Source organism: Polyodon spathula, chromosome 9 (assembly GCF_017654505.1).
Source record: "Polyodon spathula isolate WHYD16114869_AA chromosome 9, ASM1765450v1, whole genome shotgun sequence".
In the NCBI taxonomy this organism is placed as follows: domain Eukaryota; kingdom Metazoa; phylum Chordata; class Actinopteri; order Acipenseriformes; family Polyodontidae; genus Polyodon; species Polyodon spathula.
Window position 1 is genome coordinate 36,157,659 of NC_054542.1, and position 71,224 is coordinate 36,228,882.

At 37.1% G+C, this 71,224-nt stretch overlaps 6 protein-coding genes across 12 annotated transcripts in view; 4 read left to right on the forward strand and 2 right to left on the reverse strand.

The window, feature by feature from the left end:
• Nucleotides 1-15,561: 15,561 nt before the first annotated feature.
• On the forward strand, nt 15,562-20,971 carry LOC121320745 (hydroxyacid oxidase 2-like). The gene is made up of 6 exons (XM_041259335.1): nt 15,562-15,707; nt 16,783-17,066; nt 18,022-18,240; nt 18,913-19,071; nt 20,058-20,127; nt 20,884-20,971. The coding sequence occupies exons 1-6, from the start codon at nt 15,575-15,577 to the stop codon at nt 20,937-20,939; spliced, it is 921 nt and encodes a 306-aa protein (XP_041115269.1). The 5' UTR covers nt 15,562-15,574; the 3' UTR covers nt 20,940-20,971.
• A 1,883-nt stretch (nt 20,972-22,854) lies between these two features.
• LOC121320744 (kelch-like protein 13) lies at nt 22,855-31,414 on the forward strand. The gene is made up of 8 exons (XM_041259334.1): nt 22,855-22,999; nt 24,672-24,715; nt 26,559-26,685; nt 27,140-27,272; nt 27,705-27,901; nt 28,176-28,971; nt 29,133-29,246; nt 30,662-31,414. The coding sequence occupies exons 2-8, from the start codon at nt 24,711-24,713 to the stop codon at nt 31,150-31,152; spliced, it is 1,863 nt and encodes a 620-aa protein (XP_041115268.1). The 5' UTR covers nt 22,855-22,999; nt 24,672-24,710; the 3' UTR covers nt 31,153-31,414.
• Nucleotides 31,415-35,115: 3,701 nt separating this feature from the next.
• hsd3b1 (hydroxy-delta-5-steroid dehydrogenase, 3 beta- and steroid delta-isomerase 1) lies at nt 35,116-38,328 on the forward strand. The gene is made up of 3 exons (XM_041259336.1): nt 35,116-35,627; nt 36,360-36,524; nt 37,157-38,328. The coding sequence occupies exons 1-3, from the start codon at nt 35,477-35,479 to the stop codon at nt 37,972-37,974; spliced, it is 1,134 nt and encodes a 377-aa protein (XP_041115270.1). The 5' UTR covers nt 35,116-35,476; the 3' UTR covers nt 37,975-38,328.
• Nucleotides 38,329-40,740: 2,412 nt separating this feature from the next.
• On the forward strand, nt 40,741-54,306 carry pla1a (phospholipase A1 member A). 2 transcript variants are annotated; one of them, XM_041259337.1, is made up of 11 exons: nt 40,741-41,183; nt 42,072-42,291; nt 43,015-43,192; nt 43,303-43,411; nt 44,933-45,034; nt 46,147-46,239; nt 48,021-48,206; nt 48,975-49,061; nt 51,248-51,356; nt 51,851-52,006; nt 52,486-54,306. In XM_041259337.1, exons 1-11 carry the CDS (start codon nt 41,114-41,116, stop codon nt 52,565-52,567), a joined length of 1,392 nt encoding a protein of 463 aa, XP_041115271.1. In that variant the 5' UTR covers nt 40,741-41,113; the 3' UTR covers nt 52,568-54,306. The 2 variants fall into 2 exon arrangements, with proteins under 2 accessions (XP_041115271.1, XP_041115272.1); XM_041259338.1 differs by having other exon boundaries at nt 48,039-48,206.
• Nucleotides 54,307-54,669: 363 nt separating this feature from the next.
• LOC121320748 (popeye domain-containing 2-like) lies at nt 54,670-61,515 on the reverse strand. Of its 3 annotated transcripts, none has more exons than XM_041259341.1 (4): nt 60,717-61,506; nt 58,798-58,906; nt 57,459-57,843; nt 54,670-54,923 (listed from the first exon to the last, which is right to left on the reverse strand). In XM_041259341.1, exons 1-4 carry the CDS (start codon nt 61,208-61,210, stop codon nt 54,838-54,840), a joined length of 1,074 nt encoding a protein of 357 aa, XP_041115275.1. In that variant the 5' UTR covers nt 61,211-61,506; the 3' UTR covers nt 54,670-54,837. The 3 variants fall into 3 exon arrangements, with proteins under 3 accessions (XP_041115275.1, XP_041115273.1, XP_041115274.1); XM_041259339.1 differs by having other exon boundaries at nt 54,835-54,923; nt 57,323-57,843; nt 60,717-61,515; XM_041259340.1 differs by having other exon boundaries at nt 54,836-54,923; nt 57,342-57,843; nt 60,717-61,515.
• Nucleotides 61,516-66,512: 4,997 nt separating this feature from the next.
• LOC121320750 (cytochrome c oxidase copper chaperone-like) overlaps nt 66,513-71,224 on the reverse strand; it is a 5,435-nt gene continuing 723 nt past the window's right edge. For 3 of the 4 annotated variants that reach the window (XM_041259344.1, XM_041259343.1, XM_041259342.1), the window contains exons 2-4: nt 70,490-70,615; nt 68,789-68,910; nt 66,513-66,634 (exon numbers count right to left, since the gene is read on the reverse strand). In XM_041259344.1, the coding sequence (XP_041115278.1) occupies nt 68,826-68,910; nt 70,490-70,614 (210 nt within the window). In that variant the 5' untranslated portion in view covers nt 70,615 and the 3' untranslated portion in view covers nt 66,513-66,634; nt 68,789-68,825. Of the gene's footprint in view, nt 66,635-68,788; nt 68,911-70,489; nt 70,616-70,853; nt 71,189-71,224 lie in introns of those variants that run through there. The other variant, XM_041259345.1, reaches the window with a different exon arrangement.

Genomic DNA, 71,224 nt, shown 5'->3' on the forward strand with positions numbered 1-71,224 from the left:
TAACTTGAATTTAAATATAGCGTCTTTCACACTGAAGTTTCCCAAGGTACTGCACAATAAAATGTACTCAAATGTATAAACACTGTAAACTTAAATACAAACAAGATAAAAGCAGAAAATATCTAGTTCGCTGCATGTCAGAGAGAGAATCCATGGAAGGGAGCCTGGTTACTGAATAAGAAACCAAGTTTGCAATACTGCAATATATCATTGTACAATTTCTCATCATTTTTGAATCCAGAATGGCAAATGTTTTGACTAAATGTGTAAACTATTCTACTACATTATATGAAAGGTGCTATATAAATATAAAATATATATATATATATATATATATATATATATATATATATATATATATATATATATATATATATATATATATATTTTTTTTTTTTTTTTTCATTGGATTAATTAGGAATAGTTAATATGAAAATTACAGAAAAGAGTAAGTATGACTGAATTCTAAATAATACATACTAAAAACCAATAGAAAATGCTGCAAGTATACCATGTAATCCCTTGTTGAAATAATGTTCCCAGAATGGCTGTGATGTATGCCACAGTGTTATTTCTTACAGCTGCTGAGTGATCTAACAAAGGAAGATTTTTGTTTCCCTCACTGGGTCGGGCTTGTGGAATTCCATCTGGGTTCTGTTGTCCACACATGTAGATTGACACAAATAACAACCCTTTTCCAAAGGAAATGAACAAACAGAGTGTAATTTGTGGATGTCATTGCTGATATTTGTTTCACTGTCAGATCAACTGGAAAGGACTGTTCCTGGCTAGCAAAGAGGCATGCTGTGGGGCTGAGCTCATAATGTGACTCTGGGAAGCTTAGAAAATATGAAGGCCCTCTTGTGTTAGAGACAGATGTTTCTGTTGCTTGTTTCAGGTAATCTAAGCAATACTTATTACTGTGTTGATGTTGGACAGGGCTCTGTACTGGACCAAAACAAAAAAAAAAGATTTCTATACAAATGTGATTCTGGAGGCATTCAATATAATGTAGACATCTCAAGTAGAAGATACATGTGTTTGGATTGCCATAGTTTTACAATATTGTCAAATATCCCAGTAACTGAGGCAACTAAACAAAACAATTCATAGGGATAGGCTGAATGGGTTCTTCCTGCTGCATTAACCAAAAACTTTGGTTTTAATGTGTGAGAGAAGTTAAAGCATGAATATTCACCAGTTCCTCCAACTCTGATACTAAAGTATGCAGAATTGTTTCCACCATGGTTCTGATGTGCAAACAATAAACAATTCCTATAGATACCAAGGCAAGAAGAAATACATATTGTATACAAATAACAGAGAGACTTAACAGACTTTCCCAACAAACAAAAGAAAGCTTTAACTGGAGCCTCTGTACTCTGTTGCCCAGTGCAGACCCCCGTAATTGTGTACATTTCAAGAAACTGTATCTTCTTTGTCCACTTGCTTCTCTTTTAGATATTATTGTTCACTGTATTTGTTTCGTGTTTTTGTCGGCTTCCTGTGTGTAAAATGTACCCTGCTCTCACACTTTACCATCCTGACCATTGCAACGCGATAAGTCACTCCACAAGACAGTGTTGATTGTTTGGCAGAGACACAGGTGCTCTACTCATTTGATGTTTGGCCAATGTCATTTTTAGATGCTGTTGTCAACTGTGAAGACCTTCTCATCTTTTGTGTGGGCATGACAAGAAAAACTGTCGAAATGGGTTTGAGAAAAAGCCTAGGATGAAAAAAAAAAAAACTAATACAATGGTTCTCTTAGGTAGATTCCATATTTTGGATATATTTGTAAGGAGTATGGCTGCACAAACCTATTATTTGAAGTGATAAATTGCTTGCTGTAAATCTGAATAATATGTTTCTGCAGCAAATTTGACTTTAAAAACATATACAAATAGAAGGACCCTGTCCTATATTATTCTATCATGGGGTTTCAAATCTATGAGGATGGTTATATGTAATAATTTTGAAATGTCTCCCTAAAGATTCCCTTGAGGAACAAAATACCTTTGTTAATGTGCTTTGCTAGTCTACTACTAATTTCATAGAATTATTATTTTTTTTTTTTAAGTTACCTACTATTAATATGTGCTTTATTTTATAGTTACCCCTTCCCACTCAGCCAATGCGAACATCAGCATCAATGGCTCAATTGTAATACTCTATAATACTCAAGTTAAAGCAATATGTTTCTGATAAAACATATACAATTCTTAACTCCAAACCAATTTAAAGTGCTTTTTTAAAATACCTTCCTACAGCTGGAAATAATGCTTGGATCTTAAGGACTGCAAGCATTTCTTAACATCAGTTCTCCATTGGATATCAAAAGATAAGGACATTTATTTCTGCCTCTTTAACTCTTTGTGGTCCTATATCGGACCAGGTCCGACATTACAATTTTCCCTTTCCAGTACATCAAAAATATGCAAAGCACAGATCTTTAATTGTTTTTTCTCAAGTTTGGTGATAAAACAAGTGATCAGGAGAGGATTTATCAGTATGCATGTCTGTAAAGAGGTATGTGAAAAATACAGTGAACAAGGGGTGGGGCTTGGCTGGAGATGCAGTAATGATGTCCTTTTGCCATGCAGTGCCTTTTAAACCTGTTTTACTCTGAAAAGAAAATAATTTAAACCGCGCGTGTAAAATAAACAATGTGTGTGAAAATAAATTGGACCCGACGTGCCTGACAAGCGTTGAATAAATGGACTGCAAAGGGTTAAAATGACAATTTTTTTTCAGATTTGACCATGTTAATCGAATTAAACGTGCATGGGCCTACCTGATCTAGGCATTGCATGACGTTTCTAAATCTAGAAAAGGATAGTGCAATGACAAAACGATGACATCAAAATTCTAGAAGGAAAAACGTTCCTTTCTGGGTGCCAGAAGTCATAGTAAACTAAGCTAATGTTAGGAAAATGTTTTATTGTTTATTGTTGGACTCAGCCATTACTGTTGTCAGTTATTCACTCAGTGAAAAGCTCAGTCTTGCCATTGACATGGTTAACACTCAAAAAAAATAATGATATTATGATATTCTTACTAACACCAGCTCTCTATGTCAAAGATATCAGCTCCTGTCCACATGCTGTGTAACCAAGCAGCAGGTGATGGGTCACAGCAGTCAGGGTAGAGTTGGAGTGATGTATTGGGGTTATGCTACACAGCCACTCTTGAATGTGTATACCTTGTGACAAAAAGCACAATGTACTGTAGGTTGAACATATGTTTCTGGAATTGTATTTTAGTTGATTGTCATTAGCTATGCAAACTAGTAGAAAGAGTGTAGGTTAGTTAGTTAGAGGTTAGTTAGCCTTGCCTTAAGCTCTATTTGTATAATAAGTTTTTTTTTTTTCCCAGAAGAAGGGAAGTAGACATTTTTGGGCACAATTCCATTAAAAGTGTATATTCAGAATACATTTCAGTATTTATAAACAGCTTTGAGGTTGGCCAATGTGTTATAAATGTAAATGTAAAATTTGTTATAAATGTATAAATGTAAATACACCCACCCCTAGTTATATCGCCCCTCGCTATACTGTGGATTCGGATATATCGTGGTCCTGGAGTTGGCTCCCCATTTTTACTGTCTAACTGTGTATGCCTTAGCTGCATTATACAGAGGCACTTAGAATTACTGTTTGTTTTATTTCGTACTGCACATCACAAACAACAATATACAAAACAATTAAAAACAATGCATTAATATCGTACTGTTATCATATGCACACGCATTGCACAGTAACACAAAGCAAATTAAATATCTACTTGCTGAAGCGGTTATTATTTTAGTCAACGAGGTGCTCACGTGTGGCAGCAATGCACTAGCAAAAGTCACTGACGTCAGCTCCCTTGCAACAAGCCTCCTATGTTATTGTTGTGAATGGATTCTTTCTATGCAGCGAGTTTGTGCATTTAAGAAAGGAGAGTAAGACTCATGAAATTAATTCAAGACTGAAGTTGATGAGAAGCAATTACCCTCTGCTGTACAAATTAAAATGGTGTGCTGCTTTTTATACAAAAAATGAGAAAAAGCAGGTTGAGTTGAGGATTTATACTGGATCCTGACGCCCCCGATGAAACAAGGGAGTGGTTGTACAGTATTTATTTGCGGCTCTCAATATATAGATAATTGGTATTGGACCCCGACACGAGTGGGTGGTGTATATTAAAAATATCTATATATTATTATTACCCTAAAGATGTTGTCAGGACCACCCTGGCAATCTAATTTATACAAACAAATGCTCTTTAGTTTACGTCAAATATTGCACAAGCTTACTTAAAAATACCTACACATTTTGTAATAAATTAACAAAAATTAAATATAAAAACAGAGCCCCAGTTTGGTCTGGCTTTGCTAGTAATCTTTGTATGGACAGTGTTTAGGGTTTGGTATTACAGCCACGGGTAACTCTAGAGCTGTCAAACCTCAAAAATAAAACATGGTTCCTTTCACATAACAACTCCAGTAATTAAGATTTTCACAACTGTTGGACAGCAAATTTAATAAGAGTGGCTTACAAATAATGAAAAGCACTTAACAAAACCATAGCCTACAATGGTTTTGACATGGAATTCTTTGCAGCCTGGGGGAAGCGTTAAAATTAAATTTTTTTCCTCCCAATCAAAGACATGCATGTGCACTGGTTGAGCAATAATCTCATCTTACTCTAATGGAGCCGAGGTGCTGGCAGAGCTTCAGAGGGTTCCAATAAGAATGCTTCTTCACTCCTCCATAAAACAGAGATCTAATGACATTGGAACATTTACACATTTCCATGTTGGCAAAGGGAAGAAAATAGCACTCATAAAGCTGTCCTCAAAAGCTTTAGGGGTCAATAGGCCATTTTACATTTTACTATACCTTGTAATGATCTGAACTCATTAGTGTTGGTGTTTGTTTTTCACAAAGATACTCTTCTGTCTTAGAAAACCTAACATTGCAGATTCTAGATTGATATGCTAGTATTAAGGAGACCCACATCCTTGAACTGTTAAACAAAGAACTAATTACCACAATGAAAAATACATTTCCAGATTCAGCCTTTATTAGCCTAAAACAAAGATTGAACAGAATTTTCATGGTGCTTGAAAGCTGAGCTTCAAGTTTCAGGTCTTCTGGGTACTCATACTCTGAAGACATCATCAAAATTGAGGCTACAACTGGAAAAGCCTATAAATTAATTCCTGGACTGATTTGCCCTCAGAAAAGTGATCAGATATGCTTTAACATTTTTAACAAGGGTGTTGGTCATTTTGAAGTCCTAATGGGTAATTTTTTTATATTTATTGTGCAAGGTTTATTATATATTATTTTCTAGATATTTGGGGACTTCAGTTGTTTGTTGTGATGAGGGTGGTGCTTAATATTCACAGTTGAAGTGTGATAACTCATCTGGAAGATTTATTATTTAGTATTTTGAGTTAATTATTGAGGTGTTTTCTTATATAGATACAACAGCTGAAGAGACAACTTCAAATTCAATATTAGGCTGATGGCTGGTTATTGCAAAATTAAATGAATGCTTCACATATGTAAATTGCAATCATTAAAAGGCAGACAGGATATCCGCAGGGTATTGCTTTTCATCAAAACAGATACTAGCTTGTGTGTACAAAGTAAATAAAAATGTGAATTATTTGTTTTTTACACACACATAGCTTCTGAAGTGGTGACTGTTTGTAGTGCTAGAAGAGTATCAAACAACATTATATTAATTTGTTTTCCCTCTCATCTACATTCTTCTTTTTCTTTGTTATATTGGCCATCCGCTTTGGGCCATATAAGAGCAGCCAACTCACTGTATGTGTATGGTTTGTGCATCTGTCCAAACAACCTGACACATAGTCTGTGTTGTAAAGTAGAGTGGACTTACGACCAAGGGAGGTGATAAGAAGAAGACCAAGATGTGACAACGAGCAGTGAAGTTTATTGATGACACACAAAAGTTCCAGAGACTGGGCAGTGTAAACAGTTCATTTTCAGTGCAAAACAAAAATATTACTTAACAGAGCTCTGTGATAAAGAGAGAAAGGATCGATGTTGTAAAGCTCCCTCCCGATTAGAAAGGGCGCAGTGTAAGGACAGTGGTACGCTGCCTCCTAGCTGGATCGCCTTGACGGTATGTGGAAACGGGAAAGTGACCGCATTAAAAGGGTTGCGTAGTTGCACATACCAGGAACAACTCCATTGCAATCAGCTGTGGGACAGCCCCCTATTGGAGAAATCATGGCAATGGGTTGATTGCATGGAGGAGATTGTGTGTACAAAGGGGAAGTAGCTACATCAATATGCCGCTTTGCGCCAACAATATAACATGTGGCCGGAGCCTGTGTTATTTGTTTTTGTTTTGTATTATTGTGTGTGTTCTGTGTTCACAGAGGAGGACTGAGCACCATGGAGCTGTCGCTGCGAAACCAGCAGTCACCCTAGCACTGCCCTGCACAAACACCACGTCTTTACACCACACTTTCCCAGAGGTAAGCACGCACACTTTCATGCATGGAGGACAAGGGACGGATTAAGCCTGTTGGATTGGGACCAACTTTATTATTATTATTTTTGGGTTTGCAAGCCTGTCGTGTACCGCCCCTCTCCCTAATACCATTGCTGTTAAAGGGGCGGATTGTTTATTTTTTTGGAAAATGTACTGTGTAGACAGTCACTTTTATTGCACCGCACCACTTGCACCTGACAATAAGCTCTCATACAATATCATACATTTACATTACAACATAACGTATATCGGGGTAGTAATACCTCATTAACATTTTAGGGAACACATCTTTAATATTAAACTCCCCCATTGACTAACATTTGGCGCTTTCGTATATAAAGCTCAATGCTTGTGGTGTGCGCGTCCTTACTATCAACACACCCGTGGAACAGGCCACCAGCATGAACACACATCAGTCAGGAAGCCCTCCGCTCTCCCCAGGTAAGTATTAAATATAGATTAAATGAGAACAGAACTAAAAAGAAAATACTATTGCTGTTTAAGTAGCTAAAAACAGATGTGTGCACTCATTTCTTCTCATAGAAGAAAGTAGATTGCCATATAACTATTCTTAAAAACATATCATATAATTTTCTTTTTTTTCTTTTCAGCACAACCCAGCAGAGAAGAAACTCAGCGGGAATGAAAAGACCACACAAGTAAGTCTAAATGTATTTTCTATTTTTTTTCTACAGTTATTTTAATTACCCAAACAATATAAATATTTTAACAGAAAAAGGGTTAAGGGCTGAGGTCGGGGCTAACCCTAACCCTAACCTGTGATGAGGTCGGGGGCTAAACCGCATCACCACACACCCCACCCCTTAAGATTTTCCATCCTCAAGAAGTTGGGACAAAAAATCTGCAGTGGCATTCTGTGATCCTGCCCAATACGTTACAGAGTACCAGAAGGGTTGCAAAGCCAGGTACCACCTGGTAATGTGAGTGTTACTGTCCTTTATTTGATGTAGCCATTGCAATGCTCTATGTTCCATCTCTAAAACAAAGTCCTTGCTAATCAAGTAATACTTAAGGGTATCTACAACCCATTTGATACCCAAGCATTATTTTTTCCACTGTGGAGGTTTTCGGTCCACCTCTTCACCCTAAGTAACACAGCCCTTCAATTTGCACTGTGAAGGGTTGTTTGAAATCAGGTCTCTTGACACATTACCTCCTTCAGATCTTTAGAAGCTCTTTCCAAGTGTTCAGTCCATATAATTTTATTAAGACTAGATTTCCTGGTTGTCCATAAGAACAGCTGCTCGATTTGAAAAGTCTGAAATGAACCAACGACCCCACCCCACCAATCCCAGAAATGACGGTCCATTTCTTAGAGGTTGGCTGAGTGCATGCTTGGATGCCAATTTCTGCCTTATTTTAAGCACATAAGATAGAATATGAATGTGTTGTTTTGGTTGTTTTCCTTCCCAGACCTCCTTCAACACAATAAGGGGACCTCGAACTTGACGAACATACAAGAGTTTAAAAGGTGAATAACCCATCAATGCTTGTGGGACCTCTCTATAGGAAAACAAGAGATAAGGGAGCCAATGATCTCAATCACAACTGGTGTCAGAAACAAACTTCCACAGCATACTCTTGAGGGTTTGGTTAAAACATTTAACCAGTCCGTCACTCTGCAGATGATATAGCGTGGTTCTAATGCCTTTTATCCCTAACAAAGTATACATATGTCCCATCAATATGGAATTAATATTAGTGGCTTGATCGGTAATTATCTCTTGGGAAACGCCCACCATTAAAAACAACTGCAATAAATCATTTGCTACCTGCCTCATCTGAATCCTCCTCAAGGGGAATGCTTCCGGATACCTTGTAGCATTATCACAGATCACTAAAATATAACAATTACCTGACCTACTTCTCTCCTTTTGGGCCTACAATATCCATAGCCACCCTGGTGAAAGGAACATCCACAATAGGCAAATTTACTAGAGGTGTCCTATCCCTTTTCTTCCCTGTGGCTGTTAGCTGACATTCAGGGCACGACTGACAAAACTTTATCAAGTCCTGATACATTCTGGGCCAATAAAACATATTAGCAATTTTAGATAATGTGTTTGTCCCAAATGACCTGACCATGGTACTGCATGTCCCATCACTAACCATTTACCTGCATTAGTCTATCAATACAACCTCTCTCCTATCAACACAAATTGTTCATCTTTCAGTAAATTAACTTCTCCTGTCTCTGTGTCGGGTTTGATCCTGCCTCTGCATAGCCACTATATCAACAGGAATATCTTCTTCCTCCTGTGTAACAGGACTATGCAGCTCTTTTCGCAACTCAGTAGCACAAAATGTATCTTTTCGTCTCTGCCCTCTAGTTTTCCTACCACTGTATACAGACAAAGACAATTCAGCCCAACCACGTCTCTCAGACTCGTCCTGCTCTTTTGACTGGGATCCAGTTACTACCATTGAATTGGCTTTTATCCCTTTGCAATTTTATAACACCTCAACCAACACCGGACCATCCTGCCCCAACACTACTGGATATGGTACCTCTTTCAGGACCCCTACAGTCAACAAATAAGCTTGTCCTGCAATTTCAATAGCAAGATCAACTGTTGGGTAATCACAAACATCTCACACTAGCCTTCCTATAACTGTTCAATAAACTTGGATCACTACAATCCTCTATCACTGAAGTATGACTGCTATCGGAAGTCTTTCCTGTAATTTTAACAGATAAAGTCTTCTCAAGGCTTGAATTCTAACCAAACCGACGATCACCTGTTCTAGGCACCCAGCACATCTTGTACTCATTAATCTGTCCTAAGGTACACCTTGGCTTGACATGCCCAGTCTGACCACAGCTATAACAAATTACTTTGTCATCCTCCCTGACTGTCTTTTCTGATAAACCACTTGAGCTTTTAAAACCACAACCATATTTTGCAACTTTGAAAGAACACTGGACGAAAACTGTGTTTTCCGGTTAATGGTCTTTATTTCCAAGCACACTGAAAAATCAAAAAATATCTTATTTTTACTCTGGCTGATCATACGTGAACCATTGGCCTTGTTTACAGCATAAACAACGAGGCACCGTGTGTGCAATGCATATAATATAAAAATATTATAAACAGTTAAATTTAAAACAACATTACATAGAACATGTTACTCTTACAGTGTCCCTGCCGTTATTCGGTCGTCAGTACTCTATAGTAAGCTACACAATGAAATCATAAGACAACTATAGTATCACCGAGCAGACCACATTGTGAACATAAACATCATAAATAACTTTGCGTATAATTTTGAACACAGCAAATAACACTAAACATATTACTTCTTGTGTAACAATATTTATAGATCTTACCTGAAAAAGCAAAAAATATCTTATTTTTACACTGGCCGATCATACGTGAACCATTGGCCTTGTTTACACCATATACAACGAGGCACCGCGTGTGCAATACAGCTTCGCCTTTTATTCCTCTGCTGCTTGCACACTCAACACCCTCTATTGGCCGGGGTTAGTATTGATCGCCTAATGTACTTCAATGGACATTAATTTTACCATCGAAAGTAAGCAACCAACATCCAGAATTCTGTAACATTTAAGTATATTATTGGGGGGTAGATTGTCCAAGTCTACAACACCCACAGACTTACCAGAAGAAGCAATGGCTGATCTCTGTTCTCAACCAAAATGATCCCTGGGCACACTCCGTCTTGTCGCAAGGTAGCACTCCCGATCTCTGCTACTTGCTTAGGCGAAGTAGGGTTTCCCGATTTTCTCCTTCATGTGGTCCTTCAAGCACATCTGCTTTTCATATGTCCTTAAGTCGTGTGTGTAACTCTCTTGGTGTCTCCTTTTCCTGAAGACTAGTTGCTCTAAATTGCAAATGGTAGGTTTCTGCTTCAATTTCAAATTTCAGCAGAATAACGGCTTTGACCTTATTATAGGTCTAAGCATAATTTATGTCTATTGCAACATACGCTACTCTTGCTTTTCCAGTTAAAAGCGGAACCAGGTGCAGGGCCCATTCGTCCTTCAGCAACTTGCACACCAAAGCAATCCTCAAAAGTAGTTAAATAATGCTTAATGTCCTCATCCTCCAAAAAAGGATGCATTTTGGGTCCTTTACACCGAATGGAAACTAAAAGCTCTGCCTGAGGTGTTACCAGTACTGGAACTAGAGTTGGGTCTTGAGCTGGTACTGGAACTGGTACTGGAGCTAGAGCTGCTGCACCTCCCAATGGCTGCCATTCCTCTTGGTCCCGGCTTACTTCCTCCTGTAGCAAAGAGAACTGGTGAACAGCACCACTATGTCAACTACTGGCCACTGATCCCACCACTGCCACCAAATGTGGTAAAGTACATTGACTTGCGAACAAGGAGGTTGATAGAAATAATGTTTCAAGAGAAACCGCCTCTACATATAACAGGTAGGTATGAAATCAGGACTTTGAAAAAACCTCTCAAACAATACCATATACCATAAATCCAGTTGCTAATAGGAGAAAAAAGACATGAGAGTGCTTCAGAGAGCTTGAAATATATTACTTCATTGTTCAAGACTGGAGTAGATGATTAGATCAAAATGCTCTGTAGTAGGGAATATGTAGGACACATGGTTGATAGGCATTCAGTTGTGTTATAAAAACAATGGGAAGAAGCCAAGGCTACTTTACCATAGTAGAAATGAAAATGTCTTGTAATAGAGTGCCTCCATCAGATATCTCTTATTATAACATTCATATGTACTTAAAATATATATCTTTAGGTTGTTGTGTGAAGTTTATTAACTGATTCAAGTGGTTTGTATGGTGAATAACAACCAGGCAATTAAAAGGATAAAAATGAAGAGGTGGGACTAAAACTTAAATTTCTAACCACCATACTCAAAACATAAAAAAAAGATTATTGATACATGTATTTGCCCTTTTGGTTCTATAATGAATGCTAAATAAATCATACCAGAAAACACACATTATGTAAATATGAGAGCATGTTACAAATGGTTAATCCATACAGCACTCAAAATAATGGAGGCACTGCAGTATACGGACACAATTGAAACACAAAGTTGCTATCTGCCCTTTAATTCATGTACAAAAGAGAACTCTGCCTTCAAATGCTGACCGCAGTGATAACTGTTAAAACGCTATTGAGTCAAACAGGGCGTCTAATCAACAGACAAAAAGGGAGTCAGAATGGAGTGCTGAAAATCAAAGCAGTGTCACATACCTGACTGAACACATCACTGTTGGTGGTTTTTTTTTCTTATTTAATGAGTGTAGAACATCTAATGGGAAAGTAAGTAAGATATTTCATTCATAGCAAACAAATCATTGTAGTGTTACACTAAACATGTTTAGGATGAGTGTGTATTTAGAAATAAATATGCTTTTTTTTAATGATCTTTTTATTTATTTTTTGCTACTTCCACGTGCAGTCTGTTTTATCATAATACTTTTGTTTTAAAAGATATATTTATATGTTTCAGTCCTGTACTAATACCAAAACCAGAAATATATTTTCTGATTATTATTGTTATTATTTATTTATTTATTTATTTTTTTGTGGCTTCTTAGGAGTAGCTATGATATTCCTAGAAATCAGTACTGCATTAAAATAACACTGTGGTGATTGCTATTGGATATATGTAACTGACACAGATTACATAAATATATTTATTGCCCTGTGTGAAGCATCATTTTATTGATGGTATCAGCAGAAGTGGGTGTAAAAAGGAGATGGAATGTCACACTCTTTTCTTGATAGAGCTTTTAAATATGTAAATTAATTAAGCCAGAACACTGAAAGCATAGTAAACGGATGACCTTTTCAAGAGGACAAGCACTTATTATTAATATTAACATACAATTAACTTGTAAAAGTGTTTTTTGTTGCATAATTTGGCCACTTATAGAGGTGTGATCCTACATTTATAGTTGTGTGACTCAGCTTTGTGCTAAGACAGATAGTTCATAGCAGACATTATTACTCTTTGGGGATATTTTTATCCTAACTGCATTTTAAATTAGAATTTTGTACAGCAAAAGAGTATAAACTCTGATGTTTAAACTACCATAACTACTAACTAAATATTTCAAGGGATGTCAAAATGGAATCAAGGCTTGCTTTTGCCTAGCTGCTTGTTTTCTGGTTTGACTGCTGAATGCAACCCTGCTAAAACTGTGGTACAAGCATGGCATTGCTAGTATAACTTACTGTGGTGGACACAATACTAGAAACACCCTCCATACACCGGCACTTCTGTAGGAAAGCTGTGGGGCAGCCTTTTGTTTAAATTACTCTGGAAGGCTATGTTGGTTATGATTGCCATCTGTAATTATATATTCAATCAGTAATGTACAGGACAGCTGATTTACACAGAACTGTGTTGTGTACTACATCTATTGCAGGTGCTTACTGTTTTATAATGAGATTTTTAGACCTGATAGGACTGGAGGACTGGCTGAATAGGAGTGACTCATTTACAGAGAGTGCTTCACTTTGCTTTCTGTTGTGTGGCGCTCCACAATAATACGTAGCAACTGATTCCAGTGCAGATGTCATAAATCTTTGGGAACAATTTCACAGTCCACCAAACTGAGCAATTTTGTTAAGAATGTAAAGACAGTAAGGGAAGCAAGACAGCATCACCCAGAAAGCAGTGGTAAACAAGGGCATTTGAACTAGGGGTGCTGGGGATGCAGCAGCGCCCCCTGGCTTTGATGGCTTCCATCATATACTGTTTTGCTCAATGGCTTTCAGCACCCCCACTTAAAAAATTGTTCCAGTGCCACTGGTGTTAAAAGTCACAGCTGGGTCCAGAACTGCCATGGAAAATTGCTTTCAAATGTAGGGAAGTCTTTCAACTCAGCAGGCGTCACTTCTTTTAGGGGATTGTGATTGGCTGGTAGGAGTCTTATTCTAACAAATAAGAAACTGACAGCAAACCTTCTTAAATGATGAAGTATTATTACATGTTTATATTTATTTTATCATGTAATTTAGCCGTGCATTTTACCATGTTTTCCCTCTACCAATAACCAATGTTTAATGTACACTGTTTACTCTATGGGGAGCAGTCACAAACCCCCTTTTTCTCTAAAGTGTAATAAGCAACAGTTTTATTTTTTTTTAAAGAGAAAAGTCCATATTTTATTTATTTATTATGTATTTATTCTGAATATTTAGGGATTATTTGATGTATAAAGAATGAGCTCTTCAATCCTAAATTGCAACAGGTTAGTACCAACTTAAAACAAAAGACCTGTTCATGAGCCATGAACTGCTTTTATCATACTGAACTATTTATTTTTTTTAATGTGGGAATGTGGATAGTGCAGACAAGCTGTTATATTGCTGAATATTTTGTATGTATTAGTATTGTAGTGGCTGTTGGTGCAGGGAGAAGGACAACAGAGGACATAGACTTTTTTTACTCTAAAGAAACCCAAATGGGTTAAGTTGCCTCTTTACTGGGTTCAATTTACAGAAGGCAGGAACAGCCTAGTTCCGTTATAACTCTTCCAGATACCACGCCATAGCAGTAGAGAGGTGCCTGTTTGAATTATTCACTCACACACTTGTAGCGACAAAAAACAGAACAGGTGGCAGACTTGGCTATAATGCACTGAGGTAGTGATTTGATTGACAGGTGAGCACCTCTGAATAATTTTGGTATCTTTGGAAAGAGGACAAGTATACAGAATGGTCAGAAACACTTGAATGTCTCGTTATCCAGTATGACTAATTAACTAATTGTTTCTATCTATCGAAAGCTGTTTTTTTTTAAATTAAACTGTAAACATGCTCTTGTTCAAAGTCTTGTTTGTTACCTTGAATAAAATCATCAAACTTCTCTTGACCCTTCAAAACTTTAAAAAGTACTGTTTAACAAACTGAAATGCTGTACATTTGCAAATCAAAGGACACACAATTCTATTGATAGCCTCTTCTCCAGTTTGAAGGTAATGTTAAAATCTATTTTCATTTTTCATGCCTGTTTATCCACAATAGTACAGCATAATACCATTGGACTGGTTTTGACTATTTGTCCTGCAATATTCCAGTTTTTATTGTACCTCAATTATATTGTTTTTTGTTTTGTTTTTTAAATATATTTTTTTCCTTTTTAATTTCAAAGATAGTTCATATAGTGCCATAGGTATAAAGCAGAATTTAATCGAATTTAGACTCCAAACTAGTGTGTGTGTGTGTGTGTGTGTGTGTGTGTGTGTGTGTGTTTTGCAGACACGGGCGTTGCACTGAGATGGCTATGGTATGCCTGACAGATTTTGAGGAGTATGCAAAAGAACATCTCCCAAAGGCTACCTGGGACTATTACGCAGCTGGTGCAGATGAGTGCTGTACTAGAGATGACAACCTGTTGGCATATAAACGGTATGTAGTAAAACAAGTAAGACATGCAAATATTAGTTTGCAGTTTCCTGTTCTGATGCTATGCATTTACAGAATATTGCTTTACCAAGGCAAACCATGATTCAACAACACTATAGCATGCTTGCTTGTTATTTACCATTGGCCCCTGTTCGTTATCACATGTTTCTATTGATAGAGTGTGGTACATTCAGTACCACAGTAAACCTGAATAAGAGAAAGGATTACAATTGAATAAATAACAGTGATACTAAAGAGTCAGTAGAGTTGTGTGACTTCTGCAATTGCACGGTTCATTTATATAGTTATTACACTTTCAAATGCATGCCACAGGTTAGGAGGGCCGCGATGTTGTTTGGGCTTTTTTACCAAACAATTTAACAGTTGATGCATTGATTGCTGCCCTCATAGAGGTTACACAAGCTCCAATAGCGATTTCTTCCATTGTTTCAATTGGAATGGTAAATTATGCCAACACCAATGACACTTTTGCTCAGTCCAAATACTCCAATATTCAATATACTACAATAACACATTATACAGTATCATTCAGAACAAAGGCACAGGTGTTTCTCTGGAAACCTCATTTCAATACCAGCTAAAGCCAGCTTCCTGGATCTCACATTATTGTTAATGGTTTTTTATTTTTAGAATTCGTCTGCGCCCCAGGATGCTGCGGGATGTGTCTGTCAGCGACACCCGGACTACAGTCCTCGGCACGGAGATCAGTTTCCCTGTAGGCATTGCGCCTACTGCCTTTCATTGCTTGGCATGGCATGAAGGAGAAATTAGTACAGCAAAAGGTGTTGAAGATAGGCCAAACAGGCTAGCCTTTAAAGGCTTCAATGTGTTGTGAGAACACTATTGCAGATTTCTTGCGTGGTCTTTACATCTTGAAGTATATCCCTTGTATGTTTCCTAGTATGGGCATGTCAAGCAAACACAGAACCCATGCAGCTAGAAAAATGTTTTAGACTCTAAAACATATTTGCTCCTGTTCTTTGAATTCACAGTAAAACTACCAGGAAACCTCCAGTAGATGGCAGTGCTGCTTCTTGCCACCCCTACAAACTGAAACCAAAGTTTACCGTACAAATATACTCACTTTAGCAGCAACAGCCATAATAACATTCATTTCTACAGAGACTAGATGTATGATCCACATAGTACAGATGTCAAATTTATTTTGAAGTACATTTTATATTAAAGTATCATTTTCAATCTAATTACAATGAAATGCTGCTAAGTTCGCTTGCTTCAGCTTCAGTGGAGCCTGTTAAGGGGCTTGTAAAAATTGTCACTTGATCAGGCTTGTCTTTCCATTCACAATTTGGAACTGCTGGGGCCTGGTTTTAAGTTAAGTCTTTCATGTTAGGGGAAATTACATTTGTGAATGTTTGTAAATAAGATGGTGTTACAGAGGCAGGCTGTAGGCAGAATAGCAGACTACAAGACAGAATAAAAGACTCAGACTCAAAATATTAGTTAAGCACCATGTTGTACGCTTTTATTTAGAAAATATAAAAATATAAATTAAAAAACAAATGTGCTGGCCTTGTAAGCAGGGTTTGGAGTTTGCAACATTCACCCTGATAGCTAAAGGCTGTCTCAGTGCATTGACCTTTACTGTTAAATTAGCAATCATCTCACATGGCTTTTCAGTTCCCCTCCAATCAGGTCAAATGTAAACAGCAGCCACATTCTAACATAGTTGTCTTAGCCTGCCTGTAGAATAAGAACTAAACATAACACCAGAACTTAACTCAAGTCCCTGCCCTAATAAAAATAAACTTTACCAATCTCTGCAATGGACGACAGGGCATCGGTCCTGGGTTTAAACAAATAGCTGTAAATAGATAAAAGTGTCTTTTTTTTCAGCCACTGAGGCGGTGAACACTTGTTACATCACCAGCACCTACTCTACCTGCTCAGTGGAGGAGATTGTGGCAGCTGCTCCCAACGGCTACCGCTGGTTTCAGCTGTATGTTTACCGGAACCGGCAGATCTCAGAGCACATTGTCCACCGGGTCGAAGCACTGGGTTACAAGGCTTTGGTACTTACAGTAGATGTTCCCTACACTGGGAAAAGGAGGAATGACCTCCGGAACAAGTTTCGACTACCGCCACATCTTAAAGTAAAGAATTTTGATGGTGTTTTTGAGGTATAACTAACTTTTTTTGTAAAAGTATTTCATGACTTACTTATTCGCACATGTGGGAAGTGAGGTAAATACTGAATTTAATGTAAGCGATACCACATTGACTTTTAAAAGGCAAAAAAAGCTCTAGTGCACCATTAACTAGAACATTGAGTTCCCTTGTTTACAGGAAGCCAGCCTCAGCTATGTTGGGAGTGAATTTGGTGTAGGTCCAATGTTATGCTTATCCTTATCCTAGAATGACAGTTACAAGAGAGCCTATATTGTGTAATTTAGAAGTTTCTCAAGGTCTAAAAAGGACATTCACACACACAATCCTAAAACTGTTTTTGCTGTCTATCAAGAGGCTGGGTCTGGTATAGAGTGCCGGTGTAATGTACAGACATCACTGTGCTTTTCTTATTGTTTTTTTTTTTTTTTTGGTTTTGTGCCTCCAATTTTCTCCCCAATTTGCATTTGAAATGACCTCACAGCTGTCATATAATCACAATATGGCACTCCTGGGTGTGTGCCCCATTCTGCGATATCCCCACTTCTCACATGGTCAGGCCACATTATTGGCATATTACTTTGTTCTCACTTGATTTGAGTGGACTGAGAAAGCCTGTTAGGGTTCTCCAGACAAGTTCGAGGCCAGAAAGACAGCGATAGAGAAATTATGATAATTTAATATTATCATAATTTATTGTAGTATTGTAGCCATGGCATAATCTGCTTACTCTTTAATATTCTATGATGTGTGTTCCTTACAATTCTCTCTTGTTGCTGCTTAGGTCATAATTTGTGTTTCAGCAACAATTTCTGATTTTCTGATGTGTTTCCAAAATAAGACAGATGTTTATTACTATTTATAAGCCATGCAAATTACATGTAGAAGAAAACGTGTCTGGTGATGTTGACATTTCAGTAGTCCTTGTAGTAGCGCTAAACTCCTTTGGAGATCTGTTTTCAACTGCAGGAAAACAACTGTCCTGAAGAGTGTGGAATTCCAGCCAACACTCTAGACCCATCTATCAGCTGGAAGGACATCTACTGGCTGCAGTCCTTGACCCGTCTGCCCATTGTTATCAAAGGGATTCTTACTAAGGAAGATGCCGAGTTGGCTGTGGAGCATGGGGTCCAGGGTATCATTGTGTCCAACCATGGGGGCAGACAGCTGGATGGAGGGCCTGCTACAGTAGGTTGAGTGTCCTGGTTCCCCCTTGAAAACATTCCTCAGATTCCGTACGATGAAAGAAAAAGAGAAAATTACAGTTTCTGTTCATTATAATGTAGCACAGTGAAAATAAAACTGGAGTATTAAGGAACTACTTGTGCTTCTTTGTTTTAAAGCAGTTACCACACACGTTTAAACATCTTCAGAATGTAAAAGAAGTCAGTGTTGCACCTCACACCTGTATTTTGCATGCATTTAATATTGAACAAAAATCTTTATGCTGCATGAAAATTTTACAAATGAATAAAATTTGTTTCCAGTAATACAGTACTGTTTAATATAAGTTTGAAAAACCTCACAGAAGATTTTGTTTCCTCTGTGGAGTTGTATTATTACCAACATACTCACATTACCCTCAAATCAGCACTATTGTAATACAAAATTAAATGTTTAAATAGTATTTACCTTTATTAGAGTCTTAAGCTGGGGTCACAAATACATATTGAACTACCTGCTTTCTAACAACCACGAACCAAACTCCAAAAAGAGATATTTGTATTAACGGATTGTGTTATAACCATCTCAATGCTACAGTTGAGTAAATACATCTTTGATTGGCTTCCTAAGAAATATATGTTCCTGACTTGTAAAAGGATCTCTGCTTACTAAGTTTATGTTTTTTGTTCTGTACAGATAGATGCCCTTGCAGAGATTGTGGATACAGTGCAGGGTAGAATTGAAGTGTATTTAGATGGAGGAATCCGCACAGGAAGCGATGTGTTGAAGGCTATTGCAGTTGGAGCAAAGTGTGTCTTTATTGGGAGGCCTGTGGTTTGGGGCCTTGCTTACAAGGTAAGGCCCAACAAAAAGGATTATATATTTCATATATATATATATATATATATATTATATATAGATATATATATATATATATATATATATTTTTTTAAGACGCCCTTGAATTTAACTTTTTAAGACGTATTCCTTCTAATTTAAGACACTGACCACATTTCTCACCCTTAATTTGAGGAAAAAATAAAAAATCAAATACATATACATTCAACCTCAGTTACACATATGGAGGCAGTTTGTGACTCTGCTATCACACAGAGCATTACAGTTATCTGCTGCTTCTCATTTCCAGTCGTGATTACGCGCACATGTGGTATTACTTGGCATGTCAACAAATACGGCTGTCCGAGGTGGTACTGTTTGTTAGAAACGCTGAAATTGTAAAAGCTTCTTTTCAAATTCTTTAGGAAGCTAATGACGCTTCTTTGAAAATGTCTGCCTGTATGTCATGGATGATTTGAGACCGGGTAGTAATGTTTTGGTTCATCTTTTCTCATCAGTAAATCACGTTGCTGTTTGTGTATTCGAGCAGTGATGCCTTTGTTCTTCTTTTCTCTGCAGTCAGTCACGTTGCTGTTTGTGTACTCGGGTAGCCTCATCTTATGCTACTGGTTTTAATACACATATCATTATCCTGTATTCAAATTTAAGATGCAGGATATTTTTGAGAAACAAAAAATGGTTAAAAAAAGGGTGTTGAAGGAATGTGCTAATTAATGTCCTATTGTAAGTGTGCTCTATATCATAATCTGTTGTTGTTTTTGATTACCAGTACAAAAAGCTGAATTTCTGAGGTGAGGTGGTTTTAGAAAAGACGACTGGGTTGTGTGACTTTGAGCAATTGTGAGTTTGGATATTGGAGCATCTTTATATAAAAGTTTCAGAAGGGATGGAAATGACAGATGCAGATTCTTAACGGTCCTTTTTTACATCACTTCACTTCTACTCTGTTGTGATGTTGTGTTAATGTATGTGTCTGTATGCAGGGGGAAGAAGGAGTCCGGGAGATTTTGCAGATTCTCAATGATGAATTTCGCCTGTCCATGGCACTGTCTGGTACGTTTTTCTGCTATGATTTTCGATTGTACTGACCCATGGTTTATGAAGCAGTGGAGGGTATGACAGTGTCACCTTTGTGGGACCAACATAGAGCAATTTGTAAACTGCAGAGTGGCTGGAGCATGACAGATACAAGTATCAGTTCCACAACCTTCTTTTGTTCACATCCATTCAGTATACATATGACCGTACATCAGTTTTACCTCTGTATTTCATTAATAATGATAAGTAACAGGCAAAACCACAGAGAACATCATCTTTCAAAAATGTTTTATTGCAGAAGGCCACAGCTTTGTTTTGTTTTATTTCAAAATACAGTGCAAACAATGGTTTAAAATCCTTACTTTGTATTAGCATTCATCACTGGTCCCCTTTCGTCATGTGTTGAACATATTTTGGATCTTGGCTTGTTTTTAGACTTTAAATTGACATATACTGTACAGGTGCTTCAAGTACAATGCTGTAGAACTGTTCCTTCCTGGTGTCTTGTGTGGCACTATAAGTCACGTGGCCTATGCAACTAGCTCATTTGAGTGAGACTGAGCCCCAGAACAAGAAGTGACTAAATACAGGGACGCTTCAGTAACTCCCACTTCTATAGGCTTGTCTTTTAAATAGGTTCATATTCAAAATTCAAGCAACAAACCAGAATATCTTCAACAGAAGAAAAGGGACCAGCTAAAATCTTGCTCCTTTAACTATAATATACTGAACAAAACTTAGTGTGACGTTTATTCTTGTTTTGTCTTCCAGGTTGCAGAAATGTTTCTGAGATCAACAGAAACTTGATTCAGTTTTCCAAGCTTTAGTCTACATCCTGCTTCTTAATCTGAGAATGCATAATCTGAGAATGCATGTTGAGTAAAGGGGAAGAACATAATAATAATAATAATAATAATAATAATAATAATAATAATAATAATAATAATATGTAAAATAGTTAATACATCTGTAAGATGTTAAAACCGAATTGTGGATATACTTATAGTATATCCTTATAAGTGCAACAACTTGGTAAAATCATAAGAAAGTGTTGTAAAACATGGTGAAAGCAATGTACACCCCAGACATGTATGGTAAAGTGTGGAAGCAGGTGAAAAGCATAGTAAATTGTGAAATTACCATGGAATACTTTTATAAGAACAATGTTTTCCATGATTACAAAGGTGGGTTGAAGGTATACAAGCAGCATGTGAGGGCCTGGTTTTACTTTGTCATAAAGCTAACCATACAATATAATTTAGAAATTATCAGTAGAAGTATAAAGATTGAGTATAATTGCAGCCTACAGTTCTACGGGTATCGCTGAAGATGTAATGAGATGAATTACACAATTTAAAAAAGTGATCTAAAATAAATTGTTGCAACATATTTCTTTGTGCATTGTGTTTACTGCGTATGCTATAGTCATACTGTTTTAAAAAGATACAAAACAGTAGGGTTTACGAGAACAAACCTGGGAAGCACAGTTTAGTACTAAAAAGACACACAGTTAAGAAATTAGATTAATGTTTCGGCAAGCAGTCTTGTTTGTCTATTTCTTTTTTTTTAACTAAGTATATTTTTTAGCACAACCAAATATCTTATGGTTGACTGTTTTATACAACAGGATTTTAAAACGTGGCTTGAATCTGATCAGAGGACTACGTAAGAGTTCTGCTGGTCTCAGTCCAACTCTACAATTCAGACTTCAATTGGCAGAAATATTTAAAGGTTATTATGGATTTAATTCTGTAGAGTTAAAACTGATGTCAGCAGTGAACATTAGATGTACATCTCAAATAAACAATTGAAAACAATGCATTGTGTATGATTCTACATACAGTAAGTATGTTTGTTCACTTTCACGATGATTGAACAGTGTTTCAGTGACACTGCAAATATTTCATTTTTGGTTGGCAAATATTCTGGTGTGCATAAACCTTCATGTCTCCAATGTGGCTTGAGAAAATTAGATTTGGTAATTTGTTACCATAAGGGAACTGGTCCAATCATCCCATGCGACATAATTGAAATTGGATTTAAGACCCTTCAGACTAGAGAAATCAGAAGTGAGACCTTGTTGACCAGCAGATGACTGTGGCAGAATACTAGTATGCTTATAATGTTATTGTTGTTTCTTGTGACTATTATTAGTTTTTATCAGATTTGACTTACCTAATATTCGTAATAATACATAAAGTTATGTATGTTAACCAATGTTAAAAATTGCTAATGCTTTCTTGGCATAACCCAGTTACAGTACCATGCATGAAAGCATTAGTAGTACACTCAAAAGGACAAAAAGATTCACATTAAAACCCCTTCATTGTTAACAGTCTGGGTTATGGTCCTGTTCTAAAATGAACCAATGTGCTCTAATTACAACAACTTCAGTAGAGCAAGGCGTTCAACTTGAAAGAGCTACAAAATAGAAGCTGTTCAGACTCGCATTTTATTTACAACATTTATACTGCTTTTCAAAATAAAGTACATAAATACATTTGAAATAGAAGTCAAAACAATATCATTACTGAAGGTCAGTGCAATCAAACCCAGTAGATTTATATCATGAATAAACTGTAATCCAACAAGATATTATTTTACAGTCAAGCATGCTTAGGTTTGTTTCTTGTTCTCTTTTTTTTTTTTTTTTTTGCAGTTGTGTTTTTCTACATTACACTTCTTCTTTTAGCTCAGGCTGTGCATAAAGGACAGGAAGTCTAAAAGGTTGTGGTTTAGCTACATGCATACTGAAACAGTTCTGCTTAAAAGAGTCTGCAACATCTTACAGAAGGTATAGAACAATTTGCAAGGGAAGCTCGCGTTCATTTTAATGTGAAAAAGGCTGGCATCAAATAGAGTTTGTTTTCTTGAAATATAAAGACAGGTAAGTTCAAAGATTTTAACACAGATTTAGTTTTTTTTGTTATCACTTAAAAAAAAAACCATTTGCATGACATGAATTAAAATAGAAGTCTGCATTTGATTTAGTTTTTATTTTAGCTATCAAATAATGGAATACCAAACTATTTATGTTACCACTGTATATTAATTAGGTATGATACAATTTCACTTATACTTACCACAGTTATATAGGTTTGTTTTTATCACCGACTTTTGGTGTTACGACTTTGTTTTACAACCTAAACACAGCCAGCAACGTTGCCTTTTGAAAGCCAATAAAAATGGCTCCTGTGGTTTGGTTATTGCTGCTTACCCAACAGGAAACAACTGTCACTTCTAAAAGTAAGACTTCTTAGTTGCATTTGTCGTTAACAAAAATGCTCTTTGAACTGCTAAGGAATATGTACAGAAAAAATAAATGTGTATGAATATGCACACACAGAATGATTCTAGGTAGCATATTTACTGTTATAACCGCTGTCTCAAATTCAACGATCTATGAATTATATTTTAATTAATTAATGTTTTAATTATAAGATTTTTTTTTTTTTTTTTCAAATACTAAAGTAACAAAAATGACTATTTAACAGATAAAGATTGGTTATTCAAATCAAATTTCAGCATGGAACATTTTACCGGAAACACTTTCATTATCACTTTTCATATTAAGAACATTATATCAAGAACAAAGTCAAGCCAGATCAAGTAGAAATATTGTGCATGGTCATTTGTTAGAAAATTATTCTTTGCAGTATTTTCTAACACATTTTGAGTGGTGAACTCTTTGCTATCCATACTTCTGATTAAATCATTACATCTTCTTTCCTAACCCCAATCTTTCTATTCTTGGACAGTCCTAATTGCCAGTGTTTTTCTAACACTCCTTTATTTGTTATATTACTGTAATGCCCTGCTCGCTGGGGTGTCTAAAATTCAATTCGTTCAAAATTCTGCAGCCAGAATTTTATCTCGGTCCCGCTCAAGAGATCACATCACTCCTGCCTTGGAGGCCTTGCACTGGCTGCCTGTCAGGTTTAGAATTGATTTTAAAATTTTGTTGCTTACATATAAGGCTCTTCATGGGCTAGCTCCGACTTATCTGTCAGATCTTCTATCTTTTTACACTCCCACTCTGCTGATCTCAGACTGCTGTGTGTCCCGCCTGCTCACCTGAGCTCTATGGGCGACAGGGCCTTCTGTTGCTATGCCCCCAAATTATAGAACTCTATTCCACAAGAAATCAGGGACTCAGCTTCTTTGAGTGTTTTTAAAGTTAATTTAAAGACTTACTTTTTCAGAAAGGCGTTTTTATGATTTTTATGATTGTTTTATTTCCTTGTGTTTCTTTTATGGATAATCTGTTTATTTATTGCAGTACTATTAATTATGAAATGCTCTGAGATGACTGCTTTTAAGGGCACTATACAAAATAAATATTATTATTATTATTATTATTATTATTATTATTATTATTATTATTATTATTATTATTATTATTATTATTATTTAGCTGTTCTTAATACAATTTCACTAACGTATCTTCTAATCTGTATTGACATAGCACATACTGAAATACTGTTCTCTTGCACTTTCACATACTGTACAGTGCACATCTGCTCCCAGTTTTATTTCAGTTTCATTTCCATTATTACTAGGATCCTTTACTGAAGGAGTTACCAGAGAGAAAAGACAATATGGCGTAAGTGTTACAGTTTTACAGCTTGTATTGCTAATATTTTTGTTTTCATATTTATATATGTATACAGGACATGTATACATAGGGTGGTTTGCAGAAGTATTCACCCATTAGCAATAATGTTACATTCTTTTAAATTACAAATAATGTGTGCACAATTTTTTTTTTTCATTCAAAGCTGTACTGGTTAAACTGAACACTGTTATATGAGGAGAAGGTTAAATGTCACCAAAACTACAAAGAAAATGTACAAAATGAAATTTACTGGTTGCATAAGTATTCAGCCCCTTAAGTCAATGCTTGGTAAAAACACATTTTGCAGCAATTACTGCTATGAGTTTTTTTGGATAGGTCTCTACTGGCTTTGGAAAGCATTTTTGCTCATTCTTCATGGGATAATTGCTCCAGTTCTGAAAGTTTGTTAGGGATCGTCGATGGACTGCAATCTTCAAATCTCGCCATAAATTTTCGATTGGATTCAAGTCGGGACTTTGACTGAGCCACTGAAGAATATTATTATCTTCTTGTTCAACCACTCCAGTGTGGCTTTGGCTTTGTGCTTTAGGTCATTGTCCTGCTGAAATGTGAATTTCCTCCCCAGTTTCAGAGTCTTGGCTGACTCAAACAGGTTTTCCTCAAGGATTCGCCTTTACTTTGCACAATCCATTCTCCCCTCTATCCTGACAAGCTTCCCAGTCCCTGCTGAAGAGAAGCATCCCCATAACATGATGCTGCCACCACCATGCTTGACAGTTGCGATGGTGTTGACTGGGTGATGTGCAGTGTGGGGCTTGCGCCAGACGTAACGCTTGGAATTTAGACCGAAAAGTAAAATTTTTCTTGACTGACCACAAAACCTTTTTTCAACATGTCTGCAGTATCATCTACATGATTTTTCGTAAACTCAATATGTGCTTTAAGATGAGGCTTTTTGAGTAATGGCTTCTTTCTTGCCACCTGTCCATACAGGCCAGCTTTGTGTGGAGACCGGCTTATTGTTGATGTGTGAAAACTGACTCCCATCTCAGACACAGAACTTTGCAGATCTCTCAAGGCCATTTTTGGCTTCAGAGTAACATCCTAAACCAGTTTCCTGCTTTCCCAGCTGCTCAGTTTGGGAGGGCGACTTGATCTTGCTAGTGTCTGGGTGGTATGATGCATCTTCCATTTCTTAATGATGGATTTCACTGTACTGAGAGGGATAATGGGCACCTTTGAAATGTTCTTGTACCTTTCTCCTGCTTTGTGCCTCTCTACCACTTTATCCCTGACTTGTTTTTGAAAGCTCCTTGGTCTTCGTAGTTGCTTTGCTAGATCACTATGTGAGTTTAAGCTTGAAAGTCTTTATATACCTGAGCAAAATTATCTACAAGTTGAGTACAAACAGGCTGAAACCATTTCACTAATTTTGTGACCTTTCAAAAAATCATTTGCACCTGAGCTGATTTAGGGCTGCAGTAGCAAAGGGGTTGAATACTTATGCAACTGAAATCAATCATTGACTGTTGTGCCTATTTGCTTGGTGCTGGCCAAGATTGCCCCAATTGTTTCTTCTTGTGTTTTTGATACAACTTCGAGGAAACAATTGGGGAAATCTTGACCCTCATCAGTTTTACAGTTGTGCCTCTTTGCTTTGTGCTGGGCAAGGTTGCTCCAATGGTTTGTTGAAACTTGGCTTGTGTTTTTGATATCTCTACTTTCAATGGCTGGGCACTTTTGATAACTTTCTGTTTTTTAGTTTCAGACCATATATTACAGTGCTATAACTTACTGTAGATCACATAGAACGGTGTTCTAATTTGCTGTGGATCACATAGTACAGTATGATATATGATTCTTTCCACAGGGAAGAAGACAAACTTTCCTGGGTCAGCCGCAGGAGGACGTCAGCAGTCAGCAAGCCCCAGGCCAGGAAGAGTAACAGGGGCACCAGATTCTTCAGCAGTGATGCTCATGGCTCAGCTGCTTTAAAGGTATCGAGAAATGTATTTATTTTTATTCCAACTCCACACACATACTATACAAATTGGAAACCGTGGATCCAGTGAGCTGAACGCTTTCCTTGCTAATACACCAATGACTAATTTCAAGGTTCAAGTAACCCACCCACCAATCCATATTCATCTTCAACACATGTTGATATTCTTTATCTTTCTGCTTGAATAGGGATGCTGACAGTTTTTCCTTATCAATCCCAGGGAAACGTCATGAGATATATTAATAATATTTAATTGCTGAGTCCCATGTGTGTTTAATCAAGGTCTAGGGTCCTATTCCACAATACATTTGACAATAAACAACAAACAACTTGAAATCTGACACAGATCAAGAAAATAGTAAACAAATACACTGTAAGTAAAGCTAAATATAACAAAAATTAGATTGGAACAATCTGACATTGATGTTCTAACACTCTTCTTCTATTAGGGTTTTGACCAGTTTCGTGCTGATGGAACCCTTTGTGACGTGGTTCTGGTGTCAGGGGAAGGATCTGAGTCATTCCCTGTCCACAGAGTGCTCATGGCTTCTTCCAGTGACTACTTCAAGGCAATGTTCACAGGTCCTCTTCTTTTCAATGCTGTGCTTTTGAGCTCTGAACTGTCTTTATGAAAGCATGCTTGTACATACTGTACAGTGTACATCTCCTTTCTGAATCCTTCTACTAAAAAAACAAGAATAATACAGTGTGTCCAGCAAAGTTATATAAATATATGAACAGAATAAGTCAGTGTGCTCTAAATTTGTTTTAAATAATGAGCTTCAAAGCAAAAGTCAAGATTCCCTCTGAGTAAACAAATGACAAGATATCAAATTATATATATTGTAGCACATCCACAGAAGGGATGTAGTATTCTCGTCCTTTTCAGTGGAAATATGCTTCATAAAAGGTCACTTACATTTCAGCATATGACTTAAACAAGATTTTAACCCCAGAAACATCTGTATTACTAATGTATTGAATATGTTTTCTCTGACTGCTTTGGACTCAAAGGTGGTATGAAGGAACAGGAGCTAAAAACAATCAAGCTTCAAGGGCTGAGTCGTGTCGGTCTGAAGAACATAATAGACTTTATTTACACAGCAAAAGTAGCCCTCAATATGGACAACCTCCAGGACACACTAGAAGCAGCAAACTTTCTGCAGATCATACCTGTGCTGGACTTCTGTAAAGAATTACTTACAAGTGAGGTAAATATACCACAGGAGAGGATGAATCAAGGAAGTGTCTTGTGATCACTTGGACATTTGTAATTACTGTATTCCTTGTTGTACCACAGTGTCTGATACCATAACTGTGTGAATAAATGCTTTAGTTAGGCACTAATGCACCAAAGCTGCTAAAATTACAGCAATGTTATTTGTATTGTTTACCAGTATTTGTCCATGTATCATATTTATTATATTTAAGTTTTTCCTATCATCAAAAACTGCACTTCCATGTTCTACTTGTGTGTCTCTTCAGATTACGACAGACAACTGTGTGGAAGTGGGCCGAATCGCTAGCGACTACCACCTTACAGAAGTGAGCAGCTTCATCAATGAGTTTGTCCTCAGGAACTTCTCCGTTCTGTTGAAGGAAGGGCATTACCTGCAGTTGTCCGAGGATAGCATGGCCCATGCTCTGGCCAGTGACAGCCTGAAGAATTGCACTGAGATGGAGCTCTTCAAACACACCTGTGATTGGTTAAAGTATGACGAATCCCGCAAAGCACACACCTACAAGCTCATGAAGAACATTCGTTTCCCGCTCATGACCCCCAGTGACCTGCTACAAATATCCAATGAAGCAGACTTCCTGCGGGTGGATGCAGCCTGCGTCAACCTGCTCCTGGAGGCGAGCAACTACCAGATGATGCCCTACATGCAGCCAATCATGCAGACAGAGAGAACGCGCATTCGCTCTGATGCCAACCACCTCGTCACCTTAGGGGGAGTACTACGTCAACAGCTAGTGGTCAGCAAAGAGCTACGGTTGTTTGATGAAGATACCAAGAATTGGAAGGCTCTGACTCCAATGGATGTGCCAAGGTACCAGCATGGCATTGCTGTGATTGGCAACTTCCTCTACATTGTGGGTGGGCAGAGCAACTATGACACCAAGGGGAAGACAGCTGTGGACAGTGTCTATAGATATGACCCTCGCTTTAACAGGTGGCTGCAGGTGGCCTCCCTTAACGAAAAGAGGACCTTTTTCCACTTGAGTGCCTTGAAAGGAAAACTCTATGCAGTGGGTGGAAGGAACACAACAGGCGAGATAGGTAAGCTACACCTAATTGTACTGCCAATAACTCTGGTACTATACAATCTTTCTACAGCAATTACTACCATAAAATATATCCTACTGAATATATAGAATCGTATTACCTGTTAACAACATTATGATGCACTTTCCAACTGAAGTTCCTCTTGTGCTCCACAGCTAGCGTGGAATGCTACAACCTTCGCACTAATGAGTGGACCTGTGTGGCTCCAATAAGCGAACCCCATTATGGACATGCTGGAACAGTTCACGGAGAGTTAATGTACATCTCAGGTAGGTAACCTTGAGTTTAATGTGTGACCAGGACAGTAAGAATGTATAAGAATGTATATGTCTATTTACAATAACAGATTTATTTGCAACCATTTAAAGACAGCATTATGTTCAGATAATGTATACATTCCATTGGTTACATTTTACTCCAAACATTTTACTTATCCTTATTTTTACTATCAGCAAATTTGCTATTAATGATTGAAATATTATTTCTCTTTAAAAAAAAAAAGCATGCCAGAGCACTGGGCAAATCAATATCCTTCTGCCCATTGAGACAAACAGTTTATACATCACAATTCAAGTTCAAGCACTGCTTATGAAATGTTAATATACCTTGACAGTGTGGGTATGCAAGTATACAGAGCTCAGCTGGTCAATACCGTAGGTGTCTCTGTTGTTCAATGCTCTTACCACTTCCTTTCCTGTAAACTGAAGGGGATTTTCATCATCAGTGCACTAAAATTCAATCATTCAGCCACAAACTGCTTTCAGAGTGACCACTATCACTATTTCCTATGCTTCTTTCCTGCAGTTGCAATTGTGTGATATATATTTTGGAGATATTGCAGATACTGTATTTGATCTTTATTCCACTGACAAGATGAACTGATTAATTATGATAGACTGTAATACATGTGAAGTTCAGCGAAGAATAGCTACTTATTTTTTATGCAGTACAGTGCAAAGCTCTATATACACATTATTTATGGTGACTGTATTTGTATTTGGCAGTTGTTTTGAATTTTGTGATCGAGATCAATAAACTAGACTGAAACATTTAGTTTAGTGTAGTTTATTCCTGGAGTATTCATACCCGATCCCAGATGTCTATCTTAATTAAATGAATGATGCACATGGTTTTGGTATGTAATTTGCCATAGAAGAGTGTGTTTCTTGGGTAGTCTAATCAGGAAAATAAATTCATTTTATTTATTTTTTTTATCTCAGCCCACTACAGTCTTTACAGTGATTTGTATATCTTTAACTCTCCTAATAGGTGTCGGGTCTATTTGACCCGACGCTAGTTTCCAATTAGCTTAAATGCTATTTTTCTTTTCATTTTCTGTATAATACACAGCTATCAGCCTAATCTTCCTTCCCTTTACCTGTACCTGGTCTGCTCTAAAATTATCAAAATAAAATGAAAATAAATATCCTAATTTAAAATATTTAAAATCATACCTGCTAACTGTATTTGGTATTTTAGTGTTTCTCGTGGAATGAATTGTGTACATGTGTGTTTTTTAACCTATTAGTTCCTGGTTGGGTATTTGGGTATAATTACATACTTTGTAATTCCATAGTTTATTGAATATAAATGACAATTATGCCCATTTAGCTGACAATCTTCAAACAGCATTACATAAATAGTTAGTACTAGATCAGTCCTAAAAAATATTTTTCTAATTTAGGAGGCATTACACATGACACGTTCCAGAAACAACTGACCTGCTATGATCCTGATACCAACACTTGGAGTCGCAAAGCAGACATGTCCACCCTTCGAGGACTTCACTGCATGTGCACCATTGAGGACCGCCTTTATGTCATTGGAGGAAACCACTTCCGGGGCACCAATGACTATGATGATGTGCTCAGCTGTGAATATTACTGTCCAGGAACAGACCAGTGGACAGCCATCGCGCCCATGCTGAGCGGGCAGAGCGACGTGGGGGTGGCAGTGTTCAAGAGCAAGATCTATGTGATCGGGGGTTACTCGTGGAACAGCCGATGTATGGTGGAGATAGTCCAGTGCTATGACCCAGAGAAAGACGAGTGGGAAAAAGTGTTTGATGTCCTGGAGCCTCTTGGAGGTATTCGGGCTTGTTCCTTAATTGTACATCCACCAGAGGGCACTGTGGAGTCACAAACACAAGAGTGCCCATTGTCCACCAAGAGCTGAGACAGTATCCACTCTGGGGGTAGAGTTGGGGGGTGGATGGTTGGAGAAGATTCGGTTTGGACAGCTTTCAAAATAGTCACTCTTTTGGTACTGGAGGAACAAAGACCTTTTTGTGATTGTCTTTGTTAGCTGTGTGGAAATCCAGGCTTAATTGAATATCAGCTGACTTAATTGTAACGTTACTGTAATTTTACCACAGTGGTAACATTGTGGGACTTGTTGTAACACCACTGTTCATTCTTCTTTAAAATAAAGGTTTTAAATAAAATAGGTTGTAAAGGTTTGACAAGTAAGAAAAATTTATTTATAAAATTTTATTTTATCCAAGTAGCAATATATATATATATTATCATATATCTATATATATATATATATATATATATATATATATATATATATATATATATATATATATATATATATATATATAAACAGTATTAAGATATGAACTAAAACAAAAGATTAAAAACCCTTGCTGGTCTGTGAAATTAGATACTGCTTTATAGTTTTTCATATACTTAAAGAAAAACTGACATTTAAAAATGTGACTGAGCAAGCAGTGTTGTGGTCCAGCCTTTAATGACTGTAAAATAGCAGGCAGGTTAAGTACTTTTCTGCATGTTTATTTACAAAGAGCAATGTCTCTAAATATTTTACAACTATATACAATCAAGCCCAGGCAAAGTAAACATATAAACAAGTGGCATACTTGTTAACAGGTACATCTGTACATCAGTGGCATACCTAGGCTTGGATATTTGGGTTGGCCCCAACTTAGGGTGGATGGGCAATGACCAAAGGTCTGACAACACAATAAATTATTTAAATCAATAAAACTCTGAATACATAAAATATTTCCCCCTGTAAATCCATTTAATTGAAGTAGACAAACAAATACATTTACATATATCTGCAGTAAAAAGTAACCTTAAAAAGCAACAGGCAACGTCACCAAACCGACGAGAACACAGTAATATTACATTGTAAGCAATTATTAAATAAAAAGAAAGCTAGTAAATGACTTACCATTGTCAAGTTAGTATCCTCTTGTCTCCACTCCATCTTGCTGCTGAAATATTGCAATTATAGAGTCATACTGCAGAGAATCGCACAGGTCTTTCAAACGACAGGAGAGACAGCATGTTCAAGAGACTTGTCAGCATTGAGTTCTAGTTGTGCGAGGTAGCCTGTCTTCGCTGGGGACTCCAGGGGGCGCTGCATTGGCTTTGACGCTCCCAGGGTTGGGGAGGTGGGATCTGGCTTAGGCTGTTTCTTTTCATCCCTCTGCGGCGACCCCTACAGGCCAGGCGCAGAATGAGCTTGGGGATGGAGATTTGCTTGGCTGGTCTTTGTCCTCCAGAGACCAGTAGCCTGCGGACATCTGCTCTCGACTTCCTGGGTGTAAAAAGATACCGATTGGCCGATAATAATAATAATAATAATAATAATAATAATAATAATAATAATAATAATAATAATAATTGGGCATTCCATATTAGAAATTCAGGGGTTCTGTGCTCTGCTCTGCTGTGCTCTGCTCCTTGTCCTGGGTTCATCAGCCTCACATGTAGAGACTGTTCCTTATACACCTGTTGCTGGGCTAAATTGATTGTTAATTGAAAAGTCTTTGGCAGGGATAGTATTAACCCTAATAAAATATTTAAATTCTGTTCATCATATAGTTTATTTATTTTAATTATGTCTCAATTCTAAAATTCTAGGTGATGCAAAACTTGTGGACATAGCTGCAGACTTAACAACTGACCATCTCTTTAACAAGGCTGGCAGTGCAGATTCTTGTCACTTCTAATGTTTACCTTCCTCTGCTAAACCTTTTGTTACAGAGCTATACCTGCACAACGCTCAAGCAAAATGCAAGCCATGGATTTTTATTATTTGCAGTTAATGATACATTCATAAACCTTACTAAACATACTGAAAAGAAAATGGCACATTTATGCTTTCAGATAAAGTAAAAAAAAAAAAAAAAAAAAAAAAAAAAAAAAACTGGTTCCCTTGACCCCTGATGTTTTCTTTAGCAATGAGTCAGTATCTGCTGATAGGAAAATATCTTATCTGCAAATCTATTGACCTTCCATGGCCTACGTGTGTTCATTTTGTCGGCTGAAAGGGCTCTGGCAAAAGTCAAAAGATCTGTTTTTGCAAATGTATTTTTTAAAATCAACCCAGCTTTTTATTTATGTATTTATTTTTTTATTTTACAATTATTGATTGTAATAAATATTTAGTAAAGGTGCTGGGCAGCCAGGAGATATTGACCAATGGAAGATAGGCATGTTTGTCACGGGTGACTAATTAAGATTACATTACCAGATTATTATTATTGTTGTTTATTTGATTTTTGTGATTCACATTTGTTTCGACTATTTGTTTGACTATCATTTTAAAGAGAACAGATCTGACGTAGTCGGTATGACAATGTTGGGTCTAGTGCTCTCTTGCAAGACACCTTAGCCTGGTTGCCACATATTAATAAAATGGAAAGGGTGTCACGACAGAGACGCATTGCTAGGCAACCAATTGAGCAGGTAGGCTTGCCCGGCGCTGAACTGATTAGGAGGTCCGGATTGGATGGGGGGTTTGCTCAGGGAGTCTGTGAGCAGCTCAAAAAGCATCTGTGCTAGTTATCAAAGTTACCTGCAGGATAACTACTACGAAACCCCTCAACTGTCACAGTCGCTGAGAGGCCGGGACTTTGGAATCAACAGCAGTAGGTTAGTTTTGGGGATGTAGATCCTAAACAGTATAGAGGAGATTTTTGTAGTGCAATAGGTTCCTGGAGCGGAATGCCTCTTTTAGTGAGGCTAGCGCTTGCCTTGTGTGGCAAACCATTACATTTGCGCGCCTGTGTGGCGTGTCAACACCCAATGCTCTATGTCTGACTCATTATAATTCAGTGATGACCCACACATGTAACACTTCTGTTAGAGGTGTAAATGTATCTGTTCCTGAAGGAGTGTGTGATGATAGCTAGGTCATGCGGGACAAGTCCACATTTTAACTACTTTCTACAACTCTTTTTATTTATTTTTATTTATTTTTTTACTCTTTTTATCCCCAATTTGTGTATTAAATAATAACAATCCAGTAATTCTAATCTTCCATGAATACAAGCCCTCAGTAAAATAATAAGTAATACTAAAATAAACTAGGCTTGCAAACAAACGTTTTGACAAAAAGTCGTCAGTGTACCTCAGATAAGGTTAGCACTTATCTATGTTGTATCTGTAGCCTTATCACTTGTATTTAACTTGGAGTTAATAATCTTCATACAAACAGAACGCTGCCTTAATTTTGTGTCAAAATACATGCGTATGGACCATTTTGTTTTCCTGAGCAGCCCCTGGAACCTGATTACTATTTATCTACTTCATAGATTCAGTTGCTTGCTGTTCAGTTAAGTACATTATTTTTATGCTGATTGCATTATTATTGACTCATCATTGGGCTAAGATGAGATCAATTCAACATTTTTGTAACTAACAGTGAAACATTTACAAAAAACTTTCAACAACAACAACAAAAAAGCATCAACAACAAAGTTGTGTTAACACATTACAACATATAAATAGTTATTTAACATTAAATTCTCTGTAAGGGAGAAAATTTGAGTTGAGCTGTTATTGCGCAGGTTCCAGTAGGCTAATTGTAAAATCTACTGCATCCAACAATAAGTTTTCATTAGATGACACTGCAATTACATTTTCATGTTCTGTCCCAATCCACTGACATACTGTACAGTACCGTGTTGCTATGGAAAAAGGCCAGTTGGAAAGTAGCCAAAAAAAAAATAGTCTTGTCTTTTATCAGTAGGGATGACATTGATCTGGCGACATGATAAGGTAGTTGATAATGCATCACATAATCCTTGTCATGCGTGACTTCCAAGAAATGAGTGACACGGAAGGATAGCATTATAGATGATAAAATAACATGACTTAGAGCCTATTCTGAAAAAAAAAAAACAAGGTAAAGATTTTTGTTATATTAGTTAAAACTATTATTTTTCAAACAAGCAGGACTAAGACACTTATCAAATGACTCTGGTATGAAGCCTAATGACTCTCTTTCTCCCCCTTTCAGTTCATGAATCCACATTTTGGGCCAGGACACCTTGACTTAATGTACTAGTAATACATGCCCAAGGTCAAACATGGATTTGTCTTTGACTGACGTCACAGTGATATCTTCCAGCTCCAAGTTATCCAGTTTTTAAGAGCAGGCACATTTTGTTCCAGTTCACTTTCAGCAGCTAGTTTCAATAAACCGATATTTGGAAAAGGGAGTTTGTACTCCACACATCATGTCTCTTGCTGGTGAAGTTTGTCTCATTACTGGAGCATTTGGATTCCTGGGACAAAGAATTATCCAGCTTCTGCTGCAGGAGGATGAGCTTGCAGAGATCAGGCTTCTTGACAGGCATGTCAGGCCTGATAAACTTGAATCTTTGGAAGGTAATGAACACTTTTTTTTGTGTTGTTATTTTGTTATTTTTGTACTGTTTTCAAAACACCTGGAATGGGTATTTTGTAACGTACCACCTCAGAGGTCCACTGTTTTCAAAAGTTAAGGGTGCGCAATGAAAATGTCACACCTGGGCAACTGCTAATACTACAATTTTCAAAATAGTTTACATGATACAGAATGTTTTTACTTATTGTTTGAATTTATATCTTGTTTAATGATTTGTTTTGTTTTAAGCTACCTTCAAGAAGATTGTCACAGTTTCAATAATATAATTAAACTTTTTATTTTTATTTTTATTTCAAGTGAGGCAAGGAATTTAAACGTTAAAGAGAAACCCTTCCTATCTCATCAAATCAAAAGGTCCAGCTCTCTTCAGAACTGACCTGACTCACTGCCACTTAGAAGATTGCTGTCTACTCGAACAATACCCTGGAATTCAGCTCTGACTGAAATCCTCCACAGATATTCCTTTGTTAAAAACAATCACACCACTGATTGTCCAGCCATGTTGTTCCCTGTGCTGGCACCTCACTCAAACTGGGGAACTATATACTACAGTATTAAAAATTAAAAAATAAATGAGTCTGTTGTATGTATGTTGTATGTTGTTTGGGTCAGCAATACTTTTGTATGAGTGGATGTGGGTTCATGAAATGTGATGTACACAGTACATACAAATGCTGGAGCAAGCAAATAGGTATGTTTTGATTTTTTTCCAGAGTTTCGGGGCCAAACCAAGCTGACTGTGTTTGAGGGGGACATCAGAGATGCAGAGCTCCTCAAGAAAGCTTGCCAGCACGTCAGCCTTGTGATCCACACAGCTTCCCTCATTGATGTCATTGGAGTTATAGATGAAAGGGAACTAGAAGAAGTGAATGTTAAAGGTACAAAATACACATATAATAGTACACTGACAAATGCACTCACGTTTACTAAGTGTTTTGCAAATTGGCTTTTGTTGTTGTGGAATGATTGAGTGTTTTTTTTTTTTTTTAAGTTATGGACGTGCAACTCAGATCGAGCATGTGTTTAATCATTTGTACTATCTCTTGCTCTTCCACTGGAGTTTATCCCAATCCAACAACGGAATGACCTGGCAAATTAAAAGTAATTCTTGAAATGATGCTGTTTGATTTTAATTTACGTTGTACATGTTACATAAAAAGAATACTTCCAATTTCTGGGATTATTTCAATCATGAAAATTCAACCATTTTTTTCAGCCATTCTTACTTGTGGAATGATTACTATACTAATGATTGCCTGTTTATTTAATATATTTTTAAAGGACTGCTCTGCAGACATACAACCTAAAATTTCCTTGGTCAGTTCTAAATCATTCTTTTTAATGTCACACTGATTATTCGACAGTGCTATGAAGTAAGGAGCAGTAATGGATTAGGGGTGATGAAAATATTTCAGCTACATACAGTTTGTAGCTAACTGTAAAAATAAATGCAATGTTTATGTTAAAGAAGGGAAATGCTAATATGACTTGTTCCTGTTCTGCATCCAAGGTACCAAGTTCTTGCTGGAAGCTTGTGTTCAAGAGAACGTGAAGTCCTTCATCTACACCAGTAGCATTGAGGTGGCAGGTCCAAACACCCGGGGAGACCCTATGATCAATGGGAATGAAGATACAGTTTATTCATGCTCCTTGAAATTTCCCTACAGCAAGACCAAGTTCCAAGCTGAACAGTTGGTTCTACAGTTCAATGGGGAGGGTCTTAGAAGTCAAGACAAAATAGTGACATGTGCCTTGCGGCCCATGTATATCTATGGGGAAGGTTGTAACTTCCTTTTAGGCCACATGGATGCCGGAATCAGAAATGGGGACATATTGTTACGTAGCTCCAAAAAGGAGTCTGTTGTGAACCCAGTGTATGTAGGCAACGTAGCCTGGGCACATATTTTAGCAGCCAAAGCTATGAGGGATCCCAAGAAAGCCACCTTGATAGGTGGTAAATTCTACTACATCTCAGATGACACTCCACATGTAAGCTACTCAGATTTCAACCACGTGGTGTTAAAGCCCTTGGGATTCGGTATTCAGGAGAGGCTCGCTCTCCCTCTGCCACTGCTGCTGTTCCTCACACTCCTTCTGGAGATGGTGCAGGTCTTTCTGAAACCTTTTGTGAAGTACACTCCCAAAATGAACCGCCAGCTTCTCATCATGCTCAACACGCAGTTTAGCTTCACCTATGAAAAGGCCCAAAGGGCTTTTGGTTACACTCCAAAGTACAGCTGGGAGGATGCTAGGACCTTTACTACCACCTGGCTTGAATCTGTTTTGCCACAGCACCGTGCACTTCTGAAAACACATTCTCAGCATTAGCCAGTGGTCAGTTCTTTACAGGGTTGTTGTTTCTTGTCATTTACTTTTTTTTTTATTAATTGCAATAACTAAAGCTAGTTAGGAATTTGAGGCTGACGTATTGTGGACTGTTATGGTTAAACAATTTCTTGATCACCCCAAATCTTAGCATGACAAGTGAATATATAATATAGGTATGTAAGGCATTTTGATTTTCAGGCCTGCACCTGTAGGAGTTCCTCCAGTGGCACCAGATCTCAGTCATAGATTTTGCACCAAGTCCTTCTTTGTTGATGTAATTTAAACAAGTAATATTATTTTGCCATAACAAAAAGCAAGCATGTACTATTACAAATAAAATTGTAAAAATCTGAACAAAATGCGTCATATTTTTGCTGATTTTTACATTTATACTGTATGTAGAGGTGGCCTTGTCTCATTTGGTAAGGACAGAATTGTCATATTGTATATAAGACGACCTTACTAAAAATGAAGGGTTATTTAAGAAAACACATCAAGAACAAGATACAGGGCTCGATCTTCGGTCTTCGCGCAATCCCCTCACTAAATTTGTGCCTCACAAAAAAATAGTGCTTTGGCACAAAATGAGAGAAATTCCAAAAAGGCACAAAGCAGCAGCGAGACAATGGCATTTAGCAGTTTTTTGAGCAAATCGCAAATATTGTTTGTGCCTTGCAAAACCGTCTGCACATTCACTACCAATATAGCAACTGCACACAACAGTCAAGCGAGAAAGCAGAATGATGGACAGTCACCATTAGCAATGGCATTACCCCAACAAGCTGCTAACATTGGTGTCACCACAGTATGTACTGATATGACAGCAGACGAGACCACACAATATATCTTGTGCACATATACATATAGACCATTCAAATACACAATTGGCTCCATAGCTAGGCGTCGAGTTTTCAAATTAATTAACTGATAACTCCACTGTTTTATTGAATACGGACAGTATTGTATCACAAGGAAATACTATATAGGTTTCTTTAAAGGCCAGCTGATCTGACATAGCTGTATGTTTTTTTTTTTAAAAGGCTTTGGATACTGTCCGTTTTTTTTGTTTGTTTTTTTTCCTAATTTATTTATTTTTTTTTTTTATATATAAGTCGTGCCGTGACAAAGTCTACTGTGGTAGCACACTCTTTGATTTGTAAATGTAACAAGTTCATTCAACTACAAAGTAAACATAAATCAAGCATTTTTATATACACAGTACACAGAAATGTGTTATGTTATTTATTCTACTCACCCATTTGAACATCACGATTAAGCCCAGTTTGTAAGGTTCTGAGTGTTGCCGGAATGGATTTCTTTAAGAATAATAATTAATTCTAAATATGCCCCTAAAATGTTAATTGTAACCTACTATGATTTTTCAATAAATGAACAGTCTCTGTACAATTAGCAACATTGGCATTCAGCAGACACCTGCATAAACGACTGGAAATTATAGTTAACAGCACTGTTCATCCCGCCTCAGCTAACTTATGAATGGACTGCTGCAGAGAAAATACAGGTCTTTGATTGGTTGATCGTATCACTGGTCTGGCTTTAGGAAAACGTAAGCATGCCTTTCACAGCAAGAGTGCTCTGTCGGTGATTGGCTCTCCGAAGTGCAGCTGCTCACCCCTCACCCGTAATACGCAGCAATCTATGGAATAGCCAAATAAAGCAACAAGTCACAAGATGGGTGTACAATACTCAGTGATAAAACACATAACTGATCCGCCCATCCGGTGTGTGCTGCGGGGTGTTGGGGGTTGGGGGTCTGTACTATTGTACGTTTGTACTATTGTACTCAACTCTAGAGTGGCCTGTTACTCCGACACTATTTGACCCAGCGGTACACAGTTATTGGAACTAGCGCATCGCAATTATCACACAGATATTGGTATATTCAGACGAATTAGGGGTTTCGCCCAATTCAAATTTGATTGCACTAGGTGCACATTGAATGTCCACCTAGAATACATTTGCATCTCATGTTTCTAATTACTGATGCATTACCATATTCTAATAGGACTGCATTAAAGAAACAGCAGTTTACTGGACAGAGGTGAGTGCATGTTTCTACACTCGTCTGTCATTGCTGAGCTCCTCATATGTGTGCTGAGGCTGGTACACCCTTTCAGCATATCTTCGCCTATGTCAGGGTTGCTGTTGCTGGGTGTGCCTTGCATCATTCACATCCAAATGTTGACGTACATGCTGCATTCTACCCACATTTCCCATTGTTGCCTGTTTGTAGTCAGGGCTAGAATGGTAGTCTGCATGGAGTTAACGCAGTCCTTTTACAATCCTTATTCTGCGTGTCACAAACCTGATCATTTGCGACGCGCACACCCTCTGCGGGGTGCGCAAACCTTTCGAATATCAGGCACACAACAGTGAATAGTTATAATTAAGAGCAGTGGTAGAATATGGCAAGGTATGGAGCAGTTCAGTACAAGTACAAGCTGATGCAAGTACTGGTACAATAGGGTGCCATGCAGTTCAGTATAGTCGAGAATAGTCGAGGTTTACAGATACTGTCTGAACAGGTGTGTCTTGAGGAGGCGCCAGAAGGTTGTCAGGGACTGAGCAGTCCTGACAGATGTGGGTACTACTAGAAGTTCTTTTCACATGATGGTGTAAATGAACATTGATACATAATAAATCACTTAAAACACTGCATTCTTCAGAACAAATTAATTTATTTGCCTGCTCACATGCATTTGTTATATAAAAAAAAGTTACATTATAAACACTTTTTCTTTTGTATTGCATGTAAATGAGGCTGGGGAACCGTGAATCTATGGGTAGCAATGCTAGAACAATGAGTGCATAGTGCAATGCCAACATGGAAACCCTTGAATATAATACTGAGCAGATTAAACAAAGCGAGCTGCTTATTTGCTGTACAAGTGTGTCGTGGGGGTGTTTCCAGGCATAAAGGAAGAGAAATATAAAAGATTAACAGTAAATAATACTTGAAAAAAGAAGAAAATAAGTGTTTGGGAGGGGGATTGCTTCCTGGTTATTTAAAAAAGTGTGTGTCTATTCCTGCAATCATTAATCAGGTTGACTGGTAATTATTAAACCAGAGAGCGCCAGGGAGTGTGGGGTTTTGTCTTGCGAGTCCTTATTTCAAAGAATGGCTTGGAGCCGGAAAATAGTTTTAACTCTCCTTGGGCTGCTAGTACTTTGCAGCCAACTTCTAGAAGGTAAGCAAATGATATACCCATGATAACTTTTCATTTAAAAAGTATGTTGTTGGCATTCATTTTTATTATTGTAACTACAATAAAACCTTTCTGGACCAAACTAAGGGATACATAAGTAAGACATACTACTAAATAGTACTTGATATTGTATTTAGTTGTAGTTTATATTGTATTTAGTTGTAGTTTATATTGTATTTAGCCTTTAAAACAAACATGTAAAAAAAGATTAAGGTTATGCAATAACAATTAGTAGCTTATTATTAGACTCGTTAGAACTAATTTAAACTGTGATAAAAAATATACATGTACTCAAAAAAAGAGGTCTATTTAATGTATTTATCTGGTGTAGGCACTGGTTATGTCACCTATAGCAGAAGTTACTTTGAAGGATGAAATGTGTTTTAATAACCAAGGTCTTTAAATTAGGAAAACAATTTGCTGTTTTTTTTTTTTTTTTTTTTTTTTTTTACAATAGCAACCCGAATATTGTAAAATCATCTTTAACCGAAAGGACATGGGTTTTTCACTATTTAAAGTGTGAGATGGGTCTGACACAACATTGTGTATTGAACTATCTTTTGGTAATAATTGTTAAATGAGAGAAAATGGTTAGTCCTTACAGAAATATACACCAAGAAGTAGTACCTTAAATGCAATACATTTCATTTACATAGTAACACTGCAAAGTTACCGTGTCCTGAATACAGCGGTACTATTTTGGTATGTTCAATGATTCAAGGCTAGAAGTAAAACATATTTGCCTTTCCTACTTAAAAGTAATAACCAAATTCCACACTTCTGTTTGTAGCTATGCATGCAAAGCATCCACACAACAGTTAATTATTAATGAGCTGTCTGAATAGCAGCAACAGCTTTGTGTATCTGTAGGGGCCGAGGAAGACCCTGCTGCTGCCTCCAACTGCACTGAATTTCAAACTACCACCTGGAAGCAGTACCTTGGAGATAACAAGCTGCAAGTCCAATATCTCCTCTTCACCCCTCGGAACAGGAACTGTGCCAGCATCATCAGTGGGGGCTCAATAGAGGAAATCCAGGCTACCAATTTCAATTCCTCCCTGGACACAAAAGTGATTATCCTCGGGTATAGGTGAGTCTCTACAGGCATTGGAAAGCTCAATGCACAGTAGGACAGCAACGGGGTCCGCGGCCACAACATCAGAATGTGATGTGAACTGAAGTTAAGCTGTTCTGTTTAACCAGTAGGTTGTTTCAATTGAATAATAACAAATGCTTCTACATTACATTTGTGATTATATAACTTAAACAGTATTACAGTATGTAGTCATGAAATATACCATACTGGTATTGGAAATATCAAATATTAAAGCTTTATTTTTGTTGGTGTTGATAGTTGCTGTAGTAGTACTGAAAGAGAAAGAAAGACATAACTAACCAAAGAAACACAAAACTGGAGTACCACTTACCTTCGCCATATCTTCACAGTCATGGACTTGCTTACTGTGTGGTCCTGGAAAACAACACTCCCTGCAAAGCTATGTCTCACCTCAAAGGACAGTTGTGAGACACAGAACTGAAATATAATTCTTACCTTTGCCATCTCTCCAAAATCTGTTTATTGGAAGTAAGGATAAACTTCCATGTATATAGTGTTTTGGTGGGGGTTAATCACACTGTTAATTAATAAACACAACAGGTGATTTATTCAGTTGTATTGGTGCAGTGTTTTTATTGGCAGTCAAGAAGTGACCTTGCCACTATATATATTCTAAGTTAAAATAAAGCTGAGAACGTTTTGGTTGTTCATGAGTAAGTTCCATTTTGTTTTTTGTTTTTTTTACCAATTTTAAAGAGCACTGGGGAAGAAACCTTCCTGGATTGATGGCCTGGTCCAAGCTCTCCTGAATGCTGCTGATGTGAATGTTTTGGTGGTGGACTGGTTATATGGAGGATCTTCTGTGTATAGTGTTGTGGTCCAGAACTCCCAGGAGCTGTCTGTGAACATTTCAATTGTCATAAATAATCTCATTGTAAGTACAACATATTTAAAAACAGATGTTGTTTCTGATCCAGAATTACTGTACTGTATACTGTACTTCCTAAAATCCATGTGTTCTTAATGGATTTTCAATTGTTTTAGGCACTTGGAAGTAAGCAAGAATCATTTCATTTTATTGGGGTGAGTCTAGGGGCTCATGTGGCTGGATTTGTGGGCAGTCTCTTTGATGGAAAACTAGGGAGAATCACAGGTAAATCACTTTATAGTATATCTAATTAAATAAATAAAAATACAGTATGTTATATGATTGTTCAAGAATCACATTGATCTACACTTTTAATAACATGGAACTATGATCACTTTGGTTCTAGGTTATCCAGATACCCTACAATATTATCATATTGTATGTATAGATAGATAGATAGATAGATAGATAGATAGATAGATAGATAGATAGATAGATACACAAACATTAGCTTTTACAAATTCAAAAGTCTCTTCTTTGTGTGTAACAGAAAATATGTAGAAACAGGTGCTTTTCAATTAAGGTGTTAAAATAAATCTGACAATTTTTTTAATATCCAAAGGTGAAAAATAACACCTGCTTCTTTAATTTTCCACTTACACCGAAGTCTTGAAAGCTTGTGTTTGTATTTCACAGTTATTCTTATAAAGAGTATAAACTCAAATCTATTATCATGATTACATTGACCAAAAAAAGTCAAAAACTATTACTAATGTATTTAATTGCAGATTAGTTCATATTATAGGCTCTATAGCTTTCTGTTTTTGTTTACTGAACAGTTTCAAAATAAATAAAGAAGCCAAAAAAGAAAGACAATGGTTACAAAACTTAGAACAGGCAACTCGGGAGATTAACATGAAAACCCGAATGCCAACCTTACTTGTTTATCATGATGTAATCTAACGCTTTAATTTCACAAAAACACTTTTTTTGTAGACCCAATTGAGGACCTGAATGTACAGCATATGTAAATATATAGAATGCCTCATTGTCACAGGCAAGTGCATCACTGGGTCACACCACTGAGTATGAATAGGGCCTTCAAAGAATACGACTGCTGCTGAACATTAAAAAAGAACAAGATGTAACAAAGATGCACTCATTGTCAGATACACAGAATCTCGCGTCTGAAATGAGTACGCACACGCTGCCTGTACTTTTTCAGTTAGAATTTTATTACATTCTGGATACCTAAACACACGTTTCTTCAAAGTAAAATATGCGTAAGATGTATGTCTCTGAATTGCATCAGATACATATCTTCTGATGTATTTATTTGTTGTTTGCTGCTATTATGTTGGCTATTGTTTCTGCATCTATGAATATCTGCTGGATATGAAGCCCCTTCCACCTAGGGTATTCTTAAAGAAACAAACCCTGAAAATGAGCTAAAATATTTCCTGAACTATGAGAATCCCCACAGGTTTTATACCATGGTTTACAAGGGCAACATCAGTGATAAACTTGATATCAACTTATAGTTCTAGAATACGCATAGAACTTCAGAAAATCCATTAGGCATAACTCCCTGGTCTAGCGAAGTTTGGTTATTGTTCATATTGAGTGGTACATTTCAGTTAAACAAACATCCAGTGTACCCCCATTGTGTAACCGTGAGAGTGAACGTTTAACAGATGTACTCATTTTGTTTGCTTTTTTAATAGCTAATGTGTGTACATTGGCCTTGAGTGTTATCACAGGCTTTTATCTTGAGGAATACACACTCTCTTATTTTTGTAATTCCAGGGTTGGATGCTGCAGGGCCTATGTTTACGAAAGCAAGTACAGACATGCGCCTTGACCCCAGTGATGCTCTCTTTGTGGAGGCAATTCACACGGATATAGACAGTAAGAAAGGCCGTCCTGCCCTGTTTTAAATACATACTTGTGGAAAACGTTGCCTCTGCTTTTATTTGATATCCCTAGCCTTGGCACATGGAAAAATGTAACCAGAATGCATTGAGGTGTTGTTGATGAAATACTCAATGATAAGATTCTTAATAGTAATACAAACATGTTTCAATGAGAATCTACTCCTAGTGATTAGATTTTCATGAACTGATCCCATTAAAAATACTCTGAATAATGATTGCTTGGGGATCTTAAGATGTCTATGGTGTAGTGTGCATTACTTTTTTTTTTTTTTTTTTTTTTTTTTTACCAGACATCTTTGCAAACTATGGCAAATGTAAGAGCCATTCATTTCTATTTGAAAATGAGTAATACCAAAGGGTGTTTATTAGTTTCACTCTCATCACTGTTTGTTTTTCTTTCACTGTATTTTTATTGCTTTTGATTATTGAGTTGTTGCTTATTAATTGTTATTTTACTCCTCTCTTGTTATCAATCTTACTATTTTTTCTGAACTCTGTGTTTAATTCTACAGTATTCTTGTTGTTGATTTTATTCTATTGTAAAGCTCTTTAGGACACTTTGTGTGAAAGGTGCTATATAAATAAATGCACATTTAACCTTTAGATAGGGAGAGATCAAAGATGATATTTTTGTGGCAGCAATGGAATCAAATTATTTTTAATTTGATTCCAATCTGGGTTTAGGTGGTTTTTGAAATATAAAAGTAATATCCTCCCCTGAAAGAAAATGTCAATTTCAATTACTTTACAGGCTGTGGATTTTAATGAAGGCTTTCAATGTTTCTTCAGTGCTACTACAGATCAGTGGCCTCCAAGTCTCTGAAATTCCACATTACCCAATGTTATAGATTAAAGAGTAATGAAAAATAAACTCTGCTCAACAATGAGATAACTGTTCCCCATTTGTGTTTGCAGCTGTGGATTTGTGAATAAGTTTAAGTCCCAATAAAGCTTACAAAAAAAAAAAAAAAAAAAAAAAAAACAGTAATCTGTAATCTCTTCAGGAATGGAGGTTTCAGACCTGTAGATTTATCGGAACTTGAAGATAACAAAATAGCAGTTCTCCAATTTAATATAATTGTGCAGATTTTGGCATAAGGATTCCCGTTGGCCATATTGATTATCAGATCAATGGAGGAAAAGACCAGCCTGGTTGCACTACGTCACAAACGTCATCAAGTAAGTGGTCATAAAGTTTCTACTGCAGGTGATGCAATGGGTTGGATTCTCAAGGCTCTTTAATCCAAAATGTGATTTGCACAAAATACACTGGGGAGGGGATCGTGTCTATACATCAGCACCTGTATGTCAGCCACAGTGCATTTTTTGGGGAAGATGCAGGTTCATAGATATGTCACTTGGTTTTGTGAATCCTGTTTTCAGGAAACTTGGAATTGCTATTTCATAAAATATGCTACTTTGCACATTACATTGTGATCTATTTTTCTTTCATTTTACATATGTGTCAAACCACTTTTAATGAAAGTTGATACAAGACAATGTTGGGAACTGCTTGCTTGTATGTGACATCATTTTTGGAAGGAGCGGACATGTAATTGCAATTGAGTAATATGATCTTTTAATTGATATAACAGGTGTGTTTTTGTGTGTGTTTCTGTAGATTTGTTTGTTACATTGTGTACATAAAAAAAATCTGCCTTATAAATATTGATACAATTGTTTTGTCATTAGTATAGAAACTTAGTATAGAAGTAATTCCATGTACTTAATATATAGTACCATTAAACTAACACCTTATATGCTAACACAATGACATCCAGGTTTAAAATACCACATTCATTTTTTCATTTTTCATTAGACTGGTCATTGACATCTTTTATACTCTATACTATTCTGTACAAACTTGCTATAGGTCATGGTGGTCAATTTCACCACACTGAGAGCTCTCATAGTACATAGAGCTGTGACGAGAGGGCATGTTACTCACATAATTATTTGATTTAAGTAGTTTATGAAAAGTATTACAGATCAAAACTAGAGGAGTTACTTTTGGAAACTGCCTCGAAAAGCCAGTTAATTCACTTTTTCAGATGATGGAGAAAAAAAGGACAAAAAAAGACTAAATAAAATTGAATAAATAAGGACTGAAAACAGAAACTCTGTTTTTTTTTTTGTTTGTCAGTTTTGTGACATGTACATGTTAATGAAAGCTTTCACAATTATGGCTCACTGTAGAAAAGTCACCAGGGTGTAATAGCTGTAACAGAAAATGATGTACAACGAACATTTAAAGAAGAATAGAATAGTTAAGATAACTTTATATATATATATATATCTTCAAATAAGTCTCGAACAAGAACAGATTTAGTTCCCTTATTTAATTACCATGCTACACTGGAGTAGAAAGATAGACTAAATATTGGAGCAACATAACCCTGAATCTCTCAGAACGATTGCCAACATCATGAATAGTAACAGGTTAATAATAATAGTTAATAAGTAATCAAAATGGCATTTGAAGCTACTTACTGTTTAATATAACTAATAGAACCATTAACCTAGCACTACATTTTCAGTAAGGTAAAAGATGAGAACATGTGCTAACAGTTCCTTTTATATTGTATCACCCCTACCATATCAAGGGCTGGTGGGGCCCCATATGGGAATTTGCACCACCTAAGGGGCTTCACCTCCCTTTTAGTTTCATGCTATACCATGTTAAAGTGGAATACTTACGAATTACATTTTGCAGCAATGCACAAGAAATACCACAACCATGAATGAAATTAGTCTGCCTCCTAATCATATAACTGTAAGGCTATATATGAAACTCACAAAATATATACACCTCTAACAATCATGCTCCTATCAAAGATATTAAGAGAACAACAGGGACACTAATATGTCAATATCTGTTCCAATCATAGAGCAGATAGTAAAGTGTACTGTAATTTTTATATATCAGACTAATTACGGTTTGTTGTCATTTGTGCTTTTAGTTTTTCTCTATTTTCCAGTATTTGGTTATATGATATGTGACCACATGAGGGCAGTGCAACTCTACATCAGCGCCATATCTACTCCTTGTTCACTGCTGGCTTTCCCCTGCCAGAGTTATGAAGATTTTGTCACTGGAAAATGTTTGAATTGTGACCACCCTTTCGGTGGCTCTTGTCCTCGGATAGGTAGAGTATATTGTTTTCTGATATGTTTTGCATAATTTATTTCAACCTATTATAATGATATTTAAACATGTTTGTTTATTGTGTCTGAGCTGAGTACTGAAAGCCCCATTTCATTTGCTTGCCAAAAAACATATACTGAACATATATTGGAAAACATACATTTTAAATATATGGCCCATACATATCAGTCGTATATTTCATGTAAATTGAGTATATTTAAATTACATTGTACATTTATAACTATATTTCCCATATATGATGGCTTTATATATCACTTATATGGCCATTAATATATTAAACATATATGAACAGGACTTCCAACATATATTTCCGTATATTAGAAATATATGGTTCTTCTGTATGGGGCATTTTTTTTAGCTAATATGTGTAAAGTACTTATGCAATTATGCATGGTGTATTTTAATTTCTGGTGAATATTATTTTATTATTACTTGGATTCTGATTTTAAATCCTGGTTTATTTGTGTGATAAAGGGGACAGATTCAGAATCAATCCAGAAAATATATAAACGTACAGTAAAATATATTTTGAATTAACGGTATCATACATTTCAGAAAGCAAGCTACTGTAGGAGAAAGACATGTACAGTACTTAATATTAGATTGCATGACTGTCTTTTGTTATGTACTGCACAGTGTCATCGGTTTTCCATTCATTTACTAAGAGTTTGGGGAAACATGAATAACTGCATCGGGACATTGAGACTCTTCTTTCCTCGTTCCCTTTGGTGTGTCTCTGTTTTACTAGGGTTGCTAAGAAACGGCGGAATTACAGTTAACCCACTGCCAAAAGAAGAAGTATTCATGTTGACAACAGCTTCAGCGCCTTTCTGTGGTAAGTGATCGTTTTGTAAATGTAGGTGTGGCAGGCTGGCGAGTGGATAGAGGCCCAGAGACAGTATGTAGTTCAAAAAAATAACTATTTTATTATAAACACAAAAATGAAAGGGCACAAGGGCCAAAATAAAGGGATTTAAACACAAATAAAGCAAGACAAAAAGCAAAAATAACAATTTCCAGGCTGGGCAATGCCTTCACTGGATACCACCATACCACCATACCACCAACCTGCTTCCTGAGCTCCCTCTTCCCAAATGAGAAGCAGAGGCCTCCTTTTATGTCAGGTGGCTGGGCGCTGGTTGATTGTTAATTAACCTAATCAACTAATCAACCCCAGCCACCTGAACATAATAAATCCAGGCAGGTAGGGAAATTAACCCCATCCCTGCCAATTTAAAAAGGGCAGAGCTTTGCTCTGCCACAGTAGGTTTTTAATATTGTACCATAATTATTTTTCAAATTCCCTTCTAAGTCACATTTAAGTGCCGTTACAGAATACCGTTACATGTGAATACAGAATAAAAAAAATGCATAATAGGAAATATAGCTTTTTGTACACACCCTATGGTAGATGTATATTCTTTAAAACGTACTGCCTACTTCATTGGAAAAACTCAATAACAGAACTGTCAGTAAGATTTCAATCGTTTGCATTTCTATATGATGAACAGGACTTTTATGCTTGCTTTCCATGCTCTTAAAGTTTGATATCTGATATTAGCTGCTACTACTATTTCATGTATTATGCACTTTCCTCTGTCATTAATGTACTATTTCATGCATTATGCACTTTCCACTGTATTTAATGTACTGTTTCATGTATTATGCATTTTCCACTGTAGTTAGTGTACTATTTCATGTATTATTTACTTTCCACTGTATTTAATGTATTATGCATTGTTTTTTTTATCTTTTTTTTTTTTTTTTTTTTTTTTTACTGTATATCTTGTATTATGCATTTCTCTGTATTTGAAGTATTATGGATTTTCTTGTTGTTACTGCATCTTGTAAAGCACTTTGTGATGGTGGTCCACTATGAAAGGCGCTATATATTGATATATATTGACCAATTATTTGTATTTGTATTCCCCTTAATTTGGAATGTCCAATTATGTTTTTTCTCCTCACCACATCGAGTCCCCACACAGCACAAAAGTTCTGTGGACATGTGAGCGTCCTCCGATCTCACAAGCCTAAAGCCAGAATCGCTTTTATGCCGATCACGGACAATAGAGATAAGCAGTGCTTTTTCTCCACTCTGAATGTGCTTGGTGTCTGCTCGGTAGGGTTTGCTGTTGTGCGATGAGAGAAGCAATCCCAGCTGGTTTCCCATTCCCCACCCTGGGAGTGTCAAACTCACAGTTTCGGTTACAATGTTGGGACCATCCCCCCACCCCCCCTCCCCCCCCCCCCCCCCTCGGGGTCCCCAGCAAAATTCGGCCTCTTTGTACAGCTTTGACAAGTATTTAATAGTCTTTTAAGATGTCATATGCAATACCTATCAATGTATTATAGGAATCCCTTTTGTTGAATGTAGAAAAGAACATACACTGATATATTGCAGCCTGTAAGATACAATCTGTTTAGTTCTGTACCCATACTTTTTTCTTTAATGAGGCACTGTAGAAGTATGTCAGTGTGGGTGTGAGGTTCTGCTGTAATACTTTTGAATTTGTGTAGCAACTATTCAGAAACAATTATTTGTAAAGAGAGTGTGTGTGCCCTTGTTTGCAGTAAGCTTTCAGAGGACTATAATCATTTGAATGGTATAAAACTGACGAGAAACTATTCTGACCAATGTTCCTTGCTGGAACTAATACCATTACATTTGTTTTATTCTGCTCAGAAAATTTCAAAATAGCTTCAAAATACGACCTTGGCTTGTATTGTCAATTGTGGGCAAAGTGCAGGCAAATTGCCCACTCCAGGGTAGATAATTACATTAGCAATTTGCCCAAAGTGCAAAAGAAAGCCCCTCGTGTGCAATGAGCAGCATGATGCACCATCGTTATGGATACTGTTGAATCAGCCGGGGTATTCAAGGCAATGGGATATAAGCTTGAGATCTGAGCTTGAAAAAACACTTGTTTACAGTGGTTATGCTAAGACGCTCGCTTGTAAACCATGTAACTTCATTACATCGCCATCCCACTAAAGCCTATTCGTATCTTCTTTATTCAGCTCATCACATTCTTGTGGATCTGCATGTAACTCAGCTGAGAAGCAGCAGTCAGATCCAGGTGACTCTTACGAGTGAAGGGGCTACCCAGTCGCATAGCCAGTTTAAACTGTAAGTATGGTGGGTTACATTATTCATACTATTGCAGTGTTAAAGCAAATAAAATAAAATGTGAAAATGAGAACCATAAATGCTAATTACAGTGTTACACCAATGCTATATAGCACTATCTGACTCACATTAAAAACATCATTTAGTGAATTAGTGTAAGGGCCTTATTATATAAAACATTTTTAGTGCTGTACAATTTACTATCAACATGGTCTAACTGTGAATTAACCAAATCTGTTAAATTGTGAAATGATGAGGAACACTGTGCTACTTTTGCATGCATGTCATCTATTAATCTACAATACAATTCAAGAAAAATGCAGTTCTGATTTAGAAACAGGCTCAAGCTGGGCTTCCTAGCAGCAGCAGTCTTGGAGGGCATAGGGACTGTGTAGTGTAGGAGTAATTCTGTGGTCATCATCAAAATCTACCAAACATGGTGCACAAATATACAGAGAAAATATTCATTCTCATTTCTTACCTTCCTGTTTCAGACAGAGAGGTATGACACGGTCTAAAATGGTGATGGCTCACTCAACAATGCTGTGTAAAATAGACTCCATTCAACTGAAGAATACAGGCACTCGGTTCTACAGAAAAGATGAAATTAAAATTGTGAAAATCTGCATTTCAGATGTCCCTTCTGACAGGTAAGAATATATATTAAACAGAATAGTCACCTGACCCTGGAATTTCGTGGCTGCGGGAATCATTGAAGAGCGAGCCACAAAATAACTTCACTGACAGTAGATGCAGTGATTGTTGTTTGCAAGAACTCGAACCAAATTGTGACTTCTAGGATTCACATGATTACACAATTCTCCACTGATTCCAGAAGCTGGAGGAAGATGTTTACCACCAGCTTCACTAGGCAGTGCAGCAGCTCAAAAATAAAAAAAAAACAGGTTCAATGAAAAGTTAATGAAATCTCTGTTTGCAAATATATTTAATGGTATTTTTTTACTGTTAGACTCATTTGTAATCTTCTTTTTGCCTTGTATGTTATGACATGTACTTTTTTATAAGGGGGTGGTATGGTGCTTTCCAAGAATGGATTTGATATATTTTTAGAGCACAGTGACCTTGGAAGACATAGTACCCTTATCATAACTGATTTCTGTTGTTGCAGGAACGAATCTCTCTGCGTTGAAAACATCGAACTTACGGAAGGCAATCCATGGTCCCATGACTTTGTGAAGCTCTGTAACTAGGAAAGAACTATTGAGCTCATAGCACAGGACACCTCCGAACAAAAACCAACTTATCGGAGCCTCGCTGACCCAGTTAAATGCTGAAGAAGTAATGTAAAGTAATAGAAGTTTGCCTTCTTTATGTTATGCAGTAGTTGCATTTTTCTGTATTGTCTATCCTAAAAAATATTTGTGCAAGTCTTCTTGAAAAACTAACATTTCTTTTGTATGCTGCTTCTCTTCAGATAGTTATAAAGTTGCTTAACTAATCCTGTGTGTCATTCCCTCATAACAGAATGTGTCATTCTCTTTGAAAATGAATGTAAGCCCCAACTGCTGTGGAGTTTTCTTGCACTGAGCCTTGGCCTACTTGTTAGTTATAAAAAAGGACCTCCCCTTCATTTATGGAGCTCAGTGTGAAACAAGCCTGTCCATGGTGTGCTGTCTCACTTTTTTGACTCTATAGAGCATTTTTAATAATATTCTACAGATATACTATGGTGTCATATGCATGCTTATAGGATAGTTACAGGATGTAAGGTGGCTGTGATCCAGGGTTGCTTTACTTGACGTCATGACCAGGTACTGTGATGCTTGGCATTAGCACTGGAAGAACAGTGTAATAAGATCAACAGCTCACGCCAATATCACCAATAGCTGCACATAGAGAACAACATTCCTCAATCCAGGAGGGCAACCAGCAGGCAGATATTGGCCAGTGCCTATTTTGCCACCAGCATCGCTGTCGAGCCATCTTTAGCTGTCATGAATTAGCTACCGAAACACCAAAGATGGGAGGCGCCCACCTGATGACCCTGCAATGTGCCTCACCCAGCCCATTTCAGACGGCTGCCATGCTGAGATGCTACAGAGGCCGCGCTTTAGTTGATCCCTGGAGCCAGCATCACTGCTGTTGTGTGTGCTGATGCACCTGGGAGGTGGCAAATAGGCTGATCCCTGGAGCCAGCATTACACCGGACCAATAGGAAATCCACATTACCTGGAAGCATGTCTTGGTTGGTTCCCCCCACTAATTTTATCTTGGCGAAAGTCACTATTAGCTTGAAGTCAACAACAACTACTGTGATGTAATTTTTAAAAAAAGCATAAATATGTGCTAAATATTTGTGTTTTTGCCCTAACATTTGCTGTAATCTCCCTAAAACAAATATGGAAGAAGATGGGCCCGGTATTATTAATCTAAAAATATATATGATTGTATTCCTCCTAAAAAAAAAAAACAGTCAGCTAGTTAATAGCTACTGTAGACACATAATATCACATATAAATATAGCCAGATATTTATTGTATTTACGCCAAAATGTTAGTTTTGGTGAAAGCCAACTAAAACTAAAATATTTTAAAAAAATAAGGTCTATATTAAACACTGAAAAGTGTGCCTAGGTTGTGAGTTACTAGCTGTGGAACATTAACAGTTTTATTGTTGAAATATATTAATGCATTTTAATTATATTTTCAATAATAGGTATTTTGGGCTATTTAACAATATGAGATAGTTGGGGCTGTTTACTACATAAAGGGCCTTACTTCTAAGCTTGTGTTGTATGACAAAATGTGTCTAATATTTGTTTGAAATAAAAGAAAAAGCTCTGTGCACCTAAATTAATTCTTACAAGTTTTCTTATACGGTAGCTGTTTCTAGTGGATGGTCAACAGTCGTTTGAACCTTCAAGCCACTATCATTGTGTGGCCTTAAGTCTACGTTACTTGATTGTCTTTGTGTCCCAGTCCCCCCCCCCCCCCCCCCCCCCCCCCCCCCATATATAAAGAACTCTCTTTTGGTTCAAACAAATTGGAAAATCTATTAATAATTCTATAATAAAGAAAAAAAAACATTCTTGAGTGTCCCTTAGTAGGAATCTTAGAAGGATAACAAACTTATATTAAAAACAGCAGATATAAACCTTAATATGGTTTTAATTTCCCCTGAAACAGTCAGTGCCAAATTGAGCTGAAGAATTCATAAACATTATAACAATAAGCAGTTTTCCGGGCCTCGATACCAGCAATATATTTCTTACTGTACACCTTTATTCTGAAATAAATAACTACAAGCACGCGTTCAATGTTTCCTTTAATGTTATATACTTGTGCCATTTTTCTAGTTCTTCAAGTAAATTAAACTGAAGAATTAGAGACAACTGTGCAGGGGTGCAGTTAAAGCTCATTGATGTTGAGATACTGTGGAAATGATTTGTGAGGTTGTGCAACTCTTCTGCCCTCAGTAAAAGCAGACGTCCATCTGCGTGTCTTGGTCGGGTTGGTGGGTCTCATAGCTCCGGGGTTTCATTAGGAGCCAGAGGAGCCCGTCTTCTCTGAAAACGGTTTGGAAAGCTTCCTGGTGGCCTTTCACCAGCTACAGATGAGAAAAAACTGGTTAGCTTACTTTAATGTAATGTGATGCAAAACATTGTGTAGTGTTTAGAACAATCTCGTTATTCACTATTGTTGTCTCCTACAGTGTGTATATTCAGCTTCTTCAGTCTTATCGTCGGTGTGATAATGACATGTCCTGGGTTATTTATCCACAGGGAATGCAGCCTAATGCATTCCATACATAATATTTTTAGGAGCTCCTAGTAATTGGGGTATTTTTTTTTCCTGCTGAACAGATGCAAATTATGACCATAAGGAATTAGTTGAATTCCCCAGATGATTAATGACCCTGAACATGTGAATAAATCACTGAAGCAATTGCAATTGAAATGGCAAAAAAGGTATTTTATAGCGCAGGAGACACCAACAGTAAGTAATACTTTTTGAGCTCTATTCAGTACAACATTCAACACAGCAGCTGCAAAGCAAATATAGCTTCAAACAGTGTATTTTCTGTTCTGCATCTGCATCATGCAATCAAGAGATCACTATGAACTAGAAATTAATTGTGGGGAAAAAATCACTGGTCAACAATAATAGGTTTGTGATTACTGTTACATGTATTCAGTAAAATGGTAACAGATATATGAAGACAGTCGAATAAGATCTTGTCAAAGAAACACATATAAAAATAAAGGAAGAAAATCTAAATCTAGTGCCATTTTAAGACGCATAAGGAAGCAGTAACAATGCACCATTGCAGAACTGAAGAACATATTTATTTCAGACTTAGTGTCACTAAATGGTTAGTCAATCGTTAGTATTGAAGACCAGCTCAGGAAGTTGGGTCAAACTGAGATCACTATTTTTAAATCATTATATAATGTGTGGTCATATAGTCATAATAGCCAAAATTGAAGAACGCTTCATACCTTTGATACCTTTATTGGGCTAGATTTCAACCAGATGCCGGGGTTTTTATGAGCAATTACAGACCTGATGTATTCCCTTTAAATGTATTACCTCATTTACACCTTGTTAGTCAGGCTTGCACCAGCGCTTTGCTTTCCAGTGCCAGCCTGAAATCTATCCTCAGACTTTCCAGTCTAGGCGACAGTCTGGGGTTGTCTGCATCAATCTAGCAAATTCATGTGGCACTGGGATTCCTAACACAGGCACATCCAATGCACAGTCTAAAATGTGTTGCGAATTCTGTGCCTAGTATTGACTGAGATCTTAACCGCTGTACAAAAAAGACAGGTTTGTTTGTACAAACAGTTACAGATTACAGATTGCCTCCCTTGGATTAACTTAGATATCTGCACTGCAGTCACCCATCTCTAATCTTTTATCTTTCCCCTGCATATCTTATCGTGCCTGCACTACACAAGCACTCAATCCTGCAGAAACATATGAAGGACACATTTCTGGGACCACACTTGCATTGTAAAGCTTCACGAATCAACAAGAAATGATTCCTGTTCTAAAACTCTTCACTTACATGAACCTACAGTAAGCAGTAGTGACACCCAGCATTTACTATCAACGCTAAGGGTCACACACGGTCCTTTATCCAAACCCCTGTTTATACAAATTTTACATTCTAACAAAATTCATATATGCCATTTTTACTGCCGTACCAAGTGACTCTGGATAGCAGGCAAATAATCTTACTTACTAAAACTAAAATCAAAGACTAAAGAATCATGAATTATGTAAGCTAAACAAGGGAAGAGACCTATGTTGTAGCTTCAGTTCTACTGCATTAAAATAACACTGGCCCTAACACCGCTGGGTCTAGAACCAAGATTAAATTGGTGGCCTTTTTAAATACCCAAATTATTCTGTTAACTATTGATGGCAAGCACAGCTGTGTACAAGTGTTAACAGCTGCTGAATATGTGATCTCTTCTTTCACAAGCCCTGTTGAAAACAATATTTAAAGGTCACTTGAATGACCTTTAAATGTTCCCGTAATCAGTCTCAGAATCCAGGAACACACTCAACGTGCAATCTGGGCAAATGGGGTTTTAGAGTTCTCCTATAAGGCTATACCTGCGGGTTCAAATATTGCCTGCAGTTAATGCTAAGCATACTCTAAGTGACATTTAAGTAAAAATGCCAGAACACACATCTGAACAAAATGAGCATGAGCTGTTGGTGGCAGTATTCCTATCTGAAATGCTTGGTTAGAACGTGTCTGAATTGATTTTACTTTGTTAATTTTTTGCACAATTGCCCACAAAAATGATTCAGCAGTTAATAGCATTTGCAGTCTGAAACTCTCTTGGTAGCATAACCCAGTGTTATATTAAACTGCACAGGACAACATCCTTGTTAGCAAACGTTAATGTTAGCAGAAGCATAAATCAAAGCCAGATTAGTAACAGTGTATTAGAAAGGTTTACTTATTTCCTTTTGAGCAGGCAGTGTACTTACATGTGACTTAATAACTGACCATAGTGTTAGCTCCTATAAAACCTCTATTTCAAATAATCTCTTTCACTCCCATATTCCATAAAGGATCCCGTCATATCTGCAAAGTCATCCAATACCAGACTGGAAGAATCCTCACCAGGCAGCTCGGTGTCTGTCAGCCAGTGGTCCTGGGATGGATTGCTAGAATGGGGCAGGGGAGCAGCTGCCTTTCTAGACGTAGACAGTGGCAGTGTCATTTGTTCGTCTGGCGTGATGGCATCTCCTTGCTCGTGGCCCTTCTCACAATCTGTATCGCTACTGGAAGGGGCCAGGACATGGTAAAGGCTGGGCAGGCGAATGTCAAAGCGGATGCCACTCTTGACAAATAGCTTGTCATTGAGGGAGTAGAGCTTGTCAGTGATGTCATTCCCCAGCATGACAGAGAAAAGGCGAGCAATGTATCGCTCTCTGGACAGTAAGAGGTAGAGTTTTCGTCTCCTCCAGGTTATGTAGCGACAGTCTGTCTCTGCCGTCAAGGTCACCTAGAGATTGTGCATAGGGCTTCGGTCAGAAGTGTTTTTTTCTGAAGGTAAAAAATCATACAAGGTAGCTAAACATGAAAACATTTACATCTGAAATGTGATCCTACTGTAATTAATGCCCAGAAGTACACTTAAACTACTGTGTGTCATTAAATCAAGGTAACTTCCAACACCCGCATCATCTATATGTCATCGCCTACAATATCAAACATCCAACAGTTCTTCTTAGTCTCTTCCGTTTAGTTTTGCCTGTTAAAATATTAAATAATTAAGAATCAGATTTTAAATTTGTGTGCTCTCTAATCGGTAATTAAGCCATGAATTTGGATATGTAGTTTTAAGAAAGAAAACTGTTCTGCTAGCATTTTAATAATTCTCTTTGTGTCAAATACATATTGTTGTGAGGGTATTGTGCTGAAGAATCTCACTGTCACTGGAAATAGAGGTTGCAGTAGTCGGCAATCTGTTTATTCAATAGTTCACCACATTGGAGTGTCTGCTAAAGTTTAAAATACACAGTTACAAATACACAAGGAGACCTGGTGGTACAGTGGTTAAAGAAAGGGGTTTGTTACCAGGAGGTTCCCACTGACTCACTGTGTGTGACTGTGAACAAGTCACTTAACCTCCCTGTGTTCCGTTCTTTGGAAGAGACGTAAAAACTGAGGACCTATTGTAAGTGACTCTGCAGCAGCAGTTATGCTACACAGTTCACACCATAGTCTCTGTAAGTCACTTTGGATAAAAACTCTGCTAAATGACTAATTATTATTATTATTATTATTATTATTATTATTATTATTATTATTATAATAATAATAATAATAATAATAATAATAATAATAATAATAATAATAATAATAATAATAATAATAATAACAACCAAGAATGTTCAATCTTATGTTGATTGTGACCATTTCATCTTTAATCTTCATCTTTCTCAGTGATATTTACCTGGAAAATGCCCTCTTCTGTGGGTCGCAGAGACTCCCACTCTGGAGAGTCAATAAACTGGTATGGGAAAATATAGTGGAGAAACTGGCCTTCCAAGGAAACCCGGATCCTGAGAGAAAAAGTAACAGTGTGCTTCAGTTAAACTGTATCGAAAGCTTTTTTATAGTACAGTATATACTTTGCTGTGTATAATGTCTAATCTTGGAACATTTCACCCATGTCAGAATGGAAAAATGTCATATTTATGTAAATATACATTATATTATATAATAGTAAATAACAATAAAATAAAACATATGCTATAATAGTAAATATATATGATTCTTGCTTGGCTCTTTTATTCAGTTTTATTTTCCAAAAGGGTAAATACCTGAACCTCTTCAATCATTTCCAATGTTCCTCAAAATGTGGCAGCCATTTGCAATATCATTAATCTAACCATCAAGGTTAATAAGTTAGCCTAGTTACCATTAATTGAAGTTCCCTCGTCATACCCACCACTCAATGTTGTTTTCACAAAGTGTCTGAAAGCTGGCTGCTACTGTCAGTAGTGAATAAGATATATCCAGATTCAAAACCAAGTCTTTTGAGTTCCGGGATACTGAGGCACTGAATGAAATTCCATTGCCAAGACATACATTCAATTGTATAAACCATATTATAAGACTCATTAGGTTTCACATCCAGCCACTTAGCATAAACAAAACATAGTCATCAGTAGCTGAAATCTGCAAAGCAACACACTACGCCAACAGAAATCAAACATGGAGTGAAATATGTATTTTCTCTTAATAATCAAAATATAACTGCAAAAGCAGATAGTCAGGGAACAATACTGAAAGCTAGGCAAAATAAAACTGCAAAAATCATGTGACCTTGAAAAAATACTTCAAAAGGGATATGTTTTACCCTTGTAAATTCTGTCTCTTATCAACAAATGGGGAATAGTTAACACCATTCAATAGAGAAGGTTACTTTTTTTGTTTTGATGTGATATATGACAGGCACCTCAAGGGTCTTCAAAAAATAAACTTTTGTCACAACGTGCTAAAATGATCTAGGATGAGCAACAGTAACATACTTCCTGAAAGTAAGGCAAGCAAACCGAGCACTTTCTTTAACTTAGTGTGGTACCAGACTTCACGTTGAGAAAACATCTGCTGGGCTATAACATGTGTTTTTTTTTTTTGTTTTCATATTTGAGACTCTGTTATCTGCAATCCCTTTAAGGACCATTTGTCTGTGGTGAGCATTCAGATGAATATTTTTAGACAGTCCTTTGACAGGATGTTATAAACCGGGTTGACTGGGTTACACTGTATCAAATGCATTTATTTTTTAAAGTACATCCAATTTTTTCATGGAGTGTTACAATTTTCCACAAAAAAAGGGTGTTCAAATTACCAACAAACTCCCATAAGGTTACTTGACATACATGCCCATGAGTGAAATTAACATCGTACTCAATACATGCTGGTGTAGCATTCTGTTCAGATAGCAATTATTTGAAAATGGAGGAAAGAAGTTCTAACTTTACAGTTTTAATCAAGTAAATGTAGCTTAGAAACACACTGTAATTTGGAACCGTGTGATTTTCCCTTCAGTATTTTTTTGAACACGTTAGGAACACTTTCACTTACAGCAGGATCATCAAAAAGAAATTAAGCTTATAATATTCTCTTTTTAATTTATTCAAGGTAAGTTTCATGCATCCTGTGCTCAGTGCACAAACTGAAACTGGAAACGGCACCATGTTTATTGTTTGCTACAGTGTGAACAGCAGTTAATCAGAAATGTCAGAAATTCCCAAATTATACCTGGCAAAAACTGGAGCACTGAATACCAAATATACTCAATAAAGTACTGTATCTTTCAGCATTCGTTTTATGCGTTTTAATGCTAAGAAACTTGCCACCTACCTCCCCGAGAGAAGGAAGGAGAGCTTGTCGATGGGGGTCTTCCCTTCCACGGCGTAGTTCTGGTCCTTTGCCAGGAACAAGGCCTGGCTTTCACAACCCTTCACAATCTCCTTGAAGACAGGGATGGGCACCTCCAGGGGCAGGTAGATGCACTTGTAAAGGCTGTCAAACTCCTCCTCAAAGATGTCCTTACGCAGCCGGTAGACCAGGTGAACCAACTGCAGGAGACAGAGGAGCAGCAGGAAGAGACTCCAGGAGAAAATGTCTGCCCCACAAGCCTCTAACCAGCCCCACAAGGCATAGCACAAGAAGCCAGGAGCCAGCAGGCTGTAGATGTAAATGGTACCGAACACCCCGCTGCCCCCCATGTAGCCCAGTGTGAAGATGATATTCCCCAACTGGTATATTGCGCCTTCTGTGCCATTGTTCCACTCTGTGCACAGGGAATGCCCGTACATCATGGTCTCAAACAATGTTAAGTTGTCTTTCCACATCTCTTCTTGTTTCAAAATTAAAGCTTAAAAAAAAATTAATCCACTTAGAAAAGTAAAAGTTTTCTCTGCAAGTATTAAAAAACTAGTTATATTATATTTTGGACACAAAAAAAGATCAGGTTTTCTCCCTTTCCTTGGTGCTGGTGAGTTTCAAATCAAATTTAAAAAGAAAACACGATTGACTTAATTAGCCTCTGGAAAGACTTAGGAAACTAATTGAGGTTTCTCTCTCCGTTTGTTTCCTTCTCTTTCGCTCTCGCCCTCCCTCTCCCTCCTTCTCTCTCTCTCTTTCTTGTTCTTCACAGTGTTTAATTTGGAATGCACATCCCTTGGCATCACTGAGTGGAGTGAGACACCAGAAGGATAACCATGTTTGGAATTGAAATCCAAGGAGGAATGAGCCATGGATAGAAAGCAGACAGGCCACTTAACATAACATCGCTTTGCAGAGGTGATAAGACATGGTGGGGCAACCTATGCCTGTTCAATCAGCCCTGATTTGGTGTGTCCTGTCCTAGAGGGCAAACTAGATTATTGATTATCTCCACAAAGCAAACAGAAAATTGTGCAATAGGTGACTAGTGTTCATGAGCTGCTTTTGTTATGGAACGGGGAGGCAAGGGGGACACTGACCCTTTCTAAAATGCTGCAATAGATAGGATTACACAGTGAGTCAGGTTTCAGATCTAACCCATTGCAATGCTTAACATGCCAAATCCTGGTAGTCATTCAGAGTTAAAAGGGTAGTCATGCATTTAGAGGATAGCATGAAGCATTGTTATTAATTCATGTTCAAACAGCCTTATCACTGATCTACTGTTGTCAGGATAGCAGGTCTGCGCAGCTGCTTTCCAATACAGCTGCCTTTTGTGTGAGCCCAGTGGCAGCTATTTCTGTGCTAAGTAAAGCATGCTAAAGTACTCTTGCAAACCTGTCGGTAAGTCTAACAGTATGCTTTTGTTACTTGCAGTTATGTATGCTTATATTGTACAATAATAAAATTTGATAGATTTTGGAAAGGGTCTGCTGAAGTAAAAGCTTAGACGATTAGATCAAATACTGTAGATCTGAATCTGCTCTGAATTTGGATAGAGGTGCATACCTCAAGCTAGAAGTGAGTGCAGTCAGTCATGAATGTATCCTTAGTTGTTAGACCATGCAGCAATGTTGCACACTTGCAGGGAGGTGAAGGTGCTGAAGAGGAGGAATGACATTCCAATCCACCCGCTGCTGTGCATGCCTTAGCTTACAAAATTATTGAGATATCAGGGTGGCTGTCCTCTAGTCCAGATGCATTGGATTGGAGAGTAGGCAGGTAATCACCTATTTGGTACTGATCACAGCTCTCTCTGTTGTTACCTAATGTGAGATCACTCAGGGAATCTATCTCCCTGCAGTTCTATACAAAATCAAAACATGACGGTACAATTCTGCATGTCAATGCACCTGCTCACAGAACTACACATGTGAAAGTCTGATTTGAAAAACATAACGCCATTTTCCTGTACCGGTCATTCACTGGCCCTTTATGGTACTGGTTAGGAAATACAAGCCCACTGTATAGTACAATTGTACATTGATTTAGAATGTAGTGCCCTACATTGTTTCAAGTGTTCAAGAGAATAGATCAAATAATGATGGCAAAAATCTGGTTAGTCATTAGCAACACTTCAAAACACTTCAAAAGGGAAAGTTCTAGCTCCCAATTCTCAGCAACAATAAGATACATCACTGTGTTCATTGTTGTAAAAAACAGGACTGAACTGACAGAATGTCATTCTTGGACTGCAAGGTACCCAATTAACTGCTTAAATATAACTAAAAAAGCTGATGATCTTCTGCTCAGGAAGCCTTCAAGCATACTATATATCTAGAGGTCCATCATAACCTCAATAAAAATACCAAGAGAGGCACTGAGTTATATTTAACACAAAATAACTTAAAATAGATTTTTAAAAAATAGCAATTAGGAAATATAATTACTTGGTTATTATGCACAAAGGAACAGTGTCCAAAAATAGCTTTAAAAGTGGCACATATTGTTTAAATCCTCAGTGATCTGAGTGGCATTTCTTTTGTGTCATGGGATTTTTGAAAAGTCATTATGAGCATCATATTTTCTGCTTGTAACTTTTAACAGTTAATAACAGACTATGTGCTGTTCGACTTACAGTGCCTATAGAAATTCTACATCCCCTTTCAAATTTTTCACCTTTTGTTGCCTTATAGCCTGGAATAAAAATCCATTAAAATAGCTTTTTTTTTTTTTTATTTATCTACGCATCCTACCCCACAACTTTCAAGTGAAAAATATATTCTAGAAATTTGTAGAAAATGTATTAAAAATAAAAACTGAAATAACTTGGTTGGATAAGTGTCCACCCCCCCTTTATAATAGCAATCATAAATTAGCTTGGTGTAACCAATCACCTTCAAAATCACACACCAAGTTAAGTGGCTTCCACCTGTGTTAAATTGTACTGATTCACATAATTTCAGGATAAATTCATCAGTTCCTGTAGGTTCCCTCAAAGCAAAGACTCAACCATGAGCACCAAGGCGCATTCAAAAGAACTCTGGGACAAAGTTGTTGAAAGGCACAGATCAGGGCATGGGTATAGAAAAATATCAAAGGCCTTAAATATCCCTTGGAGCATGGTCAAGATGATTATTAAGACATGGAAGGTGTCTGGCACCACAAAGACCCTGCCTAGATCAGGCTGTCCCTCCAAACTGGATGACCGAGCAAGGAGACTAATCAGAGAGGCTACCAAGAGGCCAATGGCAACTTTGCAAGAGCTACAGGCTTTTATGGCCAAGACTGGTCAAAGTGTGCATGCGACAACAATATCCCAAGCACTCCACAAATCTGGCCTGTATGGTAGTGTAGCAAGAATGAAGCCATTGCTCAAGAAAGCCCACCTTGAATCCCATCTGAAGTATGCAAAAAAACACTCAGGAGATTCTGTAGCCATGTGGAAAAAAGTTTTGTGGTCTGACGAAACTAAAATGGAACTTTTTGGCCTAAATGCAAAGCGTTATGTTTGGCACATACCCAACACAGTGCATCACCCAAAGAACACCATCCCTACTGTGAAGCATGGTGGTGGCATGGGGATGTTTCCCATCGGCAGTGATTGGAGCACTTGTCAGGATAGAAGGGAAAATGAATGGAGCAAAGTACAGAGAAGTCCTTGAGGAAAACCAGCTGCCTTCTGCAAGAAAGCTGAAACTGGGATGTAAGTTCACCTTTCAGCATGACAACGACCCAAAGCACACAGCCAAAGCTACATTGTAGTGGCTAAGGTACAAAAAGATAAATGTCCTTGAGTGGCCCTGTCAGAGCCCTGACCTAAATCCAATCAAATATTTGTGGCATGACTTGAAGATTGCTGTCCATCAACGCTCCCCAAGGAACTTTACAGAGCTTGAACAGTTTTGTAAAGAAGAATGGTCAAATGTTGCCAAATCTAAGTGTGCAAAGTTGGTAGAGACCTATCCCAACAGAATCACAGCTGTAATTGCTGCCAAAGGTGCTTTCACCAAGTATTAACTCAGGGGGGTGGAGACTTATCCAATTATGTTTCAGTTTTGTATTTTTAGTATTTAATTTTTTTCTCAATAAAAACTTTTTTTCCCCTTAACAGTGTGGAGTATGGTGTGTAAACAACCCTCATTTAAATGCATGAAACTCTGAGGCACTGACACAATGTGAAAAAAGTTCAAGGGGGTGTAGATTTTCTATAGGCACTGCAAATAGACAAAAGTGTAAGTTATCACGTTATCCAAATACAATGTACATACAACTGTGAATTAATACAAACATTTTAAAAACAACAATAGTCAAATAAATGAAGTGCCATATGGTCAACTGAATGTATATGTCTATCTCTACGTCACACATGGATTATGATGAAACTTAAAAATGTGTCTTCGGCACAAGCTTAGGTTCAAATAATTGGAATTGTGTTTTTCAAACGTTCTTACCTTTGCACACAGTATACAGAGGCCATGGTGATACTATTTCTAAATTGACTGCATTGGGAGATGGATGTTATAACATGCGTGCCTCTTTTTGATTAAAAAGCCTTAACCCCATAGACTTCAGGCGATTGTAAGCAGTGCCTCAGTTGCATTGCTCATCCTAAAAAGTGAGATATCTTTTAAAGGTCAAACTCCTGCACACGTTAAGTGCCTTTCACTGCATGAGAACTATACAATCTATTAACAGCCATGCAGGGCAGCAAAGAAATGTTGGCTATGGCCCATGAATGCATTCTGATAGTCAAAATTCCCCCATTGATGTTAAAAAAAAAATGCAAAGAGTTCTGATTACCAGTGTTGACTTGAGAGTGCCTGTTCTATTTAAAGCCAGAGCATGTTCTGCACCAGCAGCTGCTGATGGCATCCAGACCCCTGGGACAGAACTTAAAGGCAACAAGTCTTGTATGTATGGAGTGACAGCCATACATTCTACTGTTCCTGTATTAAAAGTCTACTAGAATTTTCACAATTACACAAAAACACTGCAATTCTAATGTACACAATATACAGTAATAAAAACTGAGAAAAGCATGCGATTGCATCTTTTTAATCAGTATTTATCATTTTGTTTACGCAATGTAACAAGAGATTTCAAGATGGCGGAAAACACAGCACTTGCGTTGTTTTTGGATGAATTTATGGAAGATTGTGCAGTAAATCTGCTGTTTAATGCCTCTATTGTACTTGCTTTGAGAGCCAACATCATGGCTTTAGCAGCAGTGAATTCAAACACATGCAAGAGTCCCGTACGGATCGAACACTACATTGAGAGGCTATAGGGGTTGAATGCACAGCACAAAGCAAAAGACCATATTGCCAGTTTATTGGCCTATGGATATAAATGTTTGTTTAATCAGTACAGAGGGGAGGGGGCTCATCTGAATGCAGGGTAATACATTTCCCAACATCCTCTACACTCGTCTGTTTGAACTAGAGCGATTTATTTTATTCAAATTTTTCTTCCCTGGGGGTCTCCAAAATAATTTGTACAAACAGGAAAGTCATGTTAAGAAGTAATTTTCAATAAGTGACTGCTAAATTTGGCTGGGACCATGTAGAAAATTCAGTATCAGGAAATGTGTTTAATCCGAGTTTGTTCTAATGAGAATTGACTGTATGTAGCTTTATAAAATTCAGGAAAAAAATGTATACAATTAAACAAGACAAGAATGTTTAGCTAGGTCTTTTTATAAAAACATTTTGTGTAAGGAAATATCAGAATACTATGCAAGAAAAAAAAATGGTTAGAAACATTTTATTCCAGAAAGATCAGTTATTTTTTTATTTCATTCTTTGACACAAAATCTTCCACAGTGCAGAAATCAATTATTTCAGTAGGTAATCCCAGAATCTCACAGCTACCCAGCCAGCAGGAACGCACTGGAAGAAAAACAAACACAAACATTAGATTTTCCGGATTTAAACTCCTATTCATTTCACATAACATCCATTAAGATTCTAACGTCTCAGGTGTTAACAATCGCCAATATAAATTACAATACCTTATAAATCACATGTCACATTTTGAAATTACTTTTGTTAAAAAAAATAGAATAAAAAATAAATAAAAACGGGTAGAAACAAGGTGTCCCTACATTCTAACTGTGCAGAAGATCCTTCTTTCCTTTTCGTTTGTGAACTTTGCCAGGACCTTCCCACAATCACACAATCAAGCTCCTTCCAGTGAGGTCCCTCCAGTAAATATAATGTAATATATACAGTGGTTTGCAGAAGTATTCACACCCCCCCATATATATATATATATATATATATATATATATATATATATATATATATATATATATATATATATATATATATATATATATATATATATATATATATATCATAATATACCAGTAAAGGTACGTTTACCACAGGTTGAAAAGCACTGGTCTAGCCGGTCAAGTCGAGTGGCTTTAAGATGTTCGATTTTAGCAAAAAGGGATTCGAAGAGTAATTGAATCCTGAAAATGGATTTGGGTAATATTGAGAACAGGGTAACCCAGATACATGAGCTGAGTACCCATGTCATGGTCTCTCTGTCTCTTTCTCTCTCTCTCTGACTTTTCTTACAATATTATAGAAAAATGGAATGTACAATAAATGTTAATTAAAATTAAGATTTTTTTTATTTAACATTTGCAATCAAAGAAACAAAATGTTACTGCAAAAGTCTACCGGAAACTACAATAGTAATGCTGTATTTCATGTTAGATTTCAAAATGTATTTTCAATTTTTGTAAAACTACAAAGCAATATGTAATTCAATATGTTGATGTAACATTATAGGTTTTGTATGACTTTATGAAACAAAAATAGTTAACTCTACAGGGTGTGATGCAAAACATTTGGCCGCAGCTGTAATGCCCCCCACATAATCTATACTCAAAAAATACTGATTTGTTCATCAGCTTAGCAAAGAAACGTACAATACGTTGCTGACAGCAAGTAGCCTCCCACTGAAATGTAAGAAAAGACTTTACAGCCAGTTACTTAGTACAAAATATTAGGGAACTACAGAAATGATTAAAAAAAAAAAAAAAGGCAGAAAAGACAACAGTATCAAACCAGCTTCAGGAAGCATGCTTATCAGGGGCGATGTATAAAATGTGATCTGCTTATGCTTGGGTCAAAAACTTCAGGGTGCTTGGACACCTTCGTAGACAAGTTTCATTCAAGAGTTGTCATGTCAAGCGTGTGTTGTCACCAGTTGGCTGTGACTGGTTAATCTACTGATGATACCGTGCAGCAGGCAGAAAAAAATCTCAGCATCACAGTGGGACTAGCGGTACAGTCCCGCGGTGACCTGTCCAACACCATAATAAAGCAATGGCAGCGATACAGGCGGCAAAATGCCTCGCGTGCCGCGCAACGTCTGTCTGTTCTGGGCTTTACTGTGTTTCATTGACGGGTGGAGCATTTTCGTCATTCTGGTATCGCCGTCGCTCAAGAAAAGCATTTTGTTCCAAGGTAGATTAGTTATTCAATCTTCAAAGTACCAATTTTAAAGATACTGTCTGAAAGCAAGTGGTCTTTATCATTAAAATAGTTAAAACAATGTACTGTAAAACAAGAAAAATTTCACGAGGAAGAAAGGTTTGCTAATTTCACGTTTATTAAAAATCCGCAAAATTAATGTGCAGTGAAATATATTATTCATACTTGTGACATACATTAAAAGAAAAAAAAGCGCAAACATTTATTGCAGCAAAAATAGACCTTGAAGACCATTAGCGAAATTAAGTTGCCATAAAAATATCCTGTTTTACAGTATTAAATATGGTGCTACGGAGAATGCTCTTCATGCTTTGCAACAGACAATGTTGAGCAGTTATCACAGTGAAATCAGCTGCTAGGAGTCATTTGGAAAGTAAAAACTCACAGGGAAATGCTCAGTGCTAACTGAAACAGCTGATTAGTGACGTTATTAGAGACAGCGGACAACTACTGGTCCTATACATTAACTAAGGTTAACATGTGAAAAGTCGTAAATGAATACAGTGTAAAGATATTAAATCTGTCAATACTCACCACAAACACAGACTCGCTTTCCCTTTGTGATCAATCATCAGACTTTGAATCCCAGTGACCTCATGCAATCTTTATGAGCTTCAATCAGATCCTTGCAACTTTCTTCTCCTCTCTCTATTATACTGCAACCCACAAAGAGAAGAATAGTTTTAGCAGCTGCATCAGCTTCTGAAATTGTTCCCTATTCCCATTTAGCATCAAAGTCACTGGTGTACTAGGAGATAATGTCTTCTATGTTGATGAAATTTGAGACTGTAGGGATGGGAAATAAGACTTCCATTACATAGCAGTTTGATACATTCCTGGTTTTACTAGGAGTTTAATACCACGCCTGAGCTTGTACTAAAACCTGGAATGCGTTAAACTGCTACTCAATAGGAGTCTTATTTCCATCCCTGCAGGGAATCAAAGGGCTTTTTGAGGTCCTTTGTTTTAGTAAAAACAAAAAAAAATAAGTGTGATGCAATGAACAGGCCTTTTGTTTATCTAAACTATGCAATAATCCAGAAGGGATCAAGTCAGACTGCAAAATAAGTGGAGGCTTAAAACCCCTGCCAGTAATTCATGCAATAATAAAGCATTGCATCCCAGTTCAGTAACTAACTAAAAACAAAAAAGTGCTGACAGTTCTCGTGAATTCATTGGACATTTGTCAGTCTAAAACAGAAAAAAAAAACTATGCAAACAACAGCACCCATACCTTTAAGCATTCAGTAATAACAGTACTAAAAACACGTTTCCCCGGGAAGCCTGTTTGATGATCTTAATTTGGTAGGGTTTTTCTTGGCTGTGTAGTTATTGATTTATTTAAAAAGCAACACATACAATTGCTGAATGTATTAAATGATTAAGTAAGATATTCAGTTTCTTTAACGTGCCGAGCAGTGCATTTTATACAACATATACTGTCGACACACTTTGGGGTTTGGAGTCATTTAAACATACTTGTGTTAAGTGGCTCACTGGTGTGTCTGTGAGAGGTTACCCAGAATGACCAGCTCAATACAACAATTAGTCATTTTAATACACAATAAGGCAATATCTGCATATATTCCAGACAGACTGCAGTCTTTACTTCCTTCTTCCTTCTTCCTGCTCCACCAATAAAAGCTCTAAATAAGCCTGTTTTATAGCGCTCTTAATGTCTACAGCTTTCATAACCACGTCTTTGTTTCACCCACTAGTCTACATTCCTCTGGTTACATTATTCTGTTTGATTGAAATCTTTATCACTTCAAGCAAAACAATTAGATGTTGTGGCTCTACAGGTGCCTGGACTCTCTGAAACTCAGTACATTCTCCAAAGAACGCTGTATTCAGTTCATACAACTACATTATACTATACCTAATCATGCAGTAAACTCAATCAACTGTCCCATAGATATCTCTCACTAATTTAAGTACAAAATGGTTATGTGAGTTTAAAGTTATTTATAAATGGTTACACACGTGTCTGCAGCTGCTAGCTAACACTGTTACAAACATTTCAATACAAGGTCTAAACAGTGCTCACATACCACAGTATATGTCCTTCTGAGTAACTTTCCCAAACTTGCCTTTGTCTTGTGGAAGGTCATAGAAGACTTTGTTTTAACCCTATCCCAAGACCACCTTAAGAAAATGAGAACACAGCAAACAAAATTTCACGTGTTTATAATCGAATCCTGTGGTAGAGTTACAATTATAATAAAACACAATTACCAGGCATCCCTTGTTTTCTTGGTCTCAGGACAGGCACAGCAGGGTTTAAGAGGCTTCTTTTCCAGAGGCTCCTCTGCATCTTGGGTCTTGGCAGACTCACAACTAGCAGCTGCTAAACTTGACATTCTGTTACAAAAGCAAATGACCATTATAGCATGTGTGCAGCGTAAAATGTCAAGTGACCTCCATGAAATGCTATAGAATAAACTAAGTAATGCAACGTCTGCCAAAATCAAACTGATGCAATCAGGTACAATCAACAATGCCATTTATCACTATACATTCATAATCCCCTAGTGCTCACGTTTGTCTAAATCCATAAGACAGCGCAACTTTTTTTTTTGGTTATGTAAGAAAAGCTTACTCTTTTATACTTCAATGATATTAGTACTGGCACCACCCTGCTCGCATTTACACAATTTCACAAGTGCTAGTTTCATAACCAGTAACTAAACGTGCTACAGAACGTTCTATTTTCTGGTAAAATAACATCATTTCGAGGGCTCAGAACCAGAGGGGCGTAAGTGAAATTTTGGTCAAAATTACATATTATATATTAAATTAAATCTCTTGACGACATCTGTCTAGTACCCAACTTAAGTTACAAACTGCACTGAATACAGTCTGAAAGTAATAGACAACTACAAAATCGAGGTAAACTTAGTGCCAGGAGGGCGTAACCAGCACACTAACACCCTCCTGACAGTGAGTGTTGCATTGTGGGATGGCTGAATG

Excerpts from the sequence above, each read along its gene's own strand:
- LOC121320744 (XM_041259334.1), top strand. Across the intron at positions 27,902-28,175 it reads AAGAATTACTTACAAGTGAG|ATTACGACAGACAACTGTGT; the intron begins GTAAATATACCA and ends GTGTCTCTTCAG. Across the intron at positions 29,247-30,661 it reads AGAGTTAATGTACATCTCAG|GAGGCATTACACATGACACG; the intron begins GTAGGTAACCTT and ends TTTCTAATTTAG.
- pla1a (XM_041259337.1), top strand. The coding sequence starts at position 41,114 with ATGGCTTGGAGCCGGAAAATAGTTTTAACTCTCCTTGGGCTGCTAGTA. Across the intron at positions 41,184-42,071 it reads TTGCAGCCAACTTCTAGAAG|GGGCCGAGGAAGACCCTGCT; the intron begins GTAAGCAAATGA and ends GTGTATCTGTAG. Across the intron at positions 48,207-48,974 it reads TGGCTCTTGTCCTCGGATAG|GGTTGCTAAGAAACGGCGGA; the intron begins GTAGAGTATATT and ends CTGTTTTACTAG.
- hsd3b1 (XM_041259336.1), top strand. The coding sequence starts at position 35,477 with ATGTCTCTTGCTGGTGAAGTTTGTCTCATTACTGGAGCATTTGGATTC. Across the intron at positions 35,628-36,359 it reads TAAACTTGAATCTTTGGAAG|AGTTTCGGGGCCAAACCAAG; the intron begins GTAATGAACACT and ends ATTTTTTTCCAG. Across the intron at positions 36,525-37,156 it reads AGAAGAAGTGAATGTTAAAG|GTACCAAGTTCTTGCTGGAA; the intron begins GTACAAAATACA and ends TCTGCATCCAAG.
- LOC121320745 (XM_041259335.1), top strand. The coding sequence starts at position 15,575 with ATGCTGCGGGATGTGTCTGTCAGCGACACCCGGACTACAGTCCTCGGC. Across the intron at positions 15,708-16,782 it reads AGAAATTAGTACAGCAAAAG|CCACTGAGGCGGTGAACACT; the intron begins GTGTTGAAGATA and ends CTTTTTTTTCAG. Across the intron at positions 18,241-18,912 it reads TGGATGGAGGGCCTGCTACA|ATAGATGCCCTTGCAGAGAT; the intron begins GTAGGTTGAGTG and ends TGTTCTGTACAG.
- LOC121320748 (XM_041259339.1), bottom strand. The coding sequence starts at position 61,210 with ATGTGGAAAGACAACTTAACATTGTTTGAGACCATGATGTACGGGCAT. Across the intron at positions 58,907-60,716 it reads TCCTTCCTTCTCTCGGGGAG|GATCCGGGTTTCCTTGGAAG; the intron begins GTAGGTGGCAAG and ends TTTTTCTCTCAG. Across the intron at positions 57,844-58,797 it reads CAGAAGAGGGCATTTTCCAG|GTGACCTTGACGGCAGAGAC; the intron begins GTAAATATCACT and ends CACAATCTCTAG.